Source organism: Zea mays, chromosome 5, assembly GCF_902167145.1.
Source record: "Zea mays cultivar B73 chromosome 5, Zm-B73-REFERENCE-NAM-5.0, whole genome shotgun sequence".
Lineage (NCBI taxonomy): Eukaryota > Viridiplantae > Streptophyta > Magnoliopsida > Poales > Poaceae > Zea > Zea mays.
The window spans coordinates 9586602-9658490 of NC_050100.1; the positions used below are offsets into that span (position 1 = coordinate 9586602).

The window sequence follows — 71889 nt, forward strand, 5'->3', positions numbered from 1 at the left end:
GCGGGTGATAAGCTGAGCTGAAGTTCAAATGGGTGCCCAAAGCTTCTTGTAGCTGCTGCCAAAAATGAGAGGTGAACTGCGTTCCTCGATCTGAAACTATCTTCTTCGGCACACCATGAAGGCAGACTATTCGTGACATGTATAACTCAGCTAACGTTGCTCCGGTGTATGTTGTCTTCACGGGTATGAAATGGGCCACCTTTGTTAAGCGGTCCACAACCACCCACATGGAATCATAACCGGCCCGGGTACGAGGTAGGCCAACTATAAAATCCATCCCGATCTCATCCCACTTCCACTGAGGAATCCGCAATGGCTGCAACAATCCGGCAGGCCTCTGATGCTCTGCTTTGGTTCTCTGACAGCTATCGCAGATGGCGACATATTCTGCGATCTCTCTTTTCATGCCATACCACCAAAACCTTCTTTTTAAGTCCTGGTACATCTTCTCACTCCCAGGGTGTATGGAGTAGGCTGTCTCATGAGCTTCCTTGAGGATCAGTTCCCGAATAGGTTTGAGGTCGGGAACACACAATCGGTCCTTGAACCATATTACTCCCTCTTCATCCTCTCGAAAGTCTTTGCCTCTTCCTTCTAAGATCAGCTGCCGGATCTTGTTGATGTTTTCATCATCCTTCTGCCCTTCTTTGATCTCCCGCTCTAGGGTGGGCTCTAATTCCACGGTTACTCCTTGCGTACTGTTCAGGAAACCGAGGCTCAGTCTGTCGAACTCTTTGGCTAACTCATACGGCATCGGGTACGAGGCCAACATATTGACTTGACTCTTCCTGCTCAGAGCATCTGCAACAACATTGGCTTTGCCTGGATGGTAATGTATCTCCAGCTCATAGTCTTTGATCAATTCCAACCATCTTCGCTGCCTCATGTTTAGCTCTGACTGAGTGAATATGTACTTCAGACTTTTATGATCCGTGTAGATGTCGCACTTCTGCCCATACAGGTAATGTCTCCAGGTCTTTAAGGCATGAACCACTGCTGCCAACTCCAGGTCATGTGTGGGGTAATTTTTCTCATGGATCTTCAGGTGTCGAGATGAGTATGCTACCACTCTTCCTTCTTGCATTAGCACACATCCCAATCCGGTGTACGAAGCATCGCAATACACTGAGAATGACTTGTGAACATCAGGCAGGACTAACACAGGAGCTGTAGTCAATCTATTCTTCAGTTCTTCAAATGCTTCCTGACACTTTTGAGTCCATTTAAACTCAACTTTCTTCGCTAGTAACGCTGTCATTGGTCGAGCAATCTTTGAGAAGCCTTCAATGAAACGCCTATAATATCCAGCCATTCCAATGAAGCTCTTGATCCCACGAACATCCTTCGGTGCTTTCCAGTTCAGGATATCTGCTACTTTCTTTGGATCCACTGCTAACCCATCTTGGTTTATGATGTGACCCAGAAATAAGACTTCATGAATCCAGAACTCGCATTTGCCCAGCTTGGCATACAACTGATGCTCTCGAAGTCTTTGCAATACCATCTTCAAATGCTCTACATGATCTTCCTCACTTTGAGAGTATATGAGAATGTCATCGATGAATACTACCACAAACTTGTCCAGATAATCCATGAACACACTGTTCATCAGGTACATAAAGAAGGCTGGCGCATTTGTCAAACCAAAGGACATAACTGTGAACTCATATAACCCGTACTTGGTGATGAATGCCGTCTTCGGTATATCCGAGGGTCGGATTCTGAGCTGATGGTAACCTGATCTCAGATCTATCTTCGAGAATACGCTGGCACCTCTGAGCTGGTCGAACAAATCTTCTATCCTTGGCAGGGGGTACTTGTTCTTGACAGTGACTTCATTCAAGGCTCTGTAGTCTATGCACATCCTTTTGGTACCATCTTTCTTCTCTACAAACAACACTGGAGCGGCCCAAGGCGAGGTACTTGGCCTTATGTACCCCTTCTCTAACATCTCATCTATCTGCTTCTTGAGTTCCACCAATTCTGGTCCAGACACTCGATAGGCTCTTTTGGAAATGGGGGCGGTACCAGGGATAAGCTCTATGGCAAATTCAACCTTTCTCTCGGGTGGCATGCCCGTTAGCTCCTCGGGAAACACATCCGGAAAGTCTGACACAACCTTGATAGCCTCGAGCGGGTTGGGTTCCTTACTATCAACTGAAATCTGATGGCAAACTCCCTCTTCTGACTTAGGCATCCTTAGCTCGGCCACTACCTCTTCTCCTGACGGGGACTTCAATGTTACGGTCCTCTTGTCACAACTAACATTTGCTTCATACTTCATTAACCAGTTCATCCCTAGAATAACATCTATCCCAGGGGTGTCTATTACTATTAAGTCACTGGGGAATCCTATCCCCCTTATTTCCACCATTATATTTGAGCATATTTTATCTGTTTGCACCTTGCCACCAACCGAATTAATCGTCATGAGCGGCATCATTGCCTCTACTGAGATGTTATGCAATTCTACCCAGGTTGCAGTGACAAATGAATGAGTTGCACCAGTATCAAATAGCACTTTTGCGGGATGAGATTCGACTGAGAACATACCTACTGCCACATCTGGTGCATCCTGGATCGCCTCGGCCTCCAAGTGGTTCACCTTCCCACGGTGGTACGCTTGGTTACGATTGCCTGCTGCCGGCTGCAGTACACCTTGCCTTGTTGGCGCATTGGGGTTGGTCTGCTGCTGAGCCATCTTCTTTGGGCACTGCATCGCCCAGTGGCCTTGATCTCCACAGTGGAAACATCCTCTGCCTCCTCCTTGTGCTGGGGCTGCTTGGTTGCTCTGATTTGCTGCTGGGGCAGGAAGGCGAGGTGCCTGGTTGTTCTGCTTCTGATACTGATTACTTCCCTGCTGGCTGTGCTGACGATACTGCTGCTGCTGCTGTGGGTACTGCCTCTGAAACTGCTGCTGATGCGGACGCTGATTCTGATTCTGATATCCCTGTGGGTGACCAGGTCTGCCTTGCTGAGATGAACTGCCTGAGAAACGTGGACGGCTGATGCCTCCGGACTGGGGTCCACTCATCTTGCGCTTCCGATCTTCCATATCCTTACGCTTCTTCTCAGTCATCACTGCCCTATCGATCAGATGCTGGAAGGTGGGGAAGGTGTGATTCATCAGCTGGTAATGCAGGGGATCCACCAAACCCCTCATGAACCTGTACTGCCTCTTGGCATCAGTGTCGACATCCTCGGGTGCATAGCGAGACAGCTGCAGAAACTTGTCTCTGTACTCACTAACAGACAGGGGACCCTGCTTCAGAGCCAGAAACTCCTCCTTCTTCACGATCATCAGTCCCTCTGGCACATGGTACCTGCGGAAACTCTCACTGAATTCTTCCCAAGTGATGGCTTCGGGGTCAGCATGGGTGGCGAGGTAGGACTCCCACCAGGACTGGGCTGCTCCCCTCAGCTGACGGGGGCCATACAGAACCTTCTCCCTGTCGTCACATTGGGCGGTGCGCAGCTCCCTTTCCACTGCGCGCAGCCAGTCTTCTGCATCCATGGGGTCAGCAGAATGGGCGAAGGTAGGAGGGTGCCCTCTCATGAACTCGCCACGCTTATCCCGTGGCATCTGGGGCATCTGCACTTGCAATTGGGGTTGGGGTTGCTGTTGAGCCTGCTACATGGCTGCCAGAGTCTGCCCAATGGCCTGCACTGCCTGAGTCTGCATCAAGAACATCTGCTCCACTGACATCGGGGGTGGTGGGGGAGGCTGCCTCTGTTGTTCCTCCTGCTGGTCATGCTGCTCTTGCTGGGCACGCCTGTTGCATCGGCGCCTGTTGTCAGACATCTGTGGAAGACATTCATACATCAGCATTGATCTTACAACCCTTCAGCATAAGAAAAGAGAATACAGAATTCTTCATGACACTGAGTGAACAACGAGCTTCACTGATCCTCATTCATGATTCAACACAGCTCCTCAGATAGGAAAGGAAAGTAGAAGTAAAGGGTTTCCCAACTAAACAACTGACTTTATTAACATTACTAGCTAAGCCAAACTGCAGGGGAAACCCACATGTTGGCTACAGTCATTACAAAGATTCAAATCAAGCACAAGTTCATCATAACAAACATGAAAGCAACTGATAAGCAAACTAAACTAAATGGAAGCAACTGGTAAGCAAACTAAACTGACTACCTAAGACTGAGACATCTGACTTAAGAATCATTACAAACTCCGACGCTAACGATCTAAGGATCCAGATCTATCCTGGTCTTACAGACGGGGGAACCATAAGTGTGGTGACCACGTGGCGGTGAGCGGTATGGGTGCTGAGTCCCGACAGGAGCGGAGGAACCACCCTCCTGGTGATGGCGCTCTGCCAACTCAGCACGCAACTCCGCAATCTCCGTTCGAGCCCTGCTTAGCTCGTCCAGAGAGTGATCCAGCTCGGTGTTAAGCACTGCGACTAGGTTGACTGTGCTGCTCAACCTAGGGTTAGCCTCACCAACAGGTGAGACAACCACACTCTCCGTGCTGCCAGTAGGGCGGCGGGGGTAGTACCGAAGGTTAAGACCGTCGGCCACGCCACCGAACAAAGAACAGTACTGAGAGAGTGCATGTCGTGCTGCATCCTGCATAGCCGCCTCTGCAGCGTCCCTCTCGGAGATGGAGTAGTGCTCCGAAACGGCCTCCGCACCCCGGAGGTCATCCTCCGGACGGCGAACTAGGCAGGTAGCCTCCCAGCGGTCCGGGTACCTCCCGCGACTGTGCTGGTAGACTACACAACGATACTCGATCGACCAGGTGTGCCGGTCGAAAGCCTGGCGCAGCAAGGTGTCGAGTGCGTCGTGGAAGTGACAACCGCGAGCGGCGTCACGGGTGATGGGTCGGGCGACCCATCCTTCCGCCTCCTGCGGCTCAGAAGACTCCGTGCTGTGGTCTGAGTCGTCGTCGTCGGGGTCTCCTCCAGAACCTCCTCCAGTAGCTCCTCCAACAGCCGGGACGTCCCGCGGTGGTGCAGGGGGCGCCTCCAGCTGGGCAACAGAGGAACGGGGCCTCACGGACTCCACCTCTCGCTGGGGTGGGGAGGAAGAGCCCTGCTGCTCTCTGTGCTGGCGCTGGCGTTCCTGCTCCTCACGCAGGCGGTGGTGCAATCTCTCCAGGTGACTCGACTGACCGGACACGGTGCGGTGCAGAGGACGCTCCGCAAGTCGAGACGGCAGGAAAGGAATCACCGACTTACGTGCAGTGTGTCTAAGACGAGCCATCTACAAAAGATACCGTAAGCACAAGAGTAAGAACAGAACTAATATGACCAGTGAATGAACCATAAATAGAACCAGATAAAAAAAATTTAACAAGGTATAGTATAGTATATATATGTAGTAAAACATAGGGTTGGTCGAGGTGACCGACTTTTGAAGTAACATCAGAGGTCAAGGTGAGGGGGAGGGTCAATAGTCCTTAGTACGACCAGTGCTACTCTAGGTCAGCGGTCCTACAGTCAGCATGGGCTTTGATACCACTTATGTCACACCCGGTTTTGGAAGGCAAACCGAATGCGAACTATGTACGTGCCAGGATCAGAACTCACGTACACAGCGATTACATAAATGAACATCATCACACAATGCTCGAATAATAACATAAAAGAGTACTTATTACATCATAGAGTCATAGACATCCACATAGTCATTGTCTTAACAAGTAAATCAAAGTACTGCGAAACGCAGTAAAGATAAGGCCTTCACAGGCAGCTGACTAGGGGTTTGCCGCCAACCCACACCTAGAATTCATCGTAGTCTTGGAACTCCTGGAAGTCTCCTTCCACGGCTTCGCCTTCTCCTGAGCAGTGGTTACAATGCGGGCAACCTGGTGTTTTGTGGTAAAGCAAGGATGAGTACACATCAACGTACTCAGCAAATGTCCCGTTTGGCTGAAGTGGACTAGCTTTATGTGGGGTTAGGCTCAAGTAGTTGCTTTTAGTTGGTCAGGTATTTATCATTAGTAGAAGCCAGATTTTAGCATTATCCAACCCGTAAACCATTTCCTCATCGAGGAACAACATCATCATAGTCGAACCAAAACCATAACATAATCCTTGTATCTCGAACCATCTGTATCTCTAATCAAAGAGGATCCCAAGGCTGCTCTTAACCGTGAGCACGGCTGATATACCAGTTTCACTACCCTCTGCAGAGGTTGCACACTTTACCCATGAGTCATGATTCCCTTTCTACCCGGGGAGAGCTAATCCCCATTGACCACTACCTAGGTGGTCCGGCAGGGCATCACTACGTAGCTTTTACAAAGATTCCCTAGAGATCATAGCTGCCCGTTAGGTTTCTCCAGTTTGATAAACACAGTACCCCTCCCCGCAGGAGAGTGACTAACAAAGAGCAAAACGAAAGAACCTCGGCACTCAGCCTCGGCAGAGCAAGCACTGTGCCTGGACCCCATTGACGGCACGACAGCTAAGCAACTACACCTCTAGTTCATCTAATTAATCAGCTAAGGGCATCCCATTTCACCCTCATGGTTGCACTGTTATCCCGGGTGGTCTCTCAACGAACCAGTCCTTACAGAGAGGTACTCAGGAAACAGCCTGAGCCCCCTAGAGTATCACAAGATCATCAACATCATCAGGATAACAGTATCATAAATAGTCACATCATGTTCATTGATTATGTTAAAGCAATAGCAAAGTGCTAACCATAATAGCCCATAAGGTCATCAAGGATAAAGTAAAATGTAAAGCTAGTCAATCCTTAGGTTTCAAGTAAGTAGTGCGGGGTAGTAAGTTATAAATGAATAGGACATAATGGGACAGAGGACACTTGCCTTCACCAAACTGCTGATCAGGGACTTCCTCTGCAACTTCCTCGGGACACACAGACTGCTCGTTGTCTACGTAAAGTAATCATTCACACTATGCACTTGGGAAGATAACAAACAAAAGCAACATACAAGACATATGCAGCAAAGAGATCACAAGTTCATAGCAGAAAAGGGATAGGCACTCTGGTGTTCCCTAGGTCTGGGGTAGAGGACTATACAAAGTGATTCATTATCCACTAGTCAAGTTTAAGTCAGTGGTGGGATTAAATCATTACCTGGTTTTAAGTTCCTAAACTTAGGTGTTTAAGTCCCTAATCTTAAGTACTCCAACTTTTATTAAAGTCTACCAATTTCTAATTGTCTCAAATGGGGTTCCAATAGCCTTAATCCTATCCTGGTGATTAACTATTAATTGGTACATGGAAACAGCAGGAAAACATTGGTTAAATAGATAGACAAAAACATCATGAGCATTTTGCAATTTGAAGCACCTAATTTGGAGTTATTATGACAAAGTTATGAATTTTACAAGTTTGGGGATTAAAAATATACCCTAAATACCTATTTTGAATTAATTAAAAGGTCCAGGGACCTAACTGCGAGAAACCAGGGACGGCGGGTTCAAATTCCAGAAAACCGGGGGTCTCTTTAAGAAAATGCGCGGGCGAAGGGGTATCGGGCTACTACGGCCGTCAGATCTAAAGCGAACGGCCAGGATTAGATACTGCGGGCGGGCGCGCGAGCGCGCGGCGGCCTGGGCGACTGACAGGCGGGACCAGGCGGGCAGCGCGGGGCGCGGGCAGGCTGACAGGCGGGGCCGGCGGGCAGAGCGTGCGCGGGCAGGCTGACAGGCGGGGCCAGCGGGCAGAGCGGGCGCGGGGTGTGAGGGAAGCGGCCCTGGGCCGTTGGATCTCTGGTAGGCGGCCAGGATTGGGCCCGGGCTAATTGAATCAGGGTCGTCCGATCTGGGATGAACGGCGGGGGTCGGGTGGCCGGCCTGGGCTTCTCCTACGGCTAGCTGGGGCGGCGGCGCTCGTCCCCGCGGCGGAGGGCTCGCCGGAGACGAGGGGCGCGGGCGTTTGGCGGGCCTCTGGGGCGACCTGAGTGGCCGGGAAGGTTGGGGAGGGCACGGGGAGTCCTCTGGTGGGGTCTGGGTCGGGGCAGGGGCACCGGAGGGGGGCGGTTCACGGCGGAGCGGCTCGGCGGCGGGGTTACTCTACTCCGGCGAGGAATTAAACGCGGCAGAAGGCAATACACGGGTCGATAGGGGCGGGAGAGGTCCCTTACCTCAAGGCGGGCTCCGGGGACTCCTCGGCGGCGGGAATGGCGCGACGGTGGCCCGGGGCGACGGTGGCGGACCTCCGCGGTTGCACGGGGAGCGGCGGGTGAGCGTGGGCAGAGAGAAATAGGGAGGGGGAAAGGGAATTGAGGCGCGTCCCGGGTTGCGGACACCGGGGCGAAGCTCACCGTGGCAACGGACACGGCGGAGCTCCAACGGCGGCCGAGAAACGGGCTCGGGACGGCGGGGATTCGTGGCGGCGGCGCTCTGGCGTGCGCGCAGCGAGGGAGAGGTGGAAGAGGGGTCCGCTAGAGCGCAAATGGGGGAGGGGGCGAGGGCGAGTGGGGTTCGGGGCTCAAGTGGCCAGGGGCTGGTCAGTTGCGAGCTCCACGCGCGACGTGGGCGCGGAGAAAGCGGGCGCGCGCAGCTCGGGCGGCGGTTACGCGAGGAAGACGGGGATGACAGCCCGGGCCCGCGAGCAGAGAGAGAGAGGAGAGCGGAGGCGGGCGCGCGAGAGGCGGCTGCGCTGACAGGCGGGCCCGCCAGGGCAGAGAGAGCGGGGGGGAGAGGCGCGCGCGCGGGATGGGCTGGCTGGGCCGAAAGGCCGAGGGGGCGGCGGGGTTGGGCCTCTTTCTCTTTTCTTTTTATTCTGGAATTGTTTCCTCTTTTTTCTTCTTATTTTCTCTATTTGATTCAAATTCAAATGAGCCACAAATTCAAATCAAACTTTCCAAGAATTATGCACCAAGCAAAAGTGAAACCTAGAGTTCAACATGATGCAACAATTCATACTCCCTTAGGGTTTAACATATTAAACTATTATTACAAATAAAATAAGCACTTTTCTCCTATAGAAATGAGAAAGAAAAGAATGAGGAATGATGAGAAAAGGGAAGTAACACCTGAATTTGTGAATATGAGCAAAGAAATTTTATACCCCCAAATTCAGGGTGTTACAACGCGCTACTCAAATCTACCCACGCACAAATTCTCTACTCAGTTTTCTCCTCCCACCTCCACACTTTGCTCAGAAATCACCTCACGGCGGTATATTCTCCCGTCAAAGGCTCTTACAGGTGGACCTGACACCTTACCAGTGGGACCCGCTCCCCTTTCCCCTGCTTCTCTTCCCAAATTCAATCGCACGCGAGCACGCTCCTAGGTTCGCTGGCAGCGGCTGGTCCATCGCTCTTCACCGCTCCCTTCTCCGGCGTGCGGCAGCCCCAGTGGCCTTCACTAGCGTGCGGTGGGGGCGGGCCCTTCTCCGGCGCGTGGCACGGCACGGGTGTCCAGGCGGCATGGCACGGCGCGGGTCCCAGGCAGCGCGGGCGGGTCTCCGGTGTGCGTTGCGCGGCAGATCCTAGGCGTGCGCGGGCAAGTCCCCGGCGAGCATGACGCGCATGGATCTCAATGTGCGGACCTCAGCGCGTGTGTCACGCGCGGGTCCTAGGCGTGCGCGGCGCAGGCGGATCTCTGGCAGCGCGGCCTGCTTGTTCTCCGGCGCGGCACACTCCCTAGCCCTCTCCTCCGGCGGCGGCGTGCACGGGCTCCGATGGCCAGCGGGCGCAGGCGGATCCTCCTCCAGCTCGTCCCTGTCTCCGGCGCGTGCTCTGCTCAGCTATGGCGAGCTCTGTACAGTGAGCTCTCCTGTCAATGGCAGGGGCTAGGGCGTGCTCTGCTCAACTACGTTGAACAGGGAAGACAAAGAGCAGGGGAACATTTGCTTTTTGTATCTAAACATTTGCTGGTTGAACTACTAATTGAAACTGAACATTTGCTGCTAGTTGAAACTGAACATTTATTGTTGCATGTGCTGCTGAATTTGCTAGTTGAAACTGAGACTGTTGTTCGTATCTTGGACAGAACATGTGTTGTTGGACATTTGTCGTTGCATGCCTGTGTCTAGAAAACTGAATTGCTGAACATGCACAGGATCTGAATTGCTGTTGCATGCCTAAATTTCTGTTGGACTAAACATGCACAGGCATTTGTACTTGGACTGAACATGTGGTGCTGAATATTAATAAAACCGATACTTAATTGCTCAAATAGAGCCGCTTTGTCTCTATGATATTAATATGCACATGGTGTAGTGGTTTGTCTTAGCTTGCAGGTACTTCAAGATGTGGGTTTGAATCCCTTCTATCTAGCTTTTTTTCTTTTTTTATTTTGTTGCTAACAGGAGATGTGCCCATGGTTTTGCATTGCTATATTCACACTTTTGCATAACCTTATGATCTATTTACCCCAAGCAACTAGGACCAAATTATGACTCCATACCAAGTTTCACTATTTCTGGTCATATTTGATATTTATTTATTTATTTTTAGCTTGAAAAGGCATTTAAAGCATATAAATTAGTAGATAATAAAAAAGTGGCATATTTACATGAAGTAAGTTTGTAACTGTTAGATGACCTAATGGTGCACTTTTGAAGCAAAAACAATGACAAACGTAAGAAATATAGCTCAAGCACTGATGTTATAGTTGAATGTCATGAAAACTTAGAGATAGATGTGTCCATTTGTGAAGCACCTATATTGACACTTTTGCATAACCTCATGATCTATTTATCTCAAGTAGCTAGGACCAAGTTATGACTCCATGCCAAGTTTCACTATTTTCTGACAACATTTGGTATTTATTTATTTATTTTCGGCTTGAAAAGGCATTTAAAGCATATAAATTAGTAAACAATAAAAAAAGTGGCATCTTTACATGAAGTAAGTTTGTAACTATTAGATGAACTACTGGTGCACTTTTGAAGCAAAAACAATGACAAACGTAAGAAATATAGCTCAAGCACTGATGTTATAGTTGAATGTCATGAAAACTTAGAGATAGATGTGTCCATTTGTGAAGCACCTATATTGACACTTTTGCATAACCTCATGATCTATTTATATCAAGTAGCTAGGACCAAGTTATGACTCCATGCCAAGTTTCACTATTTTCTGACAACATTTGGTATTTATTTATTTATTTTCGGCTTGAAAAGGCATTTAAAGCATATAAATTAGTAAACAATAAAAAAAAGTGGCATCTTTACATGAAGTAAGTTTGTAACTGTTAGATGAACTATTGGTGCACTTTTGAAGCAAAAACAATGACAAATGTAAGAAATATAGCTCAAGCACTGATGTTATAGTTGAATGTCATGAAACTTAGAGATAGATGTGTCCATTTGTGAAGCACATATATTGACACTTTGCATAACCTCATGATCTATTTATCTCAAGTAGCTAGGACCAAATTATGACTCCGTGCCAAGTTTTACTATTTTCTGACAACATTTGGTATTTATTTATTTATTTTCGGCTTGAAAAGGCATTTAAAGCATATAAATTAGTAAACAATAAAAAAGTGGCATATTTACATGAAGTAAGTTTGTAACTGTTAGATGAACTAATGGTGCACTTTTGAAGCAAAAACAAAGAAAAAGTAAGAAATATAGCTCAAGCACTGATGTTATAGTTGAATGTTATGAACATAGTGAGAGATGTGTCCATTTGTGAAGCACCTATATTCATACTTTTTCATAACCTCATGATCTATTTACCACAAGCAACTAGGACCAAATTATGACTCCATGCCAAGTTTCACTATTTTCTGACCATATTTGGTATTTATTTATTTATTTTCGGCATGAAAAGGCATCTAAAGCATGTAAATTAGTAGATAATAAAAAAAGTGGCATATTTACATGAAGTAAGTTTGTAACTGTTAGATGACCTAATGGTGCACTTTTGAAGCAAAGACAATGATAAACGTAAGAAATATAGCTCAAGCACTAATGTTACAGTTGAATGTTATGAAACATAGTGAGAGATGTGTCCATTTGTGAAGCACCTATATTGACACTTTTGTATAACCTCATGCTCTATTTATCTCAAGTAGGTAGGACCAAATTATGACTCCATGCCAAGTTTCACTATTTTCTGACAACATTTGGTATTTATTTATTTATTTATTTTCAGCTTGAAAAGATATTTAAAGCATATAAGTTAGTAAACAATAAAAAAGTGGCATCTTTACACGAAGTAAGTTTGTAACTGTTAGATGAACATGTTATACACTTTTGAAGCAACAAAATAAACAAAAGTACGAAATATAGCTCAAATTGCGTAGTTATGGTTGAATGTTACGAAACTTAACGAGAGACGTGTCCATTTGTGAAGCACATATATTCATATTTTTGTATAGTTCTCTAATTTTTTATCTCAAGTAACTAGGACCAAATTATGACTCCATGCCAAGTTTCACTTTTTTTACTATATTTGGTATTTTTTATTTTTTTAAAATGACCAACAAACGCAAGAATAAAATAATGCACCATAAACATTATATATATTTTTTAAAAATATGTATATGAAGTAAGTTTCTATTTGTAACTCTAAATATATATTTTTATGTTTTGGCCAACTTTATTTGAGGTAGCTTTAGTTCAAATTAGCTACGTTTTAGAAATTTTGGTATGGTTTATACTAGTATGTACACGTTATAAAGTCGTTTTTGCATGACACACACGAATTCTGTATCTGTCCCATTGGTTATTGCATTCTGTTGTGAGGCTCTGTGTGGGTAAGGGGAATGGGTTCAAATCTTGGCCCATGCGGCATTTTTTGCCCTCTTTTTTCTGCGTCTTTTTCCTCGCTATGAAGCTATGTGGGTCTCACTTGTAAGCTGGTCCACCTGTAAGAGGCTTTTGACGGAAGGAATAGTGTCGTGAGGGGATTTTTGTGTGGGTTGTGAAGGTGGGAGGGCAAAACTGAGTAGAGAATTTGGACAGGGTAGATCTGAGCAAGACGTCTAGTGGTGGGGGTATGCTTCGTAGCCGAAGATCCTAAAGAAAGAGAACACCTTCGGCCGATCGTCTCAGAAGCAGCGCCGAAGCTATCACCTATAAAGCTTCGGCACAATGGCAAATCTCAAGTCGAAGGAGTGAACCGACTCAAAGATGAAATGACTTAAAGACTCATGATGTTTTGTGTCATTATTGTAGTCGACTACGAAGGGCATAAATGTAATTTTACATGGGCTGCGTCCCGTGCCTATAAATAGATGAACAGTGCTCCCGTACTGTTCACGCGGACTTGGTATTTTACTTTTTGCGTCACGCTTGTACTTTCACCTTCTTTCAATCCGAAGGTACATTTGTAATTTGATATCATTCCCAATTTCCATAATAATAAAATAGAGATGAAATAGAAGTGAATTGATAATAATACATGATTGTTTATGTTATTTTATAATTTCATGTGATTTCTTCTTCATCATTTTATCTTATGCTGAAGGTTTGTCCTTCATAACCTTCGTTCGAAGGCCATTATATCCCAAGGGAAATAATGTTTCGAAGGACGAAGGACTTTAACGTTTAACATTTTCTGTGTTGCCTTGTTCTTAATTCATACCACTTGAGAACAAGTCCCCAACATCTAGACTAGTGGGTAAAATGTAAATGTTTCTTGTGATATTACTGGTGGTGTAGCGGAGGTGATTACCAGGAGGGTGGATTGGAGGCGAAGCAACACTATACGCGTAGCCAGCGAGCGGAGTAACTGAGTGCCTTGGCTGAGGGTGTTGAGTGTGCGGGGAGGGAGAGAGTAGCCGGATGTATTTATAACGGGGTGTATGTGGTGTAGTACAGTAGAGTTCACTGTTGGTGAGAATAGTGACGAGTGAATCGACTGACTTAGTCTGAACAGGGAAATTATAGGTAGAATATGAGACAAGAGTATTTTGGGAGTTTTCTGGAATATGAACCATGTTTAAGGTATGACATGGTTGGATAGAGAATAATTTGATAAGAATTCAGAAACCAGAATTATTGGAATCTAAGTTTGGAAGCCTGGTTCGAAAGAATCTCAAAGTTAAGTGTGCTCAACTTGGAGAAATTGGAATGGGTGACCAGATGGGAAGTTTTTACTAGAAGGAAAATCACAGTTACCGGAGTTTCTATGACTGGAATATTGGTCTGGTAGGTCTTAGGTAAGCTAAACAACATGATGGATGAGTAGTTGAAATTTGGGATGATTGGATGATCGATGAATAGTAACGATAAATGGTAACGATGAATAGTGATGACGAAAAAGTAATGATAGATATCATCGATGAATAGTAACGATGATGAATAGTCCAACTCCAATATCCAATCCATGCGCTGGTGGTGTTGCGTTGCAGGTTTGATGCTGCTGGCGAGGGAGCGTGCCTCAAGAGATACACTGACCCCTCCTTCTTCAGCGCTCACTCTGCCAAGGTTGATGAGCAAGGCATGCTGAAGCAGCATCGTCGGCAAGCAGAAGCAGCAGCAGCCAACAGGTGCCGCCCTATCTATGTTCCTGCTGATGCAGCAAACAGCTGCTCACAGGGTCGAACCTTCACCTCAACAGCCCAACATGGAACAGAAGCTGCAAGAAGGTAGCACAGCGCAACCCAGCCCAAGTGAGCTCGAGAGAACGAGCTCTTTCAAGGCATGGCTCTCTCCACAAGCTCGCCGCTTTCCTACTGCTACTGCTGCTACTACTCATCACCATCTTCAGGAACCACCTGATGATGGTGGTGGTAGTAGTGGTGGTGCTACTACCTTTTTTAGATAATGGAAATAATCATCCAGCCTTGGCTTCAAAGAAGCTACAGCCCCTTATTACAATACTCAACACGCCATATTGACCAAGTTAATGCAGAAAACAAAGTTTGGATAAAAGCACCTAACTACAAATCCTATTGGTGAACCTCCATCCATACTTGCTGAAAATCTCCATGACGACATTCTCCATCTTCAGACACGCTGTCTTTATCAACTCTTTATCATCTTCAGCCTTCTGCATTTGACTCCAGAAGCGGAACCAATAAGTTCCCCTGTAAATTACCTGCATAAATGTTTTCATTGGAGATTTATCAAAAACCACATCATTTCTACTAAGCCATATTGCCCAACAAATCGCTGATGCACCCACTAGTAGAAGTTGTTTCAATCTACCCCCAATCCCATTAAGCCAGGAACTGAACATATGCATTGTGTTATGTGGTGGTTTCAACCCAAAACATCTTTCGACTAAACCCCATATAAAACGTGCATTTTTGCACTGAAAAAACAAATGTTGAATTGACTCATTAGCTAGGCACCAAACACAGTGCGTGTTTCCATTCCAATTTCGTTTAGCAAGATTATCTTTAGTTAGAGTTACTCCCTTATACATATACCACATGAAAATCTTAATCTTTAAGGGCATCTTAAGCTTCCAAATCATTGTGTTTCTTTCAACCACCCCATTATTAATAACAGCAAGATACATAGAATGAACTGTAAAGATTCTATTAGCTTTCAAATTCCATTTAAATGTATCCTTATTATCATTGAGCTGAATATTCATTATACTCATAACCAGCTCATTCCAATTTCGAAGATCATTATCTTGCAATGACCTTCTAAAAGATACATTTAACGGGACAGAACTGAGAACAGAAGCTACAATATCAGTCTTCTTCCTCACTATATTATATAATGACGAGTATTTTTGCTGAAAAGAAACAGTACCAATCCAAACATCTTCCCAAAACCGGATTTGTTGACCATTGTTTAGTCGAAAGGATCCGAATCTCATGAATTGGTCTTTGACTTTCATAAGTCCTGACCAAAAATGAGAGTCACCCGGCTTCCTTTCAATTATTCCAATTAGGTAATTTTTGCAATACTTATTCCTAAGTATTTGTTGCCATAGCCCTTCCTCATTAATTAATTTCCATAACCATTTGGCTAACAAACATTTATTCTTAATCTCAATGTTTTGAATTTGTAGCCCTCCTTGGTCTTTCGGTTGACAAATAATGTTCCATTTTATCAACCTATATTTCTTCTTTTGATTATCGCTCTGTCAAAAGAACCTAGATCTATAATACTCTATTTTTTGTAGTACTCCTTTTGGAACTTAAAAAAAGAGAGCATGAACATAGTTAGGCTTGCTAAGACAGAGTTTATTAAGACCAATCTACCACCAAAGGATAGGTATTTTCCTTTCCAACTGCTAAGCTTCTTCTCTATTCTCTCCTCTACTGTTTTCCACTCCACATTTCTCAATTTTCTAACGTGCATAGGGATACCAAGGTATCTAAAAGGAAAAGAACCATGTCGACAACCAAATAGTTGTACATATTGAGTTTCTGAGTCTGTAGCCTGACCAAAACAAAATATTTCACTTTTATGGAAATTTATCTTGAGGCCAGAAAGCTTCTCAAAAGCACATAACAGCAGTTTTAAATTCCTGGCTTGGTCCAAGTTATGGTCCATAATAATAGTATCATCTGCATATTGTAAAATGGATAAACCATCTTCTACTAAATTAGGAATGACACCTGAAATTTGGTTGGCTAATTTTGCTCTCTTTACTAAGATAGCTAACATATCAACTACAATATTAAACAGAATTAGTGATAATGGATCTCCCTGTCTGACACCTTTCTTTGTTTGAAAATTGGAGCCAATTTGGTTATTAGTGGATCCATCAGTAGTCACGTTGTTACCACATCGAATGCTGCGGCTCTTAGCAGCAGTGCCACGGTGAAGGCGGTCAGGCTGAACTCAGCATCAGAGGTGAAAGGTTGTGAGAGTAATACGACGAGGTCGAGGTACAAAGGCAAGATCGCCTCAAGAGTCAGCAGCTTGCCGAGGAAGCTCTTCATGAACACCACCAAGCATCACAACGACCGCTCGCGCTCTTATCGTGCAGGTAGTAGCAGCCTCCGGGTGACCCAAGCCACTGGCATCGGGGATTGCAGCCCTGAACTTGAAGCCATCGCCATCCCCGCCCCAGGTATACGTAGCCTTCCGTCCTATCTGGAGAACCATGAAAGCATTTTCTCTTGTACTAATGTATCGGTAGTAGATGCAGATCGATGCAGTAACAGTAACAGCAGCACTCCTGAAACATGTACAGCAGCTGACTCCAAGAACCTGCTGCTGCTGCTGCCAGGAAGTGGTCCTGTTCTGGAGCCACCTGACAATTCTTCTTCTTCTGCTGCTGAAGACGCCAAAGTAGATACGCCACTTGCGCCTATTCCACCGATGCAGTGGCTGTCAGAGAAAGGGACTCCACCTGCATCTCCTAAACACAGAACACCATGTTTCCAGCAACAATTTGGTAGCAGTGGGCAATCTGATGAGAAGCCAAGCCAAGAGCACGAGGCTTCAGACGACAACAGCAATCTGCTGCAGGAGAGCGTGTTCTTCTCTGCGGCACAAGAGCTAGCGAAGATGTCCCCTCCTCCTCCTTGGGTGCCAAGGCCCAAATATCCACTGCTTGATGTTAAGGCAGTTAAGGCAGGTCATCCTGACATGAACATCCGTCTTTTTTTCTGTGGCGTTTAATTAACAAAAGATGCCTGTCATTTGCAGCTACGGAATGGTCCAAGCCCGATCCATCCTTCAAGAAACATTTTGTACAGCAGGAGCGCACAGATACAGCAGATAAAAGACATTGCAATTGTCAGTACATTCTTATTTCCTCCATGAAACTCAACCGCCACCATGGTTTTGGTTGTACTTATATATATATATATATATATATATATATATATATATATATATATATATTACTGGCTGGTGCATGCAGTCTTCCAAGCTGAAACCAGCTTCTGGAGCGAGCTCTCATGTGACTGGGACTGGGAGTCCTACCAACGCCACCATTCTGAACAGAGCAGATGGCATTCGGCAGGTAATAACGATTATTTCAACAACATTGTCCTCGTAAACCGTACATGGCTTTAGTATAATCTGACTGGCACAAGAAAAATGAGGCAGGTGCATGATGATGAAACTGATCAAATCTGAAGCGATAACACTTAATGAATGAACCATGTAATAGCTAATGGAACTAGAGTCATTCAAGTTGAGATGGCCGAGTTGGTCTAAGGCGCCAGATTAAGGTTCTGGTCCGAAAGGGCATGGGTTCAAATCCCACTCTCAACAAATATTTTTTTTCTTTTTCCTGTTTTAAACTACTCTTCTAATTGTAATTGTTTGTAGAGAATTCATTAGTTTTTTTTTTCAAATCCCACTCTCAACAAACATGTTTTTCATTGTATTGTTTCCCTGTTTTAAACTACTCTTCTAATTGTAATTGTTTGTAGAGAATTCATTAGCTTTTTTTTCAAATCCCACTCTCAACAAACATGTTTTTCATTGTATTGTTTCCCTGTTTTAAACTACTCTTCTAATTGTAATTGTTTGTAGAAAATTCATTAGTTTTTTTTACTTTATCATGCGGTTCTTGTTTTTGGATAGTTTTTCTTCTTCCTGTGTTAAGCTAATCTGGTTCTTCTAACTATTTGTAGAAGATTCATTATTTTTGTTACTTTACCATGCAGTTCTTGCATTGTCTCTACAAATTTGTTGAGGCTAATAGTTTTTTAACCACAGGATCAAATCTTTGGTGTGTGTGTGTGTGAGACTTAATGTACTCTGATTCTTATATTACCTTTTATCCTGTCTTAATATATTCATGTTCATGTGTTGTTTGTAGATTTAGAGAACTATTGAGGTTTATACATTTGAACACACATGTTCTGTTTTTTCTGTTTTAAGCTATTCTTCTTATATTGTTTGTAGAGAATCGCTGAGGCTCAGAGATTTCAAACACAGGATTTTAAAACATTTTTAGACCGCACAAGCATGGACGTTCACATATCAGTTATAATCTTATCAGGGCATGTTAAGTTAGAGGTCTTTCTATTTAATTTTGAATAGGAAAAAATTTAATCTCATCAATCTCCCGTGCAACCGAACAATCTCTCAAGTGGGTCAGATTGCACTTCTAACCTTCTAATCGAAGCGAATATATATATATATATATATATATATATATATATATATATATATATATATATATATATATATATATATATATATATATATATATTACTGGCTGGTGCATGCAGTCTTCCAAGCTGAAACCAGCTTCTGGAGCGAGCTCTCATGTGACTGGGACTGGGAGTCCTACCAACGCCACCATTCTGAACAGAGCAGATGGCATTCGGCAGGTAATAACGATTATTTCAACAACATTGTCCTCGTAAACCGTACATGGCTTTAGTATAATCTGACTGGCACAAGAAAAATGAGGCAGGTGCATGATGATGAAACTGATCAAATCTGAAGCGATAACACTTAATGAATGAACCATGTATTAGCTAATGGAACTAGAGTCATTCAAGTTGAGATGGCCGAGTTGGTCTAAGGCGCCAGATTAAGGTTCTGGTCCGAAAGGGCGTGGGTTCAAATCCCACTCTCAACAAATATTTTTTTTCTTTTTCCTGTTTTAAACTACTCTTCTAATTGTAATTGTTTGTAGAGAATTCATTAGTTTTTTTTTTCAAATCCCACTCTCAACAAACATGTTTTTCATTGTATTGTTTCCCTGTTTTAAACTACTCTTCTAATTGTAATTGTTTGTAGAGAATTCATTAGCTTTTTTTTCAAATCCCACTCTCAACAAACATGTTTTTCATTGTATTGTTTCCCTGTTTTAAACTACTCTTCTAATTGTAATTGTTTGTAGAAAATTCATTAGTTTTTTTTACTTTATCATGCGGTTCTTGTTTTTGGATAGTTTTTCTTCTTCCTGTGTTAAGCTAATCTGGTTCTTCTAACTATTTGTAGAAGATTCATTATTTTTGTTACTTTACCATGCAGTTCTTGCATTGTCTCTACAAATTTGTTGAGGCTAATAGTTTTTTAACCACAGGATCAAATCTTTGGTGTGTGTGTGTGTGAGACTTAATGTACTCTGATTCTTATATTACCTTTTATCCTGTCTTAATATATTCATGTTCATGTGTTGTTTGTAGATTTAGAGAACTATTGAGGTTTATACATTTGAACACACATGTTCTGTTTTTTCTGTTTTAAGCTATTCTTCTTATATTGTTTGTAGAGAATCGCTGAGGCTCAGAGATTTCAAACACAGGATTTTAAAACATTTTTAGACCGCACAAGCATGGACGTTCACATATCAGTTATAATCTTATCAGGGCATGTTAAGTTAGAGGTCTTTCTATTTAATTTTGAATAGGAAAAAATTTAATCTCATCAATCTCCCGTGCAACCGAACAATCTCTCAAGTGGGTCAGATTGCACTTCTAACCTTCTAATCGAAGCGAATATATATATATATATATATATATATATATATATATATATATATATATATTACTGGCTGGTGCATGCAGTCTTCCAAGCTGAAACCAGCTTCTGGAGCGAGCTCTCATGTGACTGGGACTGGGAGTCCTACCAACGCCACCATTCTGAACAGAGCAGATGGCATTCGGCAGGTAATAACGATTATTTCAACAACATTGTCCTCGTAAACCGTACATGGCTTTAGTATAATCTGACTGGCACAAGAAAAATGAGGCAGGTGCATGATGATGAAACTGATCAAATCTGAAGCGATAACACTTAATGAATGAACCATGTATTAGCTAATGGAACTAGAGTCATTCAAGTTGAGATGGCCGAGTTGGTCTAAGGCGCCAGATTAAGGTTCTGGTCCGAAAGGGCGTGGGTTCAAATCCCACTCTCAACAAATATTTTTTTTCTTTTTCCTGTTTTAAACTACTCTTCTAATTGTAATTGTTTGTAGAGAATTCATTAGTTTTTTTTTTCAAATCCCACTCTCAACAAACATGTTTTTCATTGTATTGTTTCCCTGTTTTAAACTACTCTTCTAATTGTAATTGTTTGTAGAGAATTCATTAGCTTTTTTTTCAAATCCCACTCTCAACAAACATGTTTTTCATTGTATTGTTTCCCTGTTTTAAACTACTCTTCTAATTGTAATTGTTTGTAGAAAATTCATTAGTTTTTTTTACTTTATCATGCGGTTCTTGTTTTTGGATAGTTTTTCTTCTTCCTGTGTTAAGCTAATCTGGTTCTTCTAACTATTTGTAGAAGATTCATTATTTTTGTTACTTTACCATGCAGTTCTTGCATTGTCTCTACAAATTTGTTGAGGCTAATAGTTTTTTAACCACAGGATCAAATCTTTGGTGTGTGTGTGTGTGAGACTTAATGTACTCTGATTCTTATATTACCTTTTATCCTGTCTTAATATATTCATGTTCATGTGTTGTTTGTAGATTTAGAGAACTATTGAGGTTTATACATTTGAACACACATGTTCTGTTTTTTCTGTTTTAAGCTATTCTTCTTATATTGTTTGTAGAGAATCGCTGAGGCTCAGAGATTTCAAACACAGGATTTTAAAACATTTTTAGACCACACAAGCATGGACGTTCACATATCAGTTATAATCTTATCAGGGCATGTTAAGTTAGAGGTCTTTCTATTTAATTTTGAATAGGAAGAAATTTAATCTCATCAATCTCCCGTGCAACCGAACAATCTCTCAAGTGGGTCAGATTGCACTTCTAACCTTCTAATCGAAGCGAATATATATATATATATATATATATATATATATATATATATATATATATATATATATATATATATATATATATATATATATATATATATTCAATTATGATATTCTGCAAAAATCATGTTGTTGCAGAATATATCACAATTTACTACTATATGTAGAAGACTCAAAACTGAAACTGGTGCAATAATTTTGCAACTTACCTTACCTTGAGATCTTCCTTCACCACATACCTCTTGGCCTCACCCTTTATTTGCATAGAAAACTCATTGAAAATATATATATTCTGCAACAACATGATTTTTGAACCCTAAAAATTTTGGATCGTTGGTCCTAATGGAAATCTGTTCGAGTTTTATTGACATCAGAAATCCTATCTCCTGTAGTCCTGTTATTCAGCGTCTGAGTGGAGCTATAAAATTGATCTTATCATTGATGGTACGGTGTGTTTTATCGTGTCGTATTGCAAGCACAAGAATTAAAAACAGTTCAAATTTGCTGCAGATGTCTTAAATTCGTGCAGAATCCAAGCAGCAAATGGCACCGCCTATCTATAGTGTTAAAAAAAGGTCAAAACATACAGCTGTTTTGTTAACAACTGATTCACCGCCGCCAGCTTCAGAGGTGACACCGCCGCCAAATCCAACTCCGGTGACACTTGATTTTCAGGTGAGGACATTTCACCACCCCAACAAGCAGGCTTTGGAAGTTGCGGTCGTGATTAAGGAGTCGTTTCATCACCATAGTTTAGCTGTCGAAGTTTCATCATGGTGTGTAATATTCTCTGTTGGTTTCGGCTGTCCGGTGGGGAGAGAGTTGCAGTGGTGCTAGTGCTGTTTTCTAACTTTTTTGTAGAAAATTCGAAATGCAGCAACCTGACCAACCCCCCTCCAAAACTTGAGGCGTAGAATGCTGATTCGCCTTGTTGTTGATTTGTCTGACGTAGAATGCTCTGATCTGTCATACAAGTAGCTAAAAATGTTTCTTTCAGACAAACAGTGTGCTTAGTTTCATCGACAGAACCAGCGTGTTTTGTGTCAGTAGTACCGCGAATGATTTTGTTCTAGTTTCTGCAAAAAATGCAGTCTGAAAATGCAGTATCGGTATCTGTCAAAATGCAGTATCGCCTTCCCGTACCCAAACCACAGATGCTGTCCTCGCATGCACGAATGCCGACCCGAAGCTCCTGTTGTGGCTGCAGGTGGCTGGCTGTGCTACACCCTGGATGAAACCCAGGCGGTCAAAATCGGCTGCAGCCGGCTAGAAGAGAAGCGATACAGATTCAGTCATTCGGAGGTCACAGCTAACCTGTTCGAAGGTTCCGGTGAACGTCGGGTTCGGATCAGACAAGGTCGGGCCGTGAGCCATTTAGCATGATCACCCGTGTTTACTGTCGGGTTGGGTTGACCCGTGACTTTTTATTTGACGTGTCGAGTCGAGTTTTTTTTATTGGGTCAGATTTTGGATCCAAAATTATTGTCTGTACCTGACCCGTAAATTATTACGGGTCAAAAATTATGGTCCGTACCTATCCGTTGTATTGGTCGGATAGGGTTTGCCTAGGACAGTGAAACTCGTTGAGCTCTCGTTACAAAACTGTGGTCAATATGATTACTATGTACTCCCTATATCCTAAATTAAAATTTGTTTTAGAGTTTTAATGAACTTATACAATATTTGATGTATGTGTTTTATATATGTATCTAGATTTATTATCATTCATTTAAATATAGATGTAAAAATTAATAGCTAAAACGAATACTAATTTGCCTAGGACCAGCTGATCGGTTTGCTTCTTTTGATGCAAATAAGGTACGCAAACTTGCTGAGTTTTGCCCTAATGAAATCAAAGATTCTATCTTGCAAGGACTTGAATTGTGACTCAGTAACTATATTGATGATATGAGAAAGAATGATGATGGTTGGATACAGTGCTATCTACGACGGAGTCAAGCACGAGAATATCCGCGACATGGGAGGAAGTTGGACATTTGGACATGGGAGGAAGTCGGACATTTTATGGGATCGTATGCACAACCTCGCATGCACAACCTGTTAGACGGCCACATCCGCGAGTTACTGTTTAAGGGCCCATTTGGACGAAGACTACTAAATTTTACTCTCATTATATTGAATGTTTGGATGTCAGTTAGAAATATTAAATATAGTCTAATTATAAAACTAAATACATGAATGAGGATTAAATGGCAAGACAGATCTATTAATCATAATTAGTCTATGATTTGATGCTACAGTAATCATGAATTAATTACACTTAATAAATTCATCTCGTTGTTTAGTTTTCATCCGTGTAATTAGTTTTGTAATTAGACTATATCTAATACTCGTAAATGACATTAAAACTACGATGTTAATCTTTAGTGAGAAGAACCAAACAATCCCATTATGAACTTTGGTTACAGTAGCCATCCGGTTCCCAAGAGCAAATAGAAACAAACTCAATCAATGGCCATAATACCTTGAGTGAAAGCTGACTGTCCCTCTTTGCATGCAGTGGACGGGGTGAGACATTAGTGATTGACTACACTGCTAATTAAGCACTCTTGATTGATTAGGGGTTCAACCATATACGGTGAAGTGTATGATACGGCACGCGTGGGGTAGGGGTGGGGGGGTCTATCATGATTCATGATCGCCGCCTCTCTTCATCAAGGCCGATCGATCATCGATGGAGCGTCCCAAATGAGATCGCAGGAACGGAGAGTGCGGTGTGCCTCGATGGAATGCAATGCAATGCTTGCATGCCGCATGCTCACCATGATGTTGATCTTGCATTAATAGGTTATATAGTCTGCGGCAATCATCTGGTCGGGTTTAGCGACCACGAGATGGAAACCAAGTCAATTGATGGCACTACTACTCTTCTTTACTCTCTACCCATATACTATGTCGTCTCTCTGTATGGAACTACTTGTGTAATTAGACGCATGTTTTTTATTCTTTTAAATAACTACACTAAAAATACCTCGTATCTTCATCGAGAAAAACAATAACTAACTAACTAAAAAGTATGGCATCTGTGTTTAGATAACTAGATATATACTAGCTCCATCTGAGCATATATACAAACACGTCGTTAAGACAAGTTTGGTCAAACCTTATAAAAACCATAAATTACTTTCACGAATGTTACATGTATAGATTTTAGAATTTAGTTTGCTTTTTATAATAGGCTATGTATTGAGCTTTTAGTATAATTTTAATAAGTCAATAAACTAATTAAGATTAAAGAAGTTCACATAGTGGGTACACGGGGAACGAGGACGTGAGATGGTTCCCCATCCCTGCCTCCGCGAATTTGATGAGCACTTTTCTTTTTTCTCATATGGTCCCTGTTAGTAGAAACGGCAGAAAAAACAAAGTAGATCAACCAACACATCTCAGAGCACGACACACAAATTTACGTGGAAAATCCTTCAATGCGAAGGGAAAAACCACGAGCGCTAGTCAGACAACCTTCAATATATATGGAGTGTTTACAGAACGTTGTTCGTAGATGACGGCTTACCAGAGGAGTAAAAATGATGACGCTTTGGCCCAAGCCTCCTGGCGACGGACGTTCATATGCAGAATTTGGATCACAAACTCAACCGTCTCCGTGGAGACTAAACAAGTCAGCATTCCGTCTAAATGACTTGTTTTTTTTAATTCTAGAGGAGCTTGCGCCCCTACTATCACTAGTACAATTTGGCTCTATACAAGCGGTAGGATTTTTACATCACAGGCGGTTCGGTTAGAAAACCGCCTGTGATGTCCCAGGCGGTTTAGTACGCCTGTGATGTAATAGTATCACAAGCGGTTTTTGTTTAGGACCGCCTGTGATGCTCTATCCTTTTCACAAGCGGACCCTAAGACAAAACCGCCTGTGATTGTAAAATTATGAAAATACAATTTAAATATGAAAATAATTTTAATTTTTAACAGAAATATGCAAATACAATTTAAATGAATTAATATTTAATTTTTAACAATAATATGCAAATACAATTTAAATGAATTATAATAGCACACATAGATAACTAGAGAGATTTTAAATTAATTGGCAACCACAATTCATAGTCGATCATACATGATAACAAATACAATTTGATTCATACAATTTTTCATGAACTACCATTTTTCCGCATGTATGGCTATAAGTTCTTATCAATTTTCTTTTCCACACGCTTGATTCTCTCTGGACCGTTAAAGACGAACATCTCTTCATACTTATTGTATTCCTCATCTTGGTCTCCCACATTCTCAACTCCAACAATTTTTTGCTTTCCAGAAATAACTACATGCATCTTCTCATCTGCTGGATCGAGTACATAGAACACTTGTGCAACACATTCGGCGAGAACCCACGGGTCATCTTTATATCCTACTTTCTTTAAGTCTACCAGTGTGAGTCCGTAGTTATCCACTATCACCCCCACGGGATGTTGTACCCATTGGCACTTAAACAAGGGTATTTTCATGCTTGGGCCATAATCAAGTTCCCATATTTCCTCTATGAATCCAAAATATGTGGTCTTCTGTCCATGTAGGTCAAAAGCATCGATACGAACACCGCTATTTTGTGCAACACTTTTCATGTCTTTTGATTTAGTGTAGAATGTGTACCCATTGATGTCATATGCTTGCCATGATGTCACAAAACACGATGGCCCAGAAGCCAAATTCTTCATTGTTTTCTCATCCGAAGAGTCTCCGAATGGGATGTTTTTGTCCATTAACCATTCGCTGAAACGATGTTTGTGCTCCCTCATGATCCAGTCCTCTGTGCGGTTCTGATTTTCTTTACGAAGCTCATTCAGGTGTTCCTCTATGTAAGGCTCGGCTATCGTGAGATGTTGTAGTACACTACCATGAGCACAATGTACTAGCTTGTAATCCTCAACGTGAAAAGTTTTCTTGCCCATTCTCCCTCTCCCACATAGTTTACCCTCATGTTTAGGTACAGGCACACCTATCATTGTTCCGTCACTGATGTAATCTATACAGCTCTCAATCACTTCTTCTGTAGTGTATCCCTCCATGATTGAACCCTCTGGGTGAGCGCGATTTCGCACATAACCTTTTAATACTCCCCAGGTATCGCTCCAACTGAAACATATGATGTAAATATAGTGGCCCTAATATTTTTATCTGATCCACGAGATGTATGATTAGGTGTACTTGCATATCAAAAAATGATGGAGGAAAACACATTTCAAGCTTGCACATAGTCTCGATGATGTATGCCTTTAGATAGTCCAAGTCTTCTAAAGCTATTACTTTTTGTGAAACCGTATTGAAAAAGTAACACAAGCGTGTGATGACAACTTTGACATGCTCTGTTTTGAGGGCTCTTACCGCAATTGGGAGGAACACCGTCATCATCACATGACAGTCATGAGAGTTGTAGCCAAATAGAGACAAGTCCTTCATCCTGACTAGTCTGCTGATATTGGATGAGAAACCTGTGGGCACTTTGACCCCACGCAAACATTTGCAAATCTTTGTTCTCTCCTCAACTGACAAGTTGTAGCTAGCTGGGGGGAGGTAAGGCTTCCCTTTGCCACTATCCACTGGATGAAGTTCCGGTCTGATTTGAAGATCTACTAGATCATTGCGTGATTTAAGTCCGTCTTTTGTCTTACTCGGCATGCCCAACAAGGTTCCAATGATGCTGTCAAAAACATTTTTTGTTACATGCATCAAATCAATGCTGTGGCAAATTTCCATATCCTTCCAGTATGGGAGGTACTTGAAAAATATTGATTGCTTTTTGAAAGTTGTGTAAGTTGAAGGGCCAGTTCTCTTTCTCTTTTCTCCTTTGTTTTTTCCCTTTCCGAATACAACATGAATGTTCTTTACAATTTCAAAAACAAGTTTCCCACTATAAGGCTTTGGTGCACCTTCACTTTCCAGTTGATTGTTAAATTCCTCTTTCATCTTTCGGTACTTATGCTGCTTCATCAAGAACCGTCTGTGTCCCATGAACACCAACTTCTTGGATGATTTAAGGTACATGGAAGCAGTTCCATCGACGCACACTACACAACCATTCTTTCCTTTAGTCTTTTGCCCTGATAGTGTGGCGCCACCGGGAGAATCATGTATGGTAACAAATATAATTGCTCTTAAGTTGAAATACTCACGACAATACTCATCCCATATTCTAACTCCTTCATTCCAGAGCTTTGTCATATCTTCCATAAGAGGTTCTAGGAACACATCAATATCAACACCAGCTGATTTCGGACCTTGAATAAGAATAGTCAACATAATATACTTTCTTTTGTGACACAACCATGATGGAAGGTTGTACATCGTTAAAGTCACGGGCCAGGTGCTATGTACACTTCTTTTTTCACCAAATGGATTCATTCCGTCTGTACCCAAAGCAAATCTTACATTTCTGGTTTCTTTGGCAAACTCAGGATACATAAGATCGAAATTTTTCCATTGTGATGCATCAGCAGGGTGTCGAATCTGTTTGTTATTCTGCTTGCGATTTTCAGCATGCCAACGCATAAGCTCAGCCTCCCTAGGGTTTGAGAACAAACGTTTTAAGCGATCAATTACTGGAAGATACCACATCACCAAAGCTGGGTTCTTTGACTTCTTTTTCCCATCCATGTCATCAAAAGTGTCATCGTCACTTTCAGGTCCAATAGTGGATTTCTTGTTTTTATTTTTCTTCGGGAATTTTTTTTACACAGTCTTGATTGTAGCTCTTCTTGTATCGACTGACATTGCAAACTGGGCATCTTGATGCGTTCTCAAAATCGCCACGATACAGAATACAATGGTTCGGACATGCATGAATTTTTTGCACACCCAGAGCTATGGGAGATATAAGCTTCTTCGCTTTATAAGTGCTTGTTGGTAGTTTGTTGGGTTTTGGTAGTAATTGAGACAGAAAATTCAAAAGATCTGTGAAGCTAGTATCAGACCATCCGGCGCTAGCCTTCAACTTCAGAAGTTCTAGAACTGTACGCAGTGTAGTAAACTCTTTGTCACAACCCTTTGATTCATCATATAAAGGTTCTTTTGAGGCACTTTCCAGTCCCTCCATTTTAGATAGCCCTTTCTGCGATCCCACAGAACTTAACATTTCTGGTTCCATATGGCGCAACATCTCTTCACAATCAAATTCTTCAAATTCTTGATTAGCATCCACATTATCCACTTCACCATCAACTTTAAGATCTAAAATTCCGACAACTCTCTCGTCATTACCAGGCACTTCACACGGATCCAACTCACCATGTTCTGACCATATCGTGTAATTGTTTTTAAACCCTCTTTTTAGCAGATGTGATTGGATTACTCCTATATCTCTCCAAGCTATCTTATTATCACAATCGATGCATGGACATAATATCTCCTTGCTCTTTTGCAAATTCGCGTGCTTGTTGGCCGCTTCAATAAAGCTTCTCAAATTTCGAATGTACGACGGATGTGGTCTTGGCACATTGTACATCCAACCTCGGTCCGCCATTACCTATCCCTATATTGAGTAACGTCAATATCGAGATGTAACATGAAAAAATAAATGTTCATGAAAGTGAAACAAGATCATATCGAGATGTACCTAGTACATGAGACAAAATTTTTTAAAATATCCCTAATTAATTGAATTTAATCCCTAAATCATGAACGAATTAATGTGCATGAAAATGAAACAAGATTGCAGCAATATAGGTACCTTGAGGTGAGACAACTCTTCAAAAAAAATCTTTAAATCAGATCAACTACAAGTCTAAATCTTGGAATTCCTGAGTTTTTCTTCAATTCCGGTCTATATTACAAAATTGAGGCAAAAAATCGTATCAAAATGAGAAATAAAACAAACGGAGATCATATATATGCATAAACTCTTGAAATCAAGCCCGAAAATCAAAAACAAAACCTTCTCCCCGTAGATCAAAAAAATCCGCCGCCGCTACAGTAGTGTGCAGCCTAGCGGCGTCGGGCTCCGGAAGTTAGGGTTCCTGCGCTGGAACCGAGCCTTTTATACTACATACACATCACAGGCGGATTTTAAGAAAAACCGCTTGTGATGTATAACATCACAAGCGGTTTTCTATTCCGACCGCCTGTGATGTTTACATATCACAGGCGGTCGACATAGAAAACCGCTTGTGATGTTATACATCACAAGCGGTTTTTCTTAAAATCCGCCTGTGATGTGTTTACTATATAAAAGCGTCGGTACGGTGGCTTAGGGTTTAGTGTTTTCGCCCGGAGCTGATACTACGCCGCCAGGCTGCTGCGCCGCCGTTCCCGTCCCCGTTCTCCGAGCCGTGAGCGCCCTCCACGCCGTCGCCGAGCCCGAGCCCAACCGCCACCGTCTCCGAGCTGGGCGCCCGTCCCCGTCCCCGAGCGCCACCGTCTCCGAGGCGCCCTCCACCCCGTCCCCGAGCCCGAGCGCCGCCGAGCCCATCTCCGAGTGCGCCACCGTCCCCTTCCCCGTCCCCGAGCCCGAGCGCCGCCGAGCCCAAGCGCCACCGTCTCCGAGGCCAAGCGCCGCCGTCCCCGTCCTCGAGCCCGAGCGCCGAGTGCGCCGCCGTGCCCATCTCCGAGCCCTCGGTGCACTCCTTGATCATGCCTTAATTACTTGTTAAAAATTCATGCCTTGATTACTTGTTTTTGCTAGTCCTGCCTTAATTATTGTTAATCTTATATTGTTAATGTTGGTCATTATGCTTATATTGTTGGTGTTTTCACTTACATATTTTGTTAAGGTCATCAATTTTGCTTTAGTAGCTTGTATCCCTTGTGATTAAATGTTGGTAATTATGCTTATGAAGAATTTTGTCATGGATAGTTGATGCAACTACTAGGACCCCTGCCTTAATTATTGTTAATCTTATATTGGTAATGTTGGTCATTATGCTTATATTGTTGGTGTTTTCACTTACATATTTTGTTAAGGTCACCATTTTTGCTTTAGTAGCTTGTATCCCTTGTGATTAAATGTTGGTAATTATGCTTATGAAGAATTTTGTCATGGATAGTTGATGCAACTACTAGGACCCCTTCTTGGTAGAAAATCTCCATAGTGATTGGGGAAACAAGTCTATTTTTAGTGTTTATGGCCACATACATCATGGAAGTACATAGCCATGGCAATGTTATTATCTCCCTATGTTATAAGACTTGTTCTTATCTCCCTTCTTAGTTTTTTGACTACCTATCTTTGCTTCCCAACCCTATGTTATAAGACTTGTTCTTATCTCCCATCTTTGACTTGTTCATAGCCATGACAATGTTATTTGGACCCCTCTTTTTGCCCTATAAGCCACATCCTTGTTTTCCCTCTGATCCCTGCCTTATCTATGGTGCCGAGTAGCACCAAATTTGGACTTAATTTTTTTTCTAGTGATATCGATGGTGCCGAGTAGCACCAAATTTGGACTTGTGTCCATATCTATAGATGCTAGTAGTTGAGCACTAGCTCCTACAATCTTAAGTGTGTAGACCCCAAGAAGAGATTAAGCCCTGTAGTCTACCACCTCCCGTTATTTGTGGGCTTCACCGATGGCTGGAAACATTTGGTGATAGCAAACGAGCTTCGGGCTGAAGACGTCTGCGAGCTTGTTAAGAGGCCAGACGATGGTGAGCCGGTGTACTATGTCCGGATGTGTGGTCACAAAATTAAAAGCTGCCCCGGCTGCATGTGTGTGCTTCTCTTCTCTTAGGTGGGGTGCTAAGTGATCTTAGTAGCCGACATAAGAGAAGAGAAGCGCACAGATGAAGCCGGGGCGGCTTTAAATTTTGTGACCACACATCCGGACAGAGTACACCGGCTCACCATCGTCTGGCCCCTTAACAAGCTCGCAGACGTCCCCAGCCCGAAGGTCGTTTGATGTCACCAAATGTTTCCTGCCCTCGGTGAAGCCCACAAATAACGGGAGGTGGTAGTCCACAGGGCTTAATATCTTCTTGGGGTCCTACAGGGCTTAATCTCTTCTTGGGGTCCTTCAGCATGGCTGTGATGTTATAATGCTGAAGTACCCCAAGAAGAGATTAAACCCTGTAGTCTACCACCTCCCGTTATTTGTGGGCTTCACCGATGGCTGGAAACATTTGGTGATAGCAAACGAGCTTCGGGCTGAAGACGTCTGCGAGCTTGTTAAGAGGCCAGACGATGTTGAGCCGGTGTACTATGTCCGGATGTGTGGTCACAAAATTAAAAGCTGCCCCGGCTGCATGTGTGTGCTTCTCTTCTCTTAGGTGGGGTGCTAAGTGATCTTAGTAGCCGACATAAGAGAAGAGAAGCGCACAGATGAAGCCGGGGCGGCTTTAAATTTTGTGACCACACATCCGGACAGAGTACACCGGCTCACCATCGTCTGGCCCCTTAACAAGCTCGCAGACGTCCCCAGCCCGAAGGTCGTTTGATGTCACCAAATGTTTCCCGCCCTCGGTGAAGCCCACAAATAACGAGAGGTGGTAGACTATAGGGTATAATCTCTTCTTGGGGTCCTTCAGCATTATAACATCACAGCCATGCCTTCTCTGTCTAACTGCATTGGAAAGTGCCTTTTCTCCAAGTTCCCTTATTGATGGAACCAGTATATCAGACTAACAGTATATCCCTTTATCGATGGAACCAGCTTGAATGGCAGACAACGAGCAGCCTAGTATGGATGTGGTCTGCACCGGTGCGTCTAACAAAGTTGATGAAGACGCGACCAAACTTGAATGGCAGACAACGAGCAGCTCCAGTGAAGGGAGCGGGGAGGATAGTTCTAGTGACGACAATCCTTGTACTCCTATACCTCCAAGGAAGAAAAAAACATCAGATGAGCTTGATGCCGACTATATTCCCAACGATGAAGAGGTAAATAGAAATATATCGACTATATTGTAAAATAATGTTCATATATGAAAGGCCATTAATTTTTTCACTATATAGATTTCAAATGAAGAGAAGAAAGAGGATGCATCTTCTACACGAAACACGGAGGATGCTCCGATGCCTGAATCATCCGTTTCACATAAGCGGAAACGAGGGCGACGAGGTCCAAATCAGATGAAAGAAGGTGCAGTTATGTATGTAACAAAACTAAATGCAGAGGGGTTTCCTGAAGAACCACTAAACGTGGTTACAAAGTTTCGAAATTCCTGCGGGGCTACTGTTAGAGATATAGTGCCAATCACACTTCAAAAATGGAAGGATTTAGATGAAGACACCCGCAACAAGCTATGGGCTAAGTTGTCTGAGTCATTCAAGTTCCCAAAAGGCACAGAGGATGCAGTAAGGAAGTCGATGCTCTCTGCTATGGCCAAGATGTTTCGTGGGTGGAAGGCCGAGATGAATAGGGACTTTGTTAAGAAGAATAAGGTTCCTCCGCCCAAGAAAATGGGGAAAATCACTCAAGCTCAGTGGGAGGAATTTGTTCGTCAGAAGACCGAACTGAAGGCCAAAGAACTGGGCGAAACTAATTCTCAGAGAGCGAAGATGAACAAACACCCCCATCGCCTGGGGTCAAGCGGATATCACCATAAAGTTGTGCAGTGGAACAAGATTATCGAGGAAGCTATAACTAACGGCACTTTGGACCCAATATTAAAAGATATCGATGAGAGAGCTATTCGTTGGATCTTAGCTCGAGCAGGTTTGAGTGAGGACGGCAAACTTGTGCATCCAGAATTGGTAGGCGAAGTTTCGTCAAAAATTCAAGAATATGCAGATAAGAGAAAAAAGGAGAATTTAAGCCTCGGAGGGAGAATGACATACTAACTATAGCCCTAGGCAATCCTGAACACACTGGACGGGCTCGGGGAATCTCTTCTAAGATTTCCTGGAGAGAGGCGTTTCCAGAGTATGCGTCGTCATATAGGAAACACGAGAGGTCGAAAAGGACCCTTGAAGAGACTATTGATGAAAGGGTACAAAAGGCTATTAATGCCGTGATGAACAAAATGAAGAAAACAGAATGCATATCATTTGAACTCAAGCCAAGCCACATGAGTCCACCTATAGTCCCTAGCAGCGTTGGATCTATGCAAGACTTGACCAAGTACCCTGTAGACGATATTGTTGAGGACAAGCCTTGCTTTCTTCATATTCCAATCAATCGATCTGGGACAAAAACAAAGCAAGCTGCTACTGGTTTGGTAAAACCAGGACTTGTTAACTACAAGGACAATCCTGTCCCGCCACACTATGCTGTGGTCGAAGTTCTAGAAATCACAGACAATGGTTGTGAAGATTGGGAGATAGATTTTCCAGTTGAGGGGATCATAACTTTGCATGAGGCAATTAACGAGTTGGTCCTTTGGCATCGACGCGACATCAAGTTTGGTGATGAGCCGAATTCAACACCAATGCAACAAAAAGCTAGTTCGATCATTCCACACCCCATGGTGCAGGAAGATATGACACCGACCTCCAAAAAATCGTTGAAACAATCATATCGCCTCTTGCGAAGGAACTCGACGAGGGGGGCGTAGACAAAATTGTTCCTCTGAATGTCGACGTCAACATAAAAAAGGAACCAAAGGTTGGCACCAATGTTGAAGGGCCAACTATTTCAAAGAAGATTCATAAGCGAATCGCCACAGACGATGTCAAGAAACCGTCAGAATCAGTGGCACGCTACCTGCATAAATTGCAGAGAGTTATGACTAATCAATCAAAAGCAGTATCAGCATCTCATGGAGTAGGCACACGGCCGGCCCAAATAGACAATTTCGAAGTATGGGAAGAAGATGGAATGATTCATACTCGAGAATCATTACGTCTTAAAACCAATATCTCGGTATACAAGAAGGAGGATGTTCCTCCTAAATTTGTGAATGGGAGGCCGTTCTTAACGACGGTGCAACTTTCTAAGTTGTCGACTCCGGAGATTAGAATGCATGAGTGGTACATGGTGGCTAACAACAAATACAAACTCGAGGAATTCACATTTGTTGTGCCAGAAGATGCATTTTGGAGCAATGATCATATAAATCCTGTGCGGCATTTATTCTTTGACGATCTCTGGTCGTTGTACCACCGACAAAGGATGGAAACGAACTACTTAACCCTCTTCTGCTTGTAAGTACCTCTAAACTTTCATATTTGTTAGTTTTGTACACGCACACATAAACGAGAGTCTAACGATTAACACTATCACACGTAGGATGCAATACATGGATGATAAGAAGAAACAACTTAAGACAGGGTTTCTTGACCCGTTGATGATATCCCAAGCTCGCTACAAAGTAGTTGCTCGGAGGCAAGGAGAAGAATACAAAGACTTGGACGATGCTGAATTTGAGAAAGCCGTCAAACAGAATCAGAGAAAGAAAATGAAGGTAATGGCGGCATACATTGGACGAGCCATGTACAATCATGTACAACATGGCAAGGACTTAATAATAGCTCTGCACCACTTTAAGTAAGTTATCGACATGGTTTAATTTTGAACTATAAATTATGGCAATCGTGATATTAACATGTGTTTTCGTCTATGTCTATATAGTGACCACTACATTTGTATCATGATCTGGCCAAAGGATGGTAAAGTCGTGGTCTTCGACTCACTGAGAATGGAAAAGGCTACATATAATGACTTCTTGAAGATTTTAGAGAAGTATGATTATTATTGCACACTTGTACTTATTACATCTTAACAAATGTATTCTTAATCTCACAATGCTATTCTTATATGCAGTGCATACCGTTTTTATTGGAAAGATCTTGGCGGCGAACATCCAGAGGACAAGCCTAATTTGTCAATATCATTATTTCCATATGGTGACAAACAACCTCCGGGTACTGTCCTGTGCGGTTATTATGTATGCGAATGGTGTCGTGTCACCTTCCATTACATGGTCAACCGTGAGGATGTAAGTTCGCTATCATTGTCTATATTGCAATTTTTATGTTATATTGTTGCTCATCACATTACTCTTAGCACCGATTGCTTTTTGCTTTCATTGCAGGTTCCTAAATCTAAGATCAATGCTGAATGGTTAGAAAGAGATATGGTTTCCACCGGCGTGGCTAAGGTTGTAAGAGACTTGCTTTACTTTATGCGCCGTGAAGTTCTTCATCAACAAGGGCTATTCTACAATGTAAATGGAAATTTGCAAAAATTCCCAGAACTAAGTTTGTACACAATATCACACAGTGTTTAGGTCTTTAGTTAGAACTTTAGATGTTTATGAAACTTTGAGATGTCTATGGAACTTTGAGATGTTGAGTTGTTATGCAACTTGATGTGTATAAATCTGTGTATGATGGAACTTGATATATATGTGGATGAATCTGTGTATGGAACCTGCTATATATGGGGATGTTTGAATCTTTGTATGATGAATATGTGTTTGAATCTGTGTTTGAATCTGTTATTAATTCTGTTTCTGTATATGAATCTGGAAAATATATATGAATCTGCTTTTGTATATGAATCTGGGAAATACAGGCGGCTTATAATTAAAACCGCCTGTGATGTGTGTCTATCACAGGCGGTTCCTTTGAACTGAACCGCCTGTGATGTGTGTCTATCACAGGCGGTTCCGTTGAACTGGACCGCCTGTGATCTGTGTTTTTCACAGGCGGTTTTTGATTGACCGCCTGTGATGTTGTTTTACATCACAGGCGGTGCACCACAAGCGGTTCCTGGAACCGCCTGTGTAGTGGCGAACCAGACCGCCTGTACAGAGGTGTGCTGTAGTAGTGTATGTATTAAATAATAAAACAACTGAAGGACATATCCTGTACAGTCAGATGTATTAGTGCAACCATACAATTACCGTTATAAATCTTTTATAAGGCCTTTCAAATAATAGTTATTTGCGTTGAAACACAAACAAGAGGTTGTATTTAAAATATCATCACCGTGTGATTTATAATCAATGACACAGAGTATTTAATTACAAAAATGTTTTAAAAAAATCTTTGCTTATTAATCAATCAAAGATAGACTTCATTGATCAAGCATTGTAATACATTTGGGTCGAAGCCCTCATATACTGTCAAATGTGCTTTAGACAGTTTTTTTGGATTAGAGGAAATGATGCTTACTCAAGTCCCTAACTCCTAAGCTTGAGCTTATGATTATGTAGTATTAAGGTTAACACATACTTGGTAAATATCTTGTCGATTGCTTTTTGAAAGAAAGAACTATAATGAAGAGTAGATCAATCGAAGGTCTAACCGAAAACAATTGTCCAAAATCTTAAGAATCTAGCTCTATTGGAGCGAGTTTGGGAGCTCTATTTTTCCGAGGGTTTCCTATTTTCCAAAAGAAAAATGAACTAATTTTCTTTAAAAAAATAAAAAATCCTTTGGAATAATGAGGTTCCAAAACTAGTCCTTAACAACCGGAGTCGAAATGGAAGTTTGCATTGGTGATTTCATTTCAAATATGCAGCATTTTTCTTCTTCTTGAAAGAACACGGAGACAGGCCCCTACTGAACGAAAAGAGCAACTCGTACATGTTCCTAATACAAAAGCCCTCGTAGGTACGTATTTTTGTAATTGTCTATGAGTAGATTGTTGGAACATGAGAATGATTTTAAAAGCGACCTGTGGACTCTGCCTAGCACGAGCATGGGCGTGTTCGGCTGGCTACAAGCCGACACTGTTGCAGCTGTTTGGATTGCTGCAGCTGCAATCCATAGAGAGAAAAATACTGTAGAAGCCGCAGCCGCAGCCGGATTGCAGCCGCAGCAAGCCGCAGCGAACAAGCTCATGATGTCACCAAGCCTAGTACACTAGCACACTTGGTCCGCGTGAACTAGACCATGACTACTTTGCTCAGGCCCTATTCTTTTGCTCGTCCACTGAAACAGTCACACGTCTGACCTAATCTACTCAGTTTGATACAAAAATCACTCCATTTCTCGCTCAATTAGATTTAATACGAAGTCCTGTCCTGTCAATGGAAACAGACATTTATAATCGTCAGTAAACTAAAAGGCAAGCATTTCCAGAAAAAAAAAATGGATACCGAATTGTGAAGAAGGTAAGGACACAGCTTGCATCACTCTCTGGTCCTCCGCAAGAACAAGGGAACAGGCCAACAGTACCAGCCAATGGTTCTAACATTAAAAACAGGCGATTTGGAGTGAAGTGTTGTATTAAGTATATATGCCTGCTTAGGTTAGTGCAAAGCAAGCATGTAAACAACCAATCACACCGACACATAATACAAGTCTCCCAGATTCTCTCATTGGGATGCAGAACAGAAGTAGGTGCCTAGCTGTATCTGCACCTTCATTTCTCTCCCCAATCTGACCAGTGGAGCAAAATCTTTTCTTTTCTGTGACATGGAGAGTGATCGAACTTTTTAAGCTGTGTCTGTGTATGTGATTTGATTGACGCTGAAGTCATTCCATCAGACCATCACCATGTACTGGTAAGTTTTTTTTTGGGTACTATAAAGGAAGATGCAAAGAGAGAAAGATCTTGTGGAGACGGAGACACACCGAAGCAGGCAAGCAAGCAGCAGGATGCCTTACAGTGCATGCTTTGACCATATCCCACAAATCCAGCTAGTGTCCTGCATTTTCAGACTGTAGAGGACAAGAAGGTGAAAAGATTACAAGATTCCTTATGTTTTTTTGCTCACCTTCTCCCTCTCTTTCTCTCTCCATCCTTGTTTCTTTTTCATGGGGTGTGTAGAGAGAGAGAGAGAGAGAAGAGAGGATGGCTGTAGGTAAGCTGGCAGGGATGAGGAAAAAGACCAAGTGTACAAACAGATGGCAGCATGTCAGTTAAAAAGAGAGATATGGCTCATTCAGAACTTGGTGTGGAAGAGAAGCACCCCCTACCCTTATAAACAAAGCCATCATAATTTATCTTTGAAAAGCAGTAGCAGCAGTACTAGCAACAGTGCTCCTGTGCTACACCTACAATTTCAAACATACTATAAAAAAAGCTTAAAATAAACTCCATAAACCATTGAATGATTTGACTGACATTTGTTCATTTATTTTTCTCAACCGCTGTTTACAGTTGCCTAGCACTGCTACCTGGTTTGTTCAAACTTGCGGCTATGTACCCATTGGATAAATAATAAAATAACAAGCTATAAATAATATATAAATATCCAACAGTACCAGTGCACATGAAACTGGGGCCCACAGGACATTGAGGGTATGCAAGGCTGGGTAGGTGAGAGTCATACACTGTTTTTTTTACTCCCTGCTTTATTTTCTCCTTACTACAGCTAATCTTTGTATACTAAAGTAGAGCAGGCAGTAAACTACTCCTAATAGTACACTAGTCTGCTGTTAACTTTGATTAAGTGTTGTTAGCTTACACTAAGGTTTTGGAAATATTTTAGAGAGAGGAGAGAGAAAGGAAGGGGGCAGTTGCAGTGGTTAACAACCCTCTGCCAGAGCGCAAGAAGGCACATCAGTGGCAGGTAACAAACACCACTTAGCAGCAGGCTTTGCGTCCGTCTTGCCCTTTTGTTTCCGCCTCCTGCCCTTAAAATCTCTACCGTCGCGGTCAAATTTGCGATCCATACTTGGGGAGGGCCAAGAAACCGAGCTCTCTTTCCAATGCCCACCAACGTCAGGTAATTCTGCAAAAAAAGAAAGGAAAGTAGAAAAACATTATCTAGCAGCTATTGAGAGTTCTTGGATTACTTCATGGTGTTCGTCTCCGATTGCAGGTGAAATCGGTGGCTGGCCTCTTTGAAGTTGAAGGGTTTATGTGATTCCGCGGTGGGGGTAATTTTCAGGTAGTTATTGTCTCGAACATCTTGGCACCTGTTCCTTTCAAGATCTTTACACCACCTCATTACACGACAGAGTAGTCAAAGGTTGCTTTCGTCCCCCCTGCTCTCGGATAGCTTCAGCGCTGCCTTAGTTATTTCTTGCAGATCCTACTCCTGCCATCGACGCATTCAAATAGCCTCACGCTCTCACCAGTTCAGCTTGCCCTCTTGTCCCCTTCTTGCTTCTGTGAGTTTTGGTGATGCGAAAGTATTTCTCCAAACTTTCATTTCACATTTGCTGTTATTTCCAAGATTATGAAGAAATTATAAAGTGATCGACAGCCTTCTTTGGAGGCCGCTTCATGCTTTCCGTGCGCTCCTGAAGATGCTAGTCCCGTGATTTTACTCGCCCAAGTAGGCCCCTTAGTTCAAAATTCCCGGCAGCGTTACTAGGAGCTCTTTTAGCTTCTTAGGGGCAGCTGCCTAGCCATATCCTAAAGGAGACAACACTTCTTGGTTAGTTCCAAACCTGTTTGCGTGTTCTTCATCTGGTGAAACATGACCCTTGCCTGATTCTTGAAGAAATGGTTGGCTTTTCCTGTTCCCAATTAGCTTTGGTGTTTTTACTCTTTTCCATCTCATTCGCTTTGCTCCAAAAGACTCAGTTCATGACTGATGTTTGCTTAATAATGGGGTTATTTCTACTGTCTCTCCTCCTATTTTATGCACTGGGTTTAAAGTTTCACTTTCTAGACTGTGTGCTTCTATGGCCTGTTGCAGATTTTGTTTGTTCCCAAAGGCTATAGGTGAAGCATGTCTTCTCCAGCTGTAATGCAGTTCCAGCAGGCCTTTGCCTGGACGGTGGATGGTTCTTTTTGCCCGTCTTTTTATCTGTAGTTTGGGATAGTGTGCTTATTCTTGAAGGGACTTGTTGCTTTTCAACTTTGTTAGGGTTACCAGTTGAGGTGATACTATTTTGAATTGGTGTGTCCTTTTGGGGCAATGTAGTGGTAGTTTCATTCATAGTGTTTACCTTCTATTTATCTTGAATAGGTGATTGAGGAACGTTGGTGTTTCTGGACAACTGGAGATGTACTCAGGCCAGCAATCTGATCAAGGTCCTAGTGCAAATAGTGGCAGAGAATTCTCCGATGCAAATTGGAATTCTTTTGCAGTGCATCAAAAGATGGCTTATAATGGACAGTATGGGTTTGGATCTTATGGCATGGGCTTAGAAGATAAACTGGGGTTGTATCCATCTTCATCTGGTTAGTTTTTTTATCATGTTGTCTGGTAGATCTTACTGAAGCTGAAAATTCTGCAGTTAATAGAAACAATAATAATTCTAGCAGGTACACTGAGTCAGGACATCCAGATGAGTGAAGAGCATAGCGGAGTTGTGAAGAAGAGGAAAGGAGTGGAGGACTGTGTCACATTGTTGCACGTAAGATTTCTTGTTGAGCTCACTTCCTCATCTAATCTAGATGTGTAGAATTATATGTTGATAGTTCCTTATGGTAATGCCGACTGTCCTGTAATGGTTGGATATAGGATGCAGGTGATCAACAAACAAAAGGTTCGCCTCAGCCAGAAAGGAATTCAGTGGAGGAGGGGAACCGAAAGATTTCGCCCAAAATGCAAAGCAAGGAAGATTCTTCTGATGGTGATGGTACTAAAGAGGACTATGTTCATATCCGGGCAAAGCGAGGCCAAGCCACTAACAGCCACAGCCTTGCAGAAAGAGTAAATTTCTCTTATAATAAGTAACTACCAGTTAAGTTTGCTTTATTATCTTTAACACAGTTGAAGTTAATGAAACTGCAGCTGAGGAGAAAGAAGATAAGTGAGAGGATGAAGCTTCTTCAAGATCTTGTTCCTGGATGCAGTAAGGTAACATCTCCTTTGTTTGGTGCGAGCAACTTCCCAAAGACTCGTGTAATCCACACATTACAAATTTCTTTCGAATAGATCACTGGCAAGGCAGTCATGCTCGATGAGATTATCAACTATGTGCAGTCATTGCAACGACAAGTCGAGGTAGTGTTAGTGCATCTGTAGCTGAATTGTTTTGGAATATATGTGGCATCTTGTTAGTATATATCCAGTATTCTAATACAGTTTCGAGCTTGCAGTTCTTGTCAATGAAACTCGCAACTGTTAACCCCGAGCTTGGCTTTGACATTGAGCAGATCATATCCAAACAAGTAAAGCCACCCACTCGATCACCATATCTCCCTCTAGGTGTTATTTTTAAATATGCTTTGTTCAGTGTAAATTGTTGCTTGCAGATGCTGCTTTCACAAGACAGACATCTTGCTTTCTATGGAGTCGAACCAGGATCAAGCGGCCTTACTGGCCCATTTAACCAAGGAATCATGCAGCCAGAATTGATGTGCACCATTGCCAATCCCGTTGATGTTTTGCACGGAGCTATTCACGACGCGTCAACAATGAACCATGTAATTGCAGTTTATTTCATGACATGAAGGTTCATATATATTATCTGATTGAAGAGGTGATGGGCCTCTGTGAACCTCTAATGCAGATACCTTCTATGTGGGAAGGACTTCAGAATATGCCTCAGATGAACTTCAACCCTGGCGTGGCAGCCGATAGCGGCACCAACAACTCTGGTATCTATATGATCCTCTCTATTCTCTTCCCTGAAAAATACAAATGTCCCTAGTAATCCGTCCATTATCACACAAATGCTCCTTCGGTGTTCTACAGGCTCCATGAAGATCGAGCAGTGAGCTTCTGTATAGCTCCGGAATTGTTCTGTGAATCATGAATCGTCGAAAAGCGCTCACGGGGTGGAGTCTTTTTTGTATAGCTGGAGGCCTAACCATTCATGCCGGTTTCCTTCTGTTGCTTCCATACTGTGCGACACATTGTTTATGGTACGGCAAATGAGGATCATGTACAGCTGGAGCTGGAAAACTGATGCCACTGTAAATTTCTGCTGTGTTTTGGCCTGTGGAAATTGGGATGGAAACCTATTACCATCCATGAAATCCAATGGCAGAAGCTTGTTGGAACTAGGGACCAGGTGCTGAATGCTGATGGGCCAACATACTAGAATGGAATAGTAGGTACAAAAATGCAGAGTTTGAAGCCTCTTTGTCGGAAATTCCATGGAACATGCAATGTAAGGTTTCATCATGCAATGGAAGGAAACTCATTATTGTTAATACTTGTTATTTCAAACGTGTGATCATAATTTTAGTAGAAATAGTAGGAGATTGCCATATTTATGTTATCAAAACAGTAAAACTGAATGGGAGCTGGCACTTGGTGCAAGCCTCCAACCTGGTCCTTTTCTGTTTCTTCGTTTTTCGGAAGATTTATTTGCAAACTTCACTGCACTGGCTAGTAGGTGGCAGAAGGCGATCCTATCTCAAGTGGTTTTGTTCTATTTTCTGTCGGAAGTTTCAAGTAGGGATGGCAACATTGCTCGCGGTTAAAAACCCTATAGGGGCTTGTTCGGTTGCTAGGGTATTGAAAGGGATTGAAGAGGATTAAATCCTCTCCTATTCAATTTTGAATAGGAGGGGATTTAATCCCCTTCAATCCTCTTCAAACCACTAGTAACCGAACATGGCCTAGAGTGGGTTTGGGTGTGGATTTTATTCTTAACCTGACAGATTTTTCTCTTGGGTATGAAAATGTTATAGTCTGCTCTAAACCCATACATGCAATGGGATATGTATGTATGTATATATATGTGTATGTGTATATATATAATTACATGTGTGTATATATTATGTATATAATATTTGTGTGTTGTGTGTGTATATATATGCTGATATTAATTATGCTACACGGTAAAAGTATTTATACACTGTGGTATAGTGCGTAAAAAATCTGGCACGTGGTTTGAAATAACAGCCCCCACGTCCATGTGTCCACCATAAATCAAGGGACTTGAGTAGAGTTGATTAGGGATTTGATGAGGTGGATTGATTAGTGAATATATTTTTTATGGTAGTAATGGACACCATAAATTAAGGGATTGCATGCGCGAGATTTTATAAAATCGTGGCAAATAGCCTTATTTCTAGGAGCGGTTACTTTTATTGAAATTTTTTGTTTGGTTGCGTAAACGCGTGTGTCGTAAATATCTTATACATATGACTTAAATGGTAGGAACCCAATATACACACTAGGTTAGGTAGGAAAAAGTCTACTTAACCCCCTGGCGTTTGAAGGGTGGGATACTTAACCCCCCGACCTGAAAAACCAGGTATTCCCCACATTAAACTTTGTATGTCGGCACATATTACCCCCCAAGGCAGTATTAGGAGGCTGTTTTGCTTACTGGGCACCCAACGTGGCTCCTAGGTGGCACGCTCGTCTAGCCTGGCCCTATTTTGGCACTAGACGAGCGGAGAGGCAGGCGGGAAAGAGGTGGTCGAGGCGGGAAAGAGGCACCCGACGAGAGGTAGAAGGAAGCCAGCGGCGGGAATGAGGTGCCCGACAAGAGGCCATGGAAGATTCGAGCTCATCTTCGGCTGCCGCCCGCACACACATGGGACTGCTCGCGCTCCTCCTCCGCATGGTCTGCGCCGCGCGCCTCTGCCACCGCCTCGGCTCGCGACGGCTCCATCACGGCGGGGAACGCCTGTTTGTTGGCATGTTAATGCTAGTAGTGATGGCCTCACTGTAACGTAGTAGAAATCCTCTTCCTTGTAGGTTGAATGGTATGAACTTTGTGTACCAGACATGTAATGGCATGATGTTAATACTGCAATTTGATGGTTTCTATCAATGCGTAATACATTGATGCATCAACAAGTGAGCATATATTGTTGTAAACCACCATGTTCAAAGCTCAACAAGAGGTGAGCATAACATTGGACCATACATGGTCATGACATCCCAACATAAGTTTGCTACTATAGGTCTATAACCATGACATTCCAGCATAAGTTTGCTATTACATGGCCATAATCTTGCCTGCCCATGTTTCAATTAGCATTCTAGAATATAAACAAAAGACAAAAGCCAGTCTTGGTGGTGCAGTCTTGGTATTAGTTGTTTCCAAACAGCAGGTGCTGCAGCCTGCTGGTAGTTCCCCATGACATCGTTGTCCCCCTTGTGGTCCTTCTGCCCCTTGTCCCCCTTGTACTCTGCTGTGTGCTCACATGAACCTACAAGGGAGTTGCAGTATTGAAATGAAACGAACATATATTAAAAAAGAAAAGTTGTAAGTAGATACCCTTGTTGTGCTCTGTTCAGTTGACCTTTTGTTCCTGTCTGGTGCAGATGTGGATGCCTCATCTCTCTTCCTTTTTTTTTGCATCTCTTTTAATGTGAGCATTTTTTTCTTTCCTGTTTCTGGATTTAGGAAGCATTTCCTTGAGTTATGCCCAGGTTTGTCACACAACCTGCAGCTCATCTTAATGCCCATCCTGCTTAGTTTAGTCCCCTTAGGTGCTTCCCCCACCTCTCTAGTTCTTTCAGTTTTTGGCCTTCCTGGCATTTTGACAAAAGCTGGTGGTTTTGGTCTAGGCATGTCTGAAATTGGCCAGTTAGCTTGGCCCTCAACAGGCTGGAGGACATGTGCATAGGTCTTCAAGTAATCTGCTTTGGTGAAGCATGGTGCAATGAAATCATCTAGCAGCTTTGATGCCTTGTAGATGCAGCTAATAGCATGGCAGCAGGGCAGACCTGAGAGTTGCCAATATCTGCAAGTACATGTTCTACCAACCAAGTTCACAATGTACCTCCTGTCTTCTTTCTCTTGCACCTCAAAGCCATCTTCACCATTCCACAGCACATCACAGCTACCAGACCTCAGAATGTTGATTTTTAATTTCTTGAAGATATTAGGACAGATTGTTCCTGTCCACTTCTCAGCCTTGGCCCTATTCTCTTGTATCCTCACCATAACCTTCTTTCTAATGGCTTCACACATGGAAATGACTGGATAGTACCTAGCTGAAAGGGAATTAGGCTTACACCTAGTCCCTAATTAATTTTGGTGGTTGAATTGACCAACACAAATAATTGGACTAACTAGTTTGCCCAAGTGTATAGATTATACAGGTGTAAAAGGTTCACACTCAGCCAATAAAAAGACCAAGTTTTGGATTCAACAAAGGAGCAAAGGGGCAACCGAAGGCACCCCTGGTCTGGCGCACCGGACTGTCCGGTGTGCCACCGGACATGTCCGGTGCACCAAGGGGACTCAGACTCAAACTCGCCACCTTCGGGAATTTCCAGAGGCACTCGCGCTATAATTCACCGGACTGTCCGGTGTACACCGGACAGTGTCCGGTGCGCCAAGGAGGAGCGGCCTCAGGAACTAGCCAGCTTCGGGAATCGCCAACGGCTAGTCCGCTAAAAATCACCGGACTGTCTGGTGTGCACCGGACTGTCCGGTGCGACTCCAGTGCAACGGCTACCTCCGCGCCAACGGCTCTCTGCCGCGCATTTAATGCGCGCTCTGCGCGCGCAGAAGTCAGGCGCGCCCATACTGGCACACCGGACAGCAAACAGTACCTGTCCGGTGTGCACCGGACACCCAGGCGGGCCCACATGTCAGAAGCTCCAACGGTCAGAATCCAACGGCAGTGATGACGTGGCAGGGGGCACCGGACTGTCCGGTGTGCACCGGACTGTCCGGTGCGCCATCGAACAGACAACCCTGCCAACGGTCAAGTTTGGTGGTTGGGGCTATAAATACCCCAACCACCCCACCATTCATTGCATCCAAGTTTTTCACTTCTCAACCACTTACAAGAGCTAGGCATTCAATTCTAGACACACCCAAAGTGATCAAATCCTCTCCAATTCAACACAAAGCCCTAGTGACTAGTGAGAGTGATTTGCCGTGTTCATTTGAGCTCTTGCGCTTGGATTGCTTTCTCTCTTTCATTCTTTCTTGTGTTCAATACTCACTTGTAACCAAGGCAAGAGACACCAATTGTGTGGTGGTCCTTGCGGGGAGGTTTTGCTCCCGGTTGATTTGAGAAGAGAAAGCTCACTCGGTCGGAGGGACCGTTTGAGAGAGGGAAAGGGTTGAAAAAGACCCGGCCTTTGTGGCCTCCTCAACGGGGAGTAGGTTTGAGAGAACCGAACCTCGGTAAAACAAATCCTCGTGTCTCACTTCATTATTTGCTTGCGATTTGTTTTCACGCCCTCTCTCGGACTCGATTATATTTCTAACGCTAACCCGGCTTGTAGTTGTGTTTATATTTGTAAATTTCAGTTTCGCCCTATTCACCCCCCCTCTAGGCGACTTTCAATTGGTATCGGAGCCCGGTGCTTCATTAGAGCCTAACCGCTCGAAGTGATGTCGGGAGATCACGCCAAGAAGGAGATGGAGACCGACGAAAAGCCCACTACAAGCCACGGGAGCACTTCATCGGAAGAGTCCCGCACCAAGAGGAAGGAGAAGAAGAAGGACTCCTCCAAACGGAAGGAGCAAAAGTCTTCCTCTTCTCACCACAAAGAGAAGAAGGAAAAATCTTCTTCCCACAAGCCGCATCGGAAAAGCGACAAGCACAAGAGGATGAGGAAAGTGGTCTACTACGAGACCGACACTTCATCAACATCGACCTCCGACTCCGATGCGCCCTCCGTCACTTCTAAGCGCCAAGAGCGCAAGAAGTATAGTAAGATCCCCCTACACTACCCTCGCATTTCCAAACATACACCTTTACTTTCCGTCCCATTAGGCAAACCACCAACTTTTGATGGTGAAGATTACGCTAGGTGGAGCGATTTAATGCGATTTCATCTAACCTCGCTCCACAAAGGTATATGGGATATTGTTGAGTTTGGTGCACAGGTACCGTCGGTAGGGGATGAGAACTATGATGAGGATGAGGTGGCCCAAATCGAGCACTTCAACTCTCAAGCAACAACAATACTCCTCGCCTCTCTAAGTAGAGAGGAGTATAACAAAGTACAAGGGTTGAAGAGCGCCAAGGAGATTTGGGATGTGCTCAAAACCGCGCACGAGGGAGACGAGCTCACTAAGATCACCAAGCGGGAAACGATCGAGGGGGAGCTCGGTCGGTTCCGGCTTCGCAAAGGGGAGGAGCCACAACACATGTACAATCGGCTCAAGACCTTGGTGAACCAAGTGCGCAACCTCGGGAGCGTAAAGTGGGATGACCACGAAGTGGTTAAGGTTATTCTAAGATCTCTTATTTTCCTTAACCCTACTCAAGTTCAATTAATTCGTGGTAATCCTAGATATACTAAAATGACCCCCGAGGAAGTTATCGAGAATTTTGTAAGTTTTGAGTGCATGATCGAAGGCTCGAGGAAGATCAATGAGCTTGATGATGCCACCACATCCGAAGCTCAACCCGTTGCATTCAAGGCAACGGAGGAAAAGAAGGAGGAGTCTACACCAAGTCGACAACCAATAGACGCCTCCAAGCTCGACAATGAGGAAATGGCGCTCGTCATCAAGAGCTTCCGCCAAATCCTCAAGCAAAGGAGGGGGAAGGATTACAAGTCCCGCTCCAAGAAGGTTTGCTACAAGTGTGGTAAGCCCGGTCATTTTATTGCTAAATGTCCTATATCTAGTGACAGTGACCGAGGTGACGACAAGAAGGGGAGGAGAAAGGAGAAGAAGAGGTACTACAAGAAGAAGGGCGGTGATGCACATGTTTGTCGGGAGTGGGACTCCGACGAAAGCTCAAGCGACTCCTCCTCCGACGAGGACGCCGCCAACATCGCCGTCACCAAGGGACTCCTCTTCCCCAACGTCGGCCACAAGTGTCTCATGGCAAAGGACGGCAAACGAAAGAAGGTTAAATCTAACTCCTCCACTAAATATGAGTCTTCTAGTGATGATAATAATAGTGATGAGGAGGATAACTTGCGTGTTCTCTTTGCAAATCTTAACATGGAGCAAAAAGAAAAATTAAATGAACTGATTAGTGCTATTCATGAAAAGGATGACCTTTTGGACTCCCAAGAGGATTATCTAATTAAAGAAAACAAGAAACATGTTAAGGTTAAAAATGCTTACGCTCTACAAGTTGAAAAATGTGAAAAATTGTCTAGTGAGCTAAGCACTTGCCGTGAGATGATTGACAACCTTAGAAATGAAAATGCTAGTTTAAATGCTAAGGTTGATTCTCATGTTTGTAATGTTTTAATTCCCAATCCTAGAGGTAATAATGATGATTTGCTTGCTAAGATTGAAGAATTAAACATTTCTCTTGCTAGCCTTAGAGTAGAAAATGAAAAGTTGATTACTAAGGCTAAAGAACTAGATGTTTGCAATGTTACAATTTCCGACCTTAGAACTAAAAATGATATGTTGCATGCTAAGGTTGTAGAATTAAAATCTTGCAAACCCTCTACATCTATTGTTGAGCATGTATCTATTTGTACTAGATGTAGAAATGTTGATATTGATGCTATTCATGATCATATGGCTTTAATTAAACAACAAAATGATCATATAGCAAAACTAGATGCTAAAATTGCCGAGCACAACCTAGAGAATGAGAAATTTAAATTTGCTCGTAGCATGCTTTATAATGGGAGACGCCCTGACATTAAGGATGACATTGGCTACCAAAGGGGAGACAATGTCAAACTTAGTGCCCCTCCTAAAAGATTGTCAAATTTTGTTAAGGGCAAGGCTCCCATGCCTCAGGATAACGAGGGTTACATTTTATACCCTGCCGGTTATCCCGAGGACAAAATTAGGAAAATTCATTCTAGGAAGTCTCACTCTGGCCCTAATCATGCTTTTATGTATAAGGGTGAGACATCTAGTTCTAGGCAACCAACCCGTGCCAAGTTGCCTAAGAAGAAAATTCCTAATGCATCAAATGAACATAGCATTTCATTTAAGACTTTTGATGCATCATATGTTTTGACTAACAAATCCGGCAAGGTCGTTGCCAAGTTTGTTGGGGGCAAACACAAGGGCTCCAAGACTTGTGTTTGGGTACCCAAAGTTCTTGTTTCTAATGCCAAAGGACCCAAAACGGTTTGGGTACCTAAAGTCAAGAACTAAATTTGTTTTGTAGGTTTATGCATCCGGGGGCTCAAGTTGGATACTCGACAGCGGGTGCACAAACCACATGACAGGGGAGAAAAGGATGTTCTCCTCATATGAGAAAAACCAAGATCCCCAACGAGCTATCACATTCGGGGATGGAAATCAAGGTTTGGTCAAAGGTCTTGGTAAAATTGCTATATCTCCTGACCATTCCATTTCCAACGTTTTTCTTGTTGATTCATTAGATTACAATTTGCTTTCCGTATCTCAATTATGCCAAATGGGCTACAACTGTCTATTTACTGATGTAGGTGTTACTGTCTTTAGAAGAAGTGATGATTCAATAGCATTCAAGGGAGTGTTAGAGGGTCAGCTATACTTGGTGGATTTTGATAGAGCTGAACTCGACACCTGCTTGATTGCTAAGACTAACATGGGTTGGCTCTGGCACCGCCGACTAGCCCATGTTGGGATGAAGAATCTTCATAAGCTTCTAAAGGGAGAGCACATTTTAGGACTAACAAATGTTCATTTTGAGAAAGACAGGATTTGTAGCGCATGCCAAGCCGGGAAGCAAGTTGGCACCCATCATCCACACAAGAACATCATGACGACCGACAGGCCGCTTGAGCTACTCCACATGGATTTATTCGGCCCGATTGCTTACATAAGCATCGGCGGGAGTAAGTATTGTCTTGTAATAGTGGATGATTATTCTCGCTTCACTTGGATGTTCTTTTTACATGAAAAATCTCAAACCCAAGAGACCTTAAAGGGATTCTTGAGACGGGCTCAAAATGAGTTCGGCTTAAGGATCAAGAAAATAAGAAGCGACAACGGGACGAAGTTCAAGAACTCTCAAATCGAAGGCTTTCTTGAGGAGGAGGGCATCAAGCATGAGTTCTCTTCTCCCTACACGCCACAACAAAATGGTGTAGTGGAGAGGAAGAATCGAACTCTATTGGATATGGCTAGAACCATGCTTGATGAATACAAGACTTCGGATCGGTTTTGGGCGGAGGCAGTCAACACCGCTTGCTACACCATCAACCGGTTGTATCTACACCGAATCCTCAAGAAGACATCATATGAACTCCTAACCGGTAAAAAGCCCAACATTTCATATTTTAGAGTCTTTGGTAGCAAATGCTTTATTCTTGTTAAAAGAGGTAGAAAATCTAAATTTGCTCCTAAGACTGTAGAAGGCTTTTTACTTGGTTATGACTCAAACACAAGGGCATATAGGGTCTTTAACAAGTCCACTGGACTAGTTGAAGTCTCATGTGACGTTGTGTTTGATGAAACTAACGGCTCTCAAGTAGAGCAAGTTGATCTTGATGAGATAGGTGATGAAGAGGCTCCATGCATAGCGCTAAGGAACATGTCCATTGGGGATGTGTGTCCTAAGGAACCCAAAGAGTCTCCAAGAACACAAGATCAACCGTCCTCCTCCACGCAAGCATCTCCACCAACACAAAATGAGGATGAAGCTCAAGTTGATGAAGTAGAAGATCAAGCAAATGAGCCACCTCAAGATAATAGCAATGATCAAGGGGGAGATGCAAATGAGGAAGACAAGGAGGAAGAGGAACAAAGGCCGCCACACCCAAGAGTCCACCAAGCAATCCAACGAGATCACCCCGTCGACACCATCCTCGGCGACATTCATAAGGGGGTAACTACTAGATCTCGGGTTGCTCATTTTTGTGAACATTACTCTTTTGTTTCCTCTATTGAGCCACACAGGGTAGAGGAAGCTCTCCAAGATTCAGATTGGGTGGTGGCGATGCAAGAGGAGCTCAACAACTTCACTAGAAATGAGGTATGGCATTTGGTTCCACGTCCTAACCAAAATGTTGTAGGAACCAAATGGGTCTTCTGCAACAAGCAAGATGAGCATGGTGTGGTGACAAGGAACAAAGCACGACTTGTGGCCAAGGGATACTCCCAAGTCGAAGGTTTGGATTTCGGTGAAACCTATGCACCCGTAGCTAGGCTTGAGTCAATTCGCATATTATTGGCCTATGCTACTTACCATGGCTTTAAGCTTTATCAAATGGACGTGAAAAGTGCCTTCCTCAACGGACCAATCAAGGAAGAAGTCTATGTTGAGCAACCTCCCGGCTTTGAAGACAGTGAGTATCCTAACCATGTCTATAAGCTCTCTAAGGCGCTTTATGGGCTCAAGCAAGCCCCAAGAGCATGGTATGAATGCCTTAGAGATTTCCTTATCGCTAATGGCTTCAAAGTCGGCAAGGCCGATCCTACACTCTTCACTAAAACTCTTGACAATGATTTGTTTGTATGCCAAATTTATGTTGATGATATCATATTTGGGTCTACTAACGAATCTACTTGTGAGGAATTTAGTAGGATCATGACACAGAAATTCGAGATGTCTATGATGGGGGAGTTGAAGTATTTCTTAGGATTCCAAGTAAAGCAACTCCAAGAGGGCACCTTCATCAGCCAAACGAAGTACACTCAAGACATTCTAAACAAGTTTGGGATGAAGGATGCCAAGCCCATCAAGACACCCATGGGAACCAATGGGCATCTCGACCTCGACACGGGAGGTAAGTCCGTGGATCAAAAGGTATACCGGTCGATGATTGGTTCATTGCTTTATTTATGTGCATCTCGACCGGACATTATGCTTTCCGTTTGCATGTGTGCAAGATTCCAATCCGACCCTAAGGAATCACACCTTACGGCCGTAAAACGAATCTTGAGATATTTGGCTTATACACCTAAGTTTGGCCTTTGGTACCCTCGGGGATCCACTTTTGATTTAATTGGTTATTCTGATGCTGACTGGGCAGGGTGCAAGATTAATAGGAAGAGCACATCGGGGACTTGCCAGTTCTTGGGAAGATCCTTGGTGTCTTGGGCTTCAAAGAAGCAAAATTCGGTTGCTCTTTCCACCGCCGAAGCCGAGTACATTGTCGCAGGTCATTGTTGCGCGCAATTGCTTTGGATGAGGCAAACCCTGCGGGACTATGGTTACAAATTAACCAAAGTCCCTTTGCTATGTGATAATGAGAGTGCAATCAAAATGGCCGACAATCCCGTCGAGCATAGCCGCACTAAGCACATAGCCATTCGGTATCATTTTCTTAGGGATCACCAACAAAAGGGAGATATCGAGATTTCTTATATTAACACTAAAGATCAATTAGCCGATATCTTTACCAAGCCTCTTGATGAACAAACTTTTACCAAACTTAGGCATGAGCTCAATATTCTTGATTCGCGCAATTTCTTTTGCTAGATTGCACACGTAGCTCATTTATATACCTTTGATCATATCTCTTTCATATGCTATGACTAATGTGTCTTTCAAGTCCATTTCACACCAAGTCATAGGTATATTGAAAGGGAATTGGAGTTTTCGACGAAGACAAGGCTTCCACTCCACTCTACTACTCATCCTTCGCCATCGCTCCAAGAAAAGGACCTTGTCTTTGGGGGAGAGAGTAAAAGCCCAAAGCAAAAGGACCGGACTTCGTCTTTGGTATAATCTTAACTCATTTACTTATGACCAAAGGGGAAGATAGTACTTAATGGGCTCTAATGATTCCGTTTTTGGCGATTAATGCCAAAGGGGGAGAAAGTAAGAGCCCAAAGCAAAAGGACCGCACCACCACCAATTTCAAAAATTTAGTGCTTTCCAAGAGTATTTATCAATTGGTATCCTATTGTGTTCAAAAGGAGGAGAAAATTAGTTTTTCAAAAATGTATATCAAAACCCTCTTGAACACTAAGAGGTGGATCTCCTTTAGGGGGAGTTTTGTTAAGTCAAAGGAAAAGCATTTGAAACAGGGGGAGAAAATTTCAAATCTTGAAAATGCTTTGCAAATCCTATTCATTTACCTTTGACCATTTGCAAAAGAACTTTGAAAAAGATTTACAAAAGAGTTTGCAAAAACAAAACATGTGGTGCAAACGTGGTCCAAAATGTTATATAAGAAAGAAACAATCCATACATATCTTGTAAGTATTTACATTGGCTCAATTGCAAGCAACCTTTACACTTACATTATGTAAACTAGTTCAATTATGCACTTCTATATTTGCTTTGATTTGTGTTGGCATCAATCACCAAAAAGGGGGAGATTGAAAGGGAATTAGGCTTACACCTAGTCCCTAATTAATTTTGGTGGTTGAATTGACCAACACAAATAATTGGACTAACTAGTTTGCCCAAGTGTATAGATTATACAGGTGTAAAAGGTTCACACTCAGCCAATAAAAAGACCAAGTTTTGGATTCAACAAAGGAGCAAAGGGGCAACCGAAGGCACCCCTGGTCTGGCGCACCGGACTGTCCGGTGTGCCACCGGACATGTCCGGTGCACCAAGGGGACTCAGACTCAAACTCGCCACCTTCGGGAATTTCCAGAGGCACTCGCGCTATAATTCACCGGACTGTCCGGTGTACACCGGACAGTGTCCGGTGCGCCAAGGAGGAGCGGCCTCAGGAACTAGCCAGCTTCGGGAATCGCCAACGGCTAGTCCGCTAAAAATCACCGGACTGTCTGGTGTGCACCGGACTGTCCGGTGCGACTCCAGTGCAACGGCTACCTCCGCGCCAACGGCTCTCTGCCGCGCATTTAATGCGCGCTCTGCGCGCGCAGAAGTCAGGCGCGCCCATACTGGCACACCGGACAGCAAACAGTACCTGTCCGGTGTGCACCGGACACCCAGGCGGGCCCACATGTCAGAAGCTCCAACGGTCAGAATCCAACGGCAGTGATGACGTGGCAGGGGGCACCGGACTGTCCGGTGTGCACCGGACTGTCCGGTGCGCCATCGAACAGACAACCCTGCCAACGGTCAAGTTTGGTGGTTGGGGCTATAAATACCCCAACCACCCCACCATTCATTGCATCCAAGTTTTTCACTTCTCAACCACTTACAAGAGCTAGGCATTCAATTCTAGACACACCCAAAGTGATCAAATCCTCTCCAATTCAACACAAAGCCCTAGTGACTAGTGAGAGTGATTTGTCGTGTTCATTTGAGCTCTTGCGCTTGGATTGCTTTCTCTCTTTCATTCTTTCTTGTGTTCAATACTCACTTGTAACCAAGGCAAGAGACACCAATTGTGTGGTGGTCCTTGCGGGGAGGTTTTGCTCCCGGTTGATTTGAGAAGAGAAAGCTCACTCGGTCGGAGGGACCGTTTGAGAGAGGGAAAGGGTTGAAAAAGACCCGGCCTTTGTGGCCTCCTCAACGGGGAGTAGGTTTGAGAGAACCGAACCTCGGTAAAACAAATCCTCGTGTCTCACTTCATTATTTGCTTGCGATTTGTTTTCACGCCCTCTCTCGGACTCGATTATATTTCTAACGCTAACCCGGCTTGTAGTTGTGTTTATATTTGTAAATTTCAGTTTCGCCCTATTCACCCCCCCTCTAGGCGACTTTCACTAGCATCCATGATGGAGTTGTTAAAACTCTCACACATGTTGTTATCCACTGAATCACAGTTAGCCCCTATCTTGAAAAAAGCCCTGCTCCAATGCTCTGGGGATGTCTTCATCATATCTTGTGCTCCTTCTGGTGAAGCTTGTGCAAGCCATGCCCTTTTGAGGTTGAAAAGAACTCTGCAAGGTGCCTTGGCACAAGCCCACCACTTCTTTTGCAGCTTCTTGTCTGTATAAATCTTCCTCCAGTTGGCATAAATGTGTCTGGCACACATTCTGTGCTCTGCGTTAGGAAGCAATTCGTCTACAGCCTTCAATAGACCCTGCAAAAGCACTTAGATGATTAAGAATTTCTGTGTACCATCTAATTTTTAGACATACAGTTTTATGATTTAGAATGCACCTTTTGTTGATCAGATATGACAACCCAACCATCACCTCCAATGTTGATGTTCAGATCTTTTTGAAGTAATCCTAGAAACCAGTACCATGAATCATATGTTTCAGTTGCAACAGCTGCCCATGCAATTGGATACATCTGGTTGTTTGCATCTCTCCCAATGGCACAAAGCAGCTGACCAGTGTTTGAACCCTTGAACCAGCAACCGTCAAGACCAATCACTTTCCTGCATCCAACAAGGAATCCTTTCTTACATGCATCAAAGCACACATAGAACCTTTCAAATACTTGATCTTCAAACTCTGGATTCAGATACACCACAACTGTACTGCTAGGGTTACTTCTCAAGAGCTCCAACTGGTAGTCATACACCTTGCTGTACTCTCCTTTCATGGAGTCCAGAGCAACCTTCAGGACCAATGCCTTTGCCCTCTTGCACTTGGACAGTGACACATCTGCAAGAAGGTCTTTTAGAACAACTTTCTTTATCAACTCAACTTTCCATGTTGGATTGTCCTTAATCTCACTGAAATAATGCTTCGCAATTATGTTGGAGGTTACTAACCTATTGTCTCTCCTAGGTGGGCAAGAATGCTCATCTATAAAAGTGACAACCTTAAACCAATCTGATCTGGTAGTCTTGGAACCATAGATTAACCATTTGCATCCCGGCCAAGAACAGTTTGCCCTAACCCTATTCTTCTCATCTTTCTGGAAGTGTAAGTGCTTGTGTGCTTTCAATCCATACTTCACAAGAGCTTTTTTAAACTGTCTACTGCATCTGAATGCCATTCCAAGTGAGAACATTAGAACTGGTGCTTTGCTATCATACCTGTTCTCTTGACTCAGCCACCTTTTAGACTCACCTTCACTGTTTTCTTCATATGAATACTCTTCACTGGAGTCATGATATGGACTCCCTGGGTCATCTAGGTTCGGAACTTCATCTACCAATTCTGCAGGGTTAATGTGTCCAATCCCTCCACTTTGTAGTCCTAGCTTCTTAGCCCTGATATTCCTCTTCACCTCATTGGCATATTTTCTGAAATCAATTGCTTCATCATCTTCCCCTGAACTGTCATCTTCAATGGGTTGGAAGTAGTCTTTATCTAATGATTCAGTTTCAGTGTCTTCCTCTTTATCTTCTACTGGAAATTCAGCAAACCTATTATCTTCAATTTGCTTGCTGCTGCCACCATCTTCATCTTCTACAATTTGCTTACCCCTGCCACAATCTGCTGCATCTCCTAGACTGACTCCTTGTGATTCTTTGGAAGGTTGCTCAACCATTTGAAGACAGACAACAACTTCCTCAACATAAATTTCTGCAACACCAGCATCAGTTATGTGACTAACCATTGTTAGGCAAGATGCATCATCGACTAGCAGTACAAGACCATTGCTCAATTCTGCCCCTGGCTTCAACCAATGTAAACGCATAAAGTTCTTACTGACAACATGATCTGCTAGGTGGCCCTGTATCTCTGGAAGAGAAACCTTGTCCAACTCCACATATGACAAATCACATTTGCCTCCTACATACTCAAGCTTCCCTTGATTTATCACAAATCCCCCACTATGATGGAACCTAATTGACAAATGATCCAACCTACATTTCATAAGGAAATGTTAATACACTTCCTAAATCATGCAGACCTTGGACTACAGCTACGTCGTCATCCATCCACCCACAAGATATGGACCTTCCCCCAAAAACAATCTGCCAACTCCAAAACTACCAGCGACATGGACAAGTGGGTACTCACCTCTCGCTCATGATGCAAAGTGATCAGACGAGCAGCGTCCGATCATGTACTCATCGATCGCCTCATCGGAGATGGTGAAGGCGGAAGTGCGGAGGCTCCGAGGGCGCTAGGCAGTCGAACAACAGAAGGATGGACGGGCTCTCCAGCTTCCAACCCAAACCCACCTGTAGGTACTTGACATGGGGCCGATGAGGACTGACAAGCGGGCCATAGGGCCAGGCTGGACGAGCGCGCCACCTAGGAGCCACGTTGGGTGCCCAGTAAGCAAAACAGCCTCCTAATACCGCCTTGAGGGGTAATATGTACCGACATACAAAGTTTAATGTGTGGAATACCTGGTTTTCCAGGTCGGGGGGTTAAGTATCCCACCCTTCAAACGCCAGGGGGTTAAGTAGACTTTTTCCGGTTAGGTATGAGATAACGCATAAAATCAATAAACTTATTAGGTAATGAGATAATGCATAAAATCAATAAACGTTTGCGTAAAATGTGAATAAAAATATCATAAACAGACAATATATGGAAGGGGACTATGAACTGAAATATATATAGTAAACGCCTATTGACGTTGGTATAAAATATATACAAAGTAGTATAAAAACAGGGCCTCCACTCGCGAAACCGTTGTCTTGCCTCTGGGATCCGCCATCGCTCGTGTCTAGAGGAGGCCGCCATCGTCGCTCGCTCCTAGGGGAGTACGCCACGCCCGCTCCCACCTCGGATGGCGTCGCCATCGCGCGCGTGCCCCTAGGATCTATCGTAGTCGCTCCCACCTCATAGTCATGCACGCCTCAGGGGCACCCTCGCGCGCGTGCCTCTGGGATCCGACGCGTCGCCATAGCCACTCCCACCTCATCGTCGTGCGCCCCTCAGGGGGGCACTAGCACGCGCATGCCCGCCCTAGGGATTTGCCGCCACGCGCGCCTCAGGGGTCGCTGCCACGCGTACCCCCAAGACCCACCGTCGTGCGCTTGCCTCCTGGGTTCCGCCACTGGGGGGGTTCACCGTTGGCACCGCCTAAAAATGAACCCTAGAGGTCTGCTGCTCCTTTTATAGACTCCCAGGACCTGCTACGGTTGAACCGGATGACAACATTAAACAAAGGCTCCCTCTGGTTTTATATATATACTAGCTAGTTGCACATGCTTTGCTACGGGTTTATATATATATATATATAGAGAGAGATTTATTCAAATATAATTATTCTTTATTTCTAAAACACTAAGGTACTTGTGGTCTAGTTAGCCCCAAATTTCTATAGCAGGAGGCATGGGTTCGAGTGCACACTCTGCATTATTTTTATATAATTATTGTTTATTTCTAAACACTAAGGTACGTGTGGTCTGGTAGTGGCTGCACGGGCAGAGTTGGGTGCTGGGTAGGCACATTAGCTAGCTGTCGGCGTTCCGAGACCGGGGGGTCCCTGAGCCGACGAGTGAATGTCGACGCGTGCCCCAGCCCAGATGGGTCGAGCGCGAGGGCGAGCGCGAAGGGGGGAGAGCGAGGCGGCCGGAGACCGGCGTGAGAGAGGTGGGAATCCCTCGGCCTTCGTGTTCGTCCCGCGCCCAGGTCGGGTGCGCTTGCAGTAGGGGGTTACAAGCGTCCACGCGGGAGAGGGAGCGAGCGGCTTCAAGCGAGCGCCTGTCTCGTCCTTGTCCCCGCGCGGCCAACCCTCTCTAAGAGGGCCCTGGTCCTTCCTTTTATAGGCGTAAGGAGAGGATCCAGGTGTACAACGGGGGGTATAGCAGAGTGCTACGTGTCTAGCGGAGGAGAGCTAGCGCCCTAAGTACATGCCGTCGTGGCAGCCGGAGAGATTTTGGCACCCTGCTGGTGTGATGTCGTGGCCGTCGGAGGAGTGCTGGAGCCTGACGGAGGGACAGATGTCGGAGCGGTTGAGTCCTTGCTGACGTCGTCTTGCTTCCGTAAGGGGGCTGAGAGCCGCCGTCGTCACAGAGTATGCGGGGCGCCATCATTGCCTATCTGGCAGAGTGAGCCAGATGGGACGCCGGTCTTGTTCCCTACGGCCCGAGTCAGCTCGGGGTAGGGTGATGGTGGCGCCTCCTGTTGACGTGGTGGGTCTGCGCCCTAGGTTGGGCGATGTGGAAGCTCCTCCGAAGTCGAGGTCGAGTCTGTCTTCCGTGGCCGAGGTCGAGTCCGAGCCCCTGGGTCGGGCGAGGCGGAGACCGTCGGCTGAGGTCGGGGCGTAGTCCGAGCCCTGGGGTCGGGCGGAGCGGAGTTCGTCGTCTTCTGGGGCTGAGCCCAAGTCCGAGCCCTGGGTCGGGCGGCGCGGAGTTCATCGTCTTCTGGGGCTGAGCCCGAGTCCGAGCCCTGGGTCGGGCGGAGCGGAGTTCGCCGTCTTCCGGGACTTAGCCCGAGTCCGAGCCCTGGGTCAGGCGGAGCGGAGTTCGCCGTCTTCCGGGACTTAGCCCGAGTCCGAGCCCTGGGTCGGGCGGAGTGGAGTTCGCCGTCTTCCGGGACTTAGTGATAGTCGCCTAGAGGGGGGGGGGGTGAATAGGGCGAAACTGAAATTTACAAATATAAGCACAACTACAAGCCGAGTTAGCGTTAGAAATATAATCGAGTCCGAGAGAGGGCGTGAAAACAAATCGCAAGCGAGTAATGAAGTGAGACACGCGGATTTGTTTTACCGAGGTTCGGTTCTCTCAAACCTACTCCCCGTTGAGGAGGCCACAAAGGCCGGGTCTCTTTCAACCCTTCCCTCTCTCAAACGGTCCTTCCGACCGAGTGAGCTTCTCTTCTCAAAATACTTGGGAATCAAACTTCCCGCAAGGGCCACCACACAATTGGAGCCTCTTGCCTCAATTACAAGTGAGTGTTTGATCACAAGAAAGAATCAAGAAAGAAGGAAGCAATCCAAGCGCAAGAGCTCAAATGAACACGGCAAATCACTCTCACTAGTCACTAGGGCTTTGTGTTGAATTGGAGAGGATTTGATCACTTTGGGTGTGTCTAGAATTGAATGCCTAGCTCTTGTAAGTGGTTGAGAAGTGGAAAACTTGGATGCAATGAATGGTGGGGTGGTTGGGGTATTTATAGCCCCAACCACCAAAAGTGGCCGTTGGGAGGCTGTCTGTTCGATGGCGCACCGGACAGTCCGGTGCACACCGGACAGTCCGGTGCCCCCTGCCACGTCATCACTGCCGTTGGATTCTGACCGTTGGAGCTTCTGACTTGTGGGCGCGCCTGGGTGTCTGGTGCACACCGGACATCTACTGTTCCTTGTCCGGTGTGCCAGTATGGGCACGCCTGCCATCTGCGCGCGCTGCGCGCGCATTTATTGCGCAGCAGGTAGCCGTTGGCGCGGAGGTAGCCGTTGCTCCGGAGTCGCACCGGACAGTCCGGTGCACACCGGACAGTCCGGTGCACACCGGACAGTCCGGTGAATTATAGCGGACTAGCCGTTGGAGTTTCCCGAAGCTGGCGAGTTCCTGAGGCCGACCTCCCTTGGCGCACCGGACACTGTCCGGTGTACACCGGACAGTCCGGTGAATTATAGCCGAGTCGCCTCTGGAAATTCCCGAAGGTGGCGAGTTTGAGTCTGAGTCCCCTTGGTGCACCGGACATGTCCGGTGGCGCACCGGACAGTCCGGTGCCCCAGACCAGGGGTGCCTTCGGTTGCCCCTTTGCTCCTTTGTTGAATCCAAAACTTGGTCTTTTTATTGGCTGAGTGTGAACCTTTTACACCTGTATAATTTATACACTTGGGCAAACTAGTTAGTCCAATTATTTGTGTTGGGCAATTCAACCACCAAAATTAATTAGGGACTAGGTGTAAGCCTAATTCCCTTTCAATCTCCCCCTTTTTGGTGATTGATGCCAACACAAACCAAAGCAAATATAGAAGTGCATAATTGAACTAGTTTGCATAATGTAAGTGTAAAGGTTGCTTGGAATTGAGCCAATATAAATACTTACAAGATATGCATGGATTGTTTCTTCATTTTTAATATTTTGGACCACGCTTGCACCACATGTTTTGTTTTTGCAAAATCTTTTATAAATCTATTTCAAAGTTCTTTTGCAAATAGTCAAAGGTAAATGAATAAGAGTTTGCAAAGCATTTTCAAGATTTGAAATTTTCTCCCCCTGTTTCAAATGCTTTTCCTTTGACTTAACAAAAACTCCCCCTAAAAGAGATCCACCTCTTAGTGTTCAAGAGGGTTTTGATATATCATTTTTGAAATACTACTTTCTCCCCCTTCTTGAACATAATAGGATACCAATTGAAAATACTCTTTGAAAAACTAAGTTTTTGAAATTTGAAATTGGTGGTGGTGCGGTCCTTTTGCTTTGGGCTCATACTTTCTCCCCCTTTGGCATGAATCGCCAAAAACGGAATCATTAGAGCCCATCGAAGTACTTGCTCCTTCTTTGGTCATAAATGAATGAGTGAAGATTATACCAAAGTAGGAGTCCTTTTGCTTGGTGCTTTATGCTTTCTCCCCCAAAAATGGAGAGTCGCTTGGAGTGACGGTGAAGGATGAGTTACGGAGTGGAAGCCTTTTGTCTTCGCCAAAGACTCCAATTCCCTTTCAATACACCTATGACTTGGTTTGAAATAAACTTGAAAACACATTAGTCATAGCATATGAAAGAGACATGATCAAAGGTATATTTATGAGCTATGTGTGCAATTTAGCAAAAGAAATTTCTAGAATCAAGAATATTGAGCTCATGTCTAAGTTTGGTAAAAGATTGTTCATCAAGTGGCTTGGTAAAGATATCGGCTAATTGATCTTTAGTATTAATGTAAGAAATCTCGATATCTCCCTTTTGTTGGTGACCCCGAAGAAAATGATACCGAATGGCTATGTGCTTAGTGCGGCTATGCTCGACGGGATTGTCGGCCATTTTGATTGCACTCTCATTATCACATAGCAGAGGGACTTTGGTTAATTTGTAACCGTAGTCCCGCAGGGTTTGCCTCATCCAAAGCAATTGCGCGCAACAATGACCTGCGGCAATGTACTCTGCTTCGGCGGTGGAAAGAGCGACCGAATTTTGCTTCTTTGAAGCCCAAGACACCAAGGATCTTCCCAAGAACTGGCAAGTCCCCGATGTGCTCTTCCTATTGATTTTACACCCCGCCCAATCGGCATCCGAATAACCAATCAAATCAAATGTGGATCCCCGAGGGTACCAAAGCCCAAACTTAGGAGTATAAGCCAAATATCTCAAGATTCGTTTTACGGCCGTAAGGTGGGATTCCTTAGGGTCGGATTGGAATCTTGCACACATGCAAACGGAAAGCATAATATCCGGTCGAGATGCACATAAATAGAGTAAAGAACCTATCATCGACCGGTATACCTTTTGATCCACAGACTTACCTCCCGTGTCGAGGTCGAGATGCCCATTTGTTCCCATGGGTGTCTTGATGGGCTTGGCATCCTTCATTCCAAACTTGCTTAGAATATCTTGAGTATACTTCGTTTGGCTAATGAAAGTGCCCTCTTGGAGTTGCTTGACTTGAAATCCTAGAAAATACTTCAACTCCCCCATCATAGACATCTCGAACTTTTGTGTCATGATCCTACTAAATTCCTCACATGTAGATTCGTTAGTAGACCCAAATATAATATCATCAACATAAATTTGGCATACAAACAAATCATTTGCAAGAGTTTTAGTGAACAAAGTAGGATCGGCCTTGCCGACTTTGAAGCCATTTGCAATAAGAAAATCTCTAAGGCATTCATACCATGCTCTTGGGGCTTGCTTGAGCCCATAAAGCGCCTTAGAGAGCCTATAAACATGATTAGGGTACTCACTATCTTCAAAGCCGGGAGGTTGCTCAACATAGACCTCTTCCTTGATTGGTCCGTTGAGGAAGGCACTTTTCACGTCCATTTGATAAAGCTTAAAGCCATGGTAAGTAGCATAGGCCAATAATATGCGAATTGACTCAAGCCTAGCTACGGGTGCATAGGTTTCACCGAAATCCAAACCTTCGACTTGGGAGTATCCCTTGGCCACAAGTCGAGCTTTGTTCCTTGTCACCACACCATGCTCGTCTTGCTTGTTGCGGAAGACCCATTTGGTTCCTACAACATTTTGGTTAGGACGTGGAACTAAATGCCATACCTCATTCCTAGTGAAGTTGTTGAGCTCCTCTTGCATCGCCACCACCCAATCCGAATCTTGAAGTGCTTCCTCTATCCTGTGTGGCTCAATAGAGGAAACAAAAGAGTAATGTTCACAAAAATGTGCAACACGAGATCGAGTGGTTACCCCCTTATGAATGTCGCAGAGGATGGTGTCGACGGGGTGGTCTCGTTGGATTGCTTGGTGGACTCTTGGGTGTGGCGGCCTTGGTTCTTCCTCATCCTCCTTTTCTTGATCATTTGCATCTCCCCCTTGATCATTTCCATCATCTTGAGGTGGCTCATCTTCTTGATTTTGCCCTTCATCAACTTGAGCCTCATCCTCATTTTGAGTTGGTGGAGATGCTTGCGTGGAGGAAGACGGTTGATCTTGTGCACTTGGAGGCTCTTCGGATTCCTTGGGACACACATCCCCAATGGACATGTTCCTTAGCGCTATGCATGGAGCCTCTTCATTACCTATCTCATCAAGATCAACTTGCTCTACTTGAGAGCCGTTAGTTTCATCAAACACAACGTCACATGAGACTTCAACTAGTCCAGTGGACTTGTTAAAGACCCTATATGCCCTTGTGTTTGAGTCATAACCAAGTAAAAAGCCTTCTACAGTCTTAGGAGCAAATTTAGATTTTCTACCTCTTTTAACAAGAATAAAGCATTTGCTACCAAAAACTCTAAAGTATGAAATGTTGGGCTTTTTACCGGTTAGGAGTTCATAGGATGTCTTCTTGAGGATTCGGTGAAGATATAGCCGGTTGATGGCGTAGCAGGCGGTGTTGACCGCTTCGGCCCAAAACTGGTCCGGTGTCTTGTACTCATCAAGCATGGTTCTTGCCATGTCCAATAGAGTTCGATTCTTCCTCTCCACTACACCATTTTGTTGTGGAGTGTAGGGAGAAGAGAACTCATGCTTGATGCCCTCCTCCTCAAGGAAGTCTTCAATTTGAGAGTTCTTGAACTCCGTCCCGTTGTCGCTTCTTATTTTCTTGATCCTTAAGCCGAACTCATTTTGAGCCCGTCTCAAGAATCCCTTTAAGGTCTCTTGGGTTTGAGATTTTTCCTGTAAAAAGAATACCCAAGTGAAGCGAGAATAATCATCCACTATTACAAGACAATACTTACTCCCGCCGATGCTTATGTAAGCAATCGGGCCGAATAGATCCATGTGGAGTAGCTCAAGCGGCCTGTCGGTCGTCATGATGTTTTTGTGTGGATGATGGGCTCCAACTTGCTTTCCCGCCTGGCATGCACTACAAACCCTGTCTTTCTCAAAATGAACATTTGTTAGTCCTAAAATGTGTTCTCCCTTTAGAAGCTTATGAAGATTCTTCATTCCAACATGGGCTAGTCGGCGGTGCCAGAGCCAACCCAAGTCAGTCTTAGCAACCAAGCAAGTGTCGAGTTCAGCTCTATCAAAATCTACTAAGTATAGCTGACCCTCTAACACTCCCTTGAATGCTATTGAATCATCACTTCTTCTAAAGACAGTGACACCTGCATCAGTGAATAGACAGTTGTAGCCCATTTGACATAATTGTGAAACGGAAAGCAAATTGTAATCTAGAGAATCAACAAGAAAAACACTGGAAATGGAATGGTCGGGTGAAATAGCAATTTTACCCAAACCTTTGACCAAACCTTGATTTCCATCCCCGAATGTGATAGCTCGTTGGAGATCTTTGTTTTTCTCATAAGAGGAGAACATCTTTTTCTCCCCTGTCATGTGGTTTGTGCACCCGCTGTCGAGTATCCAACTTGAGCCCCCGGATGCATAAACCTACAAAACAATTTTAGTTCTTGACTTTAGGTACCCAAACGGTTTTGGGTCCTTTGGCATTAGAAACAAGAACTTTGGGTACCCAAACACAAGTCTTTGATCCCTTGTGTTTGCCCCCAACAAATTTGGCAACTACCTTGCCGGATTTGCTTGTAAGCACATAAGAAGCATCAAAAGTTTTAAATGAAATAGCATGATCATTTGATGCAATAGGAGTTTTCTTTCTAGGCAACTTGGCACGGGTTGGTTGCCTAGAGCTAGATGTCTCACCCTTATACATAAAAGCATGATTAGGGCCAGAGTGAGACTTCCTAGAATGAATTTTCCTAATTTTGCTCTCAGGATAACCGACAGGGTATAAAATGTAACCCTCGTTATCCTGAGGCATGGGAGCCTTGCCCTTAACAAAGTTGGACAAATTCTTAGGAGGGGCATTAAGTTTGACATTGTCTCCCTTTTGGAAGCCTATGCCATCCTTGATGCCAGGGCGTCTCCCATTATAGAGCATACTTCTAGCAAATTTAAATTTTTCATTTTCTAAGTTATGCTCGGCAATTTTGGCATCTAATAATGCTATGTGATCATTTTGTTGTTTAGTTAAGGCCATGTGATCATGAATAGCATTAACATCAATATCTCTACATCTAGTACAAATAGAAACATGCTCAACATTAGATGTAGAGGGTTTGCAAGATTTTAATTCAACAACCTTAGCATGTAATAAATCATTCTCACTTCTAAGGTTGGAAATAGTAACATTGCAAACATCAAAATCCTTAGCCTTAGCCATCAAATTTTCATTTTCTATTCTAAGGCTAGCAAGAGAGATGTTTAATTCTTCAATCCTAGTAAGCAAATCATCATTATTATCTCTAGGATTGGGAATTGAAACATTACAAACATGAGAATCAACCTTAGTATTTAATCTAGCATTTTCATTCCTAAGGTTGTCAATAATCTCACGGCATGTGCTTAGCTCACTAGACAATTTTTCACATTTTTCAACTTGTAGAGCGTAAGCATTTTTAACCTTAACATGTTTTTTATTTTCCTTGATTAGGAAGTCCTCTTGGGAGTCCAAGAGATCATCCTTCTCATGGATGGCACTAATTAGTTCATTTAATTTCTCTTTTTGTTCCATGTTAAGGTTGGCAAAAAGAGTACGCAAATTATCTTCCTCACCACTAGCATTATCATCACTAGAAGACTCATATTTAGTGGAGGAGTTGGATTTAACCTTCTTCTTTTTGCCGTCCTTTGCCATGAGGCACTTGTGGCCGACGTTGGGGAAGAGGAGTCCCTTGGTGACGGCGATGTTGGCGGCGTCCTCGTCGTCGGAGGAGTCGCTTGAGCTTTCGTCGGAGTCCCATTCCCGACAAACATGGGCATCACCGCCCTTCTTCTTGTAGTACCTCTTCTTCTCCTTTCTCCTCCCCTTCTTGTCGTCACCTCGGTCACTGTCACTAGATATAGGACATTTAGCAATAAAATGACCGGGCTTACCGCACTTGTAGCAAACCTTCTTGGAGCGGGACTTGTAGTCCTTCCCCCTCCTTTGCTTGAGGATTTGGCGGAAGCTCTTGATGACGAGCGCCATTTCCTCATTGTCGAGCTTGGAGGCGTCTATTGGTTGTCGACTTGGTGTAGACTCCTCCTTCTTCTCCTCCGTTGCCTTGAATGCAACGGGTTGAGCTTCGGATGTGGTGGCATCATCAAGCTCATTGATCTTCCTCGAGCCTTCGATCATGCACTCAAAACTTACAAAATTCCCGATAACTTCCTCGGGGGTCATTTTAGTATATCTAGGATTACCACGAATTAATTGAACTTGAGTAGGGTTAAGGAAAATAAGAGATCTTAAAATAACCTTAACCATCTCGTGGTCATCCCACTTTACGCTCCCGAGGTTGCGCACTTGATTCACCAAAGTCTTGAGCCGGTTGTACATGTGTTGTGGCTCTTCCCCTTTGCGAAGCCGGAACCGACCGAGCTCCCCCTCGATCGTTTCCCGCTTGGTGATCTTGGTGAGCTCGTCTCCCTCGTGCGCGGTTTTGAGCACATCCCAAACCTCCTTGGCGCTCTTCAACCCTTGAACTTTGTTATACTCCTCTCTACTTAAAGAGGCGAGGAGTATTGTGTCGCTTGAGAGTTGAAGTGTTCGATTTGGGCCACTTCATCCTCATCATAGTTCTCATCCCCTACGGACGGTACCTGTGCACCAAACTCAACAACATCCCATATACTTTTGTGGAGCGAGGTTAGATGAAATCGCATTAAATCGCTCCACCTAGTGTAATCTTCACCATCAAAAGTTGGTGGTTTGCCTAATGGGACGGAAAGTAAAGGTGTATGTTTGGAAATGCGAGGGTAGCGTAGGGGGATCTTACTATACTTCTTGCGCTCTTGGCGCTTAGAAGTGACGGAGGGCGCATCGGAGTCGGAGGTCGATGTTGATGAAGTGTCGGTCTCGTAGTAGACCACCTTCCTCATCCTCTTGTGCTTGTCGCCTTTCCGATGCGACTTGTGGGAAGAAGATTTTTCCTTCTTCTCTTTGTGGTGAGAAGAGGAAGACCTTTTCTCCTTCCGTTTGGAGGAGTCCTTCTTCTTCTCCTTCCTCTTGGTGCGGGACTCTTCCGATGAAGTGCTCCCGTGGCTTGTAGTGGGCTTTTCGCCGGTCTCCATCTCCTTCTTGGCGTGATCTCCCGACATCACTTCGAGCGGTTAGGCTCTAATGAAGCACCGGGCTCCGATACCAATTGATAGTCGCCTAGAGGGGGGTGAATAGGGCGAAACTGAAATTTACAAATATAAGCACAACTACAAGCCGGGTTAGCGTTAGAAATATAATCGAGTCCGAGAGAGGGCGTGAAAACAAATCACAAGCGAGTAATGAAGTGAGACACGCAGATTTGTTTTACCGAGGTTCGGTTCTCTCAAACCTACTCCCCGTTGAGGAGGCCACAAAGGCCGGGTCTCTTTCAACCCTTCCCTCTCTCAAATGGTCCTTCCGACCGAGTGAGCTTCTCTTCTCAAAATACTTGGGAATCAAACTTCCCGCAAGGGCCACCACACAATTGGAGCCTCTTGCCTCAATTACAAGTGAGTGTTTGATCACAAGAAAGAATCAAGAAAGAAGGAAGCAATCCAAGCGCAAGAGCTCAAATGAACATGGCAAATCACCCTCACTAGTCACTAGGGCTTTGTGTTGAATTGGAGAGGATTTGATCACTTTGGGTGTGTCTAGAATTGAATGCCTAGCTCTTGTAAGTGGTTGAGAAGTGGAAAACTTGGATGCAATGAATGGTGGGGTGGTTGGGGTATTTATAGCCCCAACCACCAAAAGTGGCCGTTGGGAGGCTGTCTGTTCGATGGCGCACCGGACAGTCCGGTGCCCCCTGCCACGTCATCACTGCCGTTGGATTCTGACCGTTGGAGCTTCTGACTTGTGGGCCCGCCTGGGTGTCCGGTGCACACCGGACATCTACTGTTCCTTGTCCGGTGTGCCAGTATGGGCACGCCTGCCATCTGCGCGCGCTGCGCGCGCATTTATTGCGCAGCAGGTAGCCGTTGGCGCGGAGGTAGCCGTTGCTCCGGAGTCGCACCGGACAGTCCGGTGCACACCGGACAGTCCGGTGAATTATAGCGGACTAGCCGTTGGAGTTTCCCGAAGCTGGCGAGTTCCTGAGGCCGACCTCCCTTGGCGCACCGGACACTGTCCGGTGTACACCGGACAGTCCGGTGAATTATAGCCGAGTCGCCTCTGGAAATTCCCGAAGGTGGCGAGTTTGAGTCTGAGTCCCCTTGGTGCACCGGACATGTCCGGTGGCGCACCGGACAGTCCGGTGCCCCAGACCAGGGGTGCCTTCGGTTGCCCCTTTGCTCCTTTGTTGAATCCAAAACTTGGTCTTTTTATTGGCTGAGTGTGAACCTTTTACACCTGTATAATTTATACACTTGGGCAAACTAGTTAGTCCAATTATTTGTGTTGGGCAATTCAACCACCAAAATTAATTAGGGACTAGGTGTAAGCCTAATTCCCTTTCACTTAGCCCGAGTCCGAGCCCTGGGTCGGGCGAAGCGGAGCTTCCTATGGTGCCTTCGACCGGGCCTAACTGCCTGTCAGCCTCACTCTGTCGAGTGGCACCGCAGTCGGAGCGGCGCAGGCGGCGCTGTCATTCTGTCAGGCCGGTCAGTGGAGCGGCGAAGTGACGGCAGTCACTTCGGCTCTGTCGGCTGGGGGGCGCGCGTCAGGATAAAGGTGTCAGGCCACCTTTGCATTAAATGCTCCTGCGGCTTGGTCGGTCGGCGCGGCGATTTGGTCAGGGTTGCTTCTTGGCGAAGACAGGGCCTCGGGCGAGCCGGGAACACGTTCGCCGCTGGAGGGGGGCCTCGGGCGAGACGGAGATCCTCCGGGGTCGGCTGCCCTTGTCCGAGGCCAGGCTCGGGCGAGGCGTGATCGAGTCCCTCGTATGGACTGATCCCTGACTTAATCGCACCCATAAGGCCTTTGCAGCTTTATGCTAATTGGGGTTACCAGCTGAGAATTAGGAGCCTTGAGGGTACCCCTAACTATGGTCCCCGACAGTAGCCCCCGAGCCTCGAAGGGAGTGTGAGCACTCGCTTGGAGGCTTTCGTCGCACTTTTTTGCAAGGGGACCAGCCTTTCTCGGTTGCGTTTTGTTCCGGTGGGTGCGCGCGAGCGCACCCGCCGGGTGTAGCCCCCGAGGCCTCGGAGGAGTGGTTTCACTCCTTCGAGGTCTTAATGCCTCGCGTAATGCTTCGGCTGGTCTGGTCGTTCCCTCATGCGAGCTGGCCGTAGCCCGGGTGTACGGTCGGGTCCCAAGTTCTCGGGCTGGTATGTTGACGCTGTCAACGGTTCGACCGGAGCCGGGTTTGCGAGAGCAGCCCCTGAGCCTCTGCACAGGGCGAGAGGGCGATCAGGGACAGACTCGGCTTTTTTACATACGCCCCCGCGTCGCCTTTCCGCAAGGAGGAGCGGGGGAAAGCGCCATGTTGCCCTCGATGGGCGCCGAACATGGTGTCTCCGGTGAGCTGCAAGCGGGTAATCCGAGTGGACGTCCGTGCCCCGTTCGTTAGGGGTCGGCTAGGGGGCCAGAGGCACGCCCAAAAGTACCTGCGGGTGATCTGCCGGACCCGGTCCCCTAGCGACGGGGTCCGAGGGCTCGATGCCTCCCTCTGATGGGATTCCGTTACAAGATCGTTCCCGCTGGTCTCGGAAATGTCCTAGGGTACCTCGGGAGCGCAGCCCGAGCCTTGGTTATGTATCGAACGTACCCATGGTCATCCCTCGCTCGGCGTCTGAGGCGGCTGTGAACCCTTCGGGGGCCAGCCTTCGAACCCCTGATCAGTAGTGGGCGCGGAGCCCGAGTAGCCTGAGGCGGCCGTTGAACCCTTCCGAGGGGCCGGCCTTCGAACCTGAAAGGGAATTAGGCTTACACCTAGTTCCTAAATAATTTTGGTGGTTGAATTGCCCAACACAAATCTTTGGACTAACTAGTTTGCTCTAGTGTATAAGTTATACAGGTGCAAAAGGTTCACACTTAGCCAATAAAAAGACCAAGTGTTGGGTTCAACAAAAGGGCAAAGGAGCAACCAAAGGCTCCTCTGGTCTGGGGCACCGGACTGTCCGGTGTGCCACCGGACAGTGTCCGGTGCACCAGAGGAATTCAACTCAAACTCGTCGCCCTCGGGAAATTCCAGAGCCAGCGCGCTAAAATTCACCGGACTGTTCGGTGTACACCGGACAGTGTCCGGTGCTCCAAAGAAGACACGGCTCAGGAACTCGCCAGCCTCGAGTTTTCACTCCAGCCGCTCCGCTATAATTCACCGGACATGTCCGGTGTGCACCGGACTGTCCGGTGCAACCTCGGGGCAACGACTACTTCGCGCCAACGGTCACCTGCAGGCGCATTTAATGCGCGCCAGAAGCGCGCAGTCGTCAGGCACGCGGGAGCAGGCGCACCGGACACTCAACAGTACATGTCCGGTGCGCCACCGGACATCAAGGCGGGCCCAGAAGTCAGAACTCCAACGGTCGACCCAACGGCTTTTTGGTGACGTGGCTGTCGCACCGGACATATCCGGTGTGCACCGGACTGTCCGGTGCACCATACGACAGACAGCTCCACCAACGGTCAAGTTTGGTGGTTGGGGCTATAAATACCCCAACCACCCCACCATTCATTGCATCCAAGTTTTCCAGCTTCCAACCACTTTACAAGAGCTAGCATTCATTGCAAAGCACACCACAAAGAGATCAAATCCTCTCCCAACTCCACACAAAGCCCTAGTGACTAGAGAGAGTGATTTGTAGTGTTCATTTGAGCTCTTGCGCTTGGATCACTTCTTTTTCTTTGGCATTCTTTCTTGTGATCAAACACTCACTTGTAATTGAGGCAAGAGACACCAATCGTGTGGTGGTCCTTGCGGGAAGTTTGTTTCCCAAGTGATTTGAGAAAGAGAAGCTCACTCGGTCCGAGGGACCGTTTGAGAGAGGGAAGGGTTAAAAGAGACCCGGCCTTTGTGGCCTCCTCAACGGGGAGTAGGTTTGAGAGAACCGAACCTCGGTAAAACAAATCCGCGTGTCTCACTTCATTATTCGCTTGCGATTTGTTTTGCGCCCTCTCTCGCGGACTTGATTATATTTCTAACGCTAACCCGGCTTGTAGTTGTGATTATTTTTTGAGAATTTCAGTTTCGCCCTATTCACCCCCCCTCTAGGCGACTTTCAATTGGTATCAGAGCCCGGTGCTTCATTAGAGCCTAACCGCTCGAAGTGATGACGGGAGATCACACCAAGAGGGAGATGGAGACCGGCGACAAGCCCACTACAAGCCAAGGGAGCACTTCATCGGAAGAGTCCCACACCAAGAGGAAGGAGAAGAGGAAGATCTCCTCCAAAGGGAAGGAGAAAAGATCTTCTTCACACCACGAAGAGAAGAAGAAGGACTCTTCCAAAGGGAAGGAGAAAATATCTTCTTCACATCACAAAAAGAAGAAGGAAAAGTCCTCTTCCCACAAGCCGCATCGGAGTGGGGACAAGAAGAAGAGGATGAGGAAGGTGGTCTACTACGAGACCGATTCTTCATCGACATCCACCTCCGGCTCCGACGCGGCGTCCGTAACTTCTAAGCGCCAAGAGCGCAAGAAGTATAGTAAGATCCCCCTACGCTACCCTCGCATTCCTAAACATACACCCTTACTTTCCGTCCCATTAGGCAAACCA

General features: G+C 44.6%; 2 protein-coding genes, 3 non-coding genes and 1 pseudogene across 13 annotated transcripts; 5 read left to right on the forward strand and 1 right to left on the reverse strand.

The window, feature by feature from the left end:
• Window positions 1-9466: 9466 nt before the first annotated feature.
• LOC103627988 (uncharacterized) lies at window positions 9467-17916 on the forward strand (annotated as a pseudogene).
• A 42-nt stretch (window positions 17917-17958) lies between these two features.
• TRNAL-AAG (transfer RNA leucine (anticodon AAG)) lies at window positions 17959-18039 on the forward strand. Its single transcript has one exon. It is a non-coding gene; the product is annotated as a tRNA-Leu (tRNA).
• Window positions 18040-19282: 1243 nt separating this feature from the next.
• On the forward strand, window positions 19283-19363 carry TRNAL-AAG (transfer RNA leucine (anticodon AAG)). The gene has a single exon. It is a non-coding gene; the product is annotated as a tRNA-Leu (tRNA).
• Window positions 19364-20572: 1209 nt separating this feature from the next.
• Window positions 20573-20653, forward strand: TRNAL-AAG (transfer RNA leucine (anticodon AAG)). Its single transcript has one exon. It is a non-coding gene; the product is annotated as a tRNA-Leu (tRNA).
• A 17990-nt stretch (window positions 20654-38643) lies between these two features.
• On the forward strand, window positions 38644-42496 carry LOC103625915 (transcription factor bHLH49). 9 transcript variants are annotated; one of them, XM_020537874.1, is made up of 11 exons: window positions 38644-39034; window positions 39131-39199; window positions 40229-40443; window positions 40528-40619; window positions 40727-40918; window positions 41000-41065; window positions 41144-41212; window positions 41308-41379; window positions 41464-41634; window positions 41721-41808; window positions 41906-42496. In XM_020537874.1, exons 3-11 carry the CDS (start codon window positions 40266-40268, stop codon window positions 41926-41928), a joined length of 951 nt encoding a protein of 316 aa, XP_020393463.1. In that variant the 5' UTR covers window positions 38644-39034; window positions 39131-39199; window positions 40229-40265; the 3' UTR covers window positions 41929-42496. The 9 variants fall into 9 exon arrangements, with proteins under 9 accessions (XP_020393463.1, XP_020393465.1, XP_020393467.1 ...); XM_020537876.3 differs by having other exon boundaries at window positions 38817-39034; window positions 40525-40619; window positions 41308-41416; window positions 41513-41634; XM_020537878.2 differs by having other exon boundaries at window positions 38818-39034; window positions 40525-40619; window positions 41365-41416; window positions 41513-41634.
• A 12465-nt stretch (window positions 42497-54961) lies between these two features.
• On the reverse strand, window positions 54962-57146 carry LOC103627989 (uncharacterized). Its single transcript, XM_008648283.2, has 3 exons — window positions 57078-57146; window positions 56743-56979; window positions 54962-56585 (listed from the first exon to the last, which is right to left on the reverse strand). Exons 2-3 carry the CDS (start codon window positions 56751-56753, stop codon window positions 54962-54964), a joined length of 1635 nt encoding a protein of 544 aa, XP_008646505.1. The 5' UTR covers window positions 56754-56979; window positions 57078-57146.
• Between the last annotated feature and the right edge of the window lie 14743 nt (window positions 57147-71889).

What these genes read in the sequence shown, in the direction of transcription:
- LOC103625915 (XM_020537872.3), top strand. Translation starts at nt 40,266, where the DNA reads ATGTACTCAGGCCAGCAATCTGATCAAGGTCCTAGTGCAAATAGTGGC. An exon ending in TTGTTCCTGGATGCAGTAAG is followed by an intron (nt 41,066 to 41,143) that starts GTAACATCTCCT and finishes TCTTTCGAATAG; the next exon opens with ATCACTGGCAAGGCAGTCAT. An exon ending in CATTGCAACGACAAGTCGAG is followed by an intron (nt 41,213 to 41,307) that starts GTAGTGTTAGTG and finishes TCGAGCTTGCAG; the next exon opens with TTCTTGTCAATGAAACTCGC.